The 60,948-nt window shown below is 46.3% G+C and overlaps 1 protein-coding gene across 2 annotated transcripts; it reads right to left on the bottom strand.

Moving 5' to 3' along the window:
* Positions 1-13,561: 13,561 nt before the first annotated feature.
* On the bottom strand, positions 13,562-56,013 carry DCN (decorin). 2 transcript variants are annotated; one of them, XM_054168075.1, is made up of 8 exons: positions 55,924-56,013; positions 50,131-50,363; positions 30,672-30,784; positions 22,035-22,248; positions 21,328-21,441; positions 18,743-18,836; positions 15,248-15,386; positions 13,562-13,782 (listed from the first exon to the last, which is right to left on the bottom strand). In XM_054168075.1, the coding sequence occupies exons 2-8, from the start codon at positions 50,333-50,335 to the stop codon at positions 13,588-13,590; spliced, it is 1,074 nt and encodes a 357-aa protein (XP_054024050.1). In that variant the 5' UTR covers positions 50,336-50,363; positions 55,924-56,013; the 3' UTR covers positions 13,562-13,587. The 2 variants fall into 2 exon arrangements, with proteins under 2 accessions (XP_054024050.1, XP_054024051.1); XM_054168076.1 differs by lacking the exon at positions 55,924-56,013 and adding an exon at positions 55,506-55,593.
* Positions 56,014-60,948: the final 4,935 nt, after the last annotated feature.

The raw sequence follows: 60,948 nt of genomic DNA, 5'->3' as shown, positions 1-60,948 counted from the left end.
CCCCTAGCCCTACCACTCCCTGACACCCTCAAAAGTCGCTCCCCAGCTTTCTTGTAGCCCCCTGCAGACACTGGAAGGCCACAGTTATGTCTCCTGGGAGCCTTCTCTTCTCCAGACTGAACAGCCCCAACTCCCTCAGTCTGTCCTCATATTATTATTACTATTAATATTACTACTACTATTATTATTTGTTTTTCAGCTGAAAAACTTCCATTCCTCCACACTGAAATGTTGTTTGCTCAGCCTCTAGGCTGCACTTCTGCTTGTTAAATGGAAAGTGTTAGGGCACATACTGCAAGCATAACAAACCTTGTGGTGCTCCCAAGCCTTTTATTCCTTAAAAGGAAAGGACAGCTTTGGAAATTTACAAAAATGGTAAAAGTGGCTACAACCTATTAGGAGACCGCAGCAGATACTTCAGCTGAGCATAAATCCTTGGGTTTGTCATGCTGAAGAATTGCTCCCTGCTTTCTTTCAGGCTTGACAGTGTCCACATTCCAGCATTGTTGGTCTCTTCTTCGCTGCTCCTCAGGCTGGGATCGTGCCAAACTGCACGAAGAATAGTAGAATGGTTTGGGTTGGAAGGGACCTCAAAGACCAGCTGGTTCCAACCCATGGGCAGGGACACCTCCCACCAGCCCAGGTTGCTCAAGGCTTCATCCAGCCTGGCCTTGAACACCTCCAGGGAGGGGGCATCCACGACCTCCTTGGGCAACCTGTTCCAGTGTCTCACTGGAAAGAATTTCTTCCTAATCTCCAAGTCTGCCCTCCTCAAACTTCAAGGCACTGCCTCCCATCCTCAGTAAACTCAGTAAACTTCTCTTCTCCAGGCAAAACAGCTCCAGGGCTCTCAGCCTTTCCTCATCACACAGATTTTCCATCCTTGTAGCCTCCACAGCCTCCCTGGGCAACCTGTTCCAGTGTCTCACCACCTACACTAGAAAGAATTTCTTCCTAACCTTCAGTTTCAATCTGCCCTCCTCAAGCTTCAATCCATTCCCTCTTGTCCTATCACCACAAGCTCTTGTGGAAGGTTCCTTCCCAACTGTGCTGTAGCCCCCTTCAGGTGCTGGAAGGCTCCTCTGAGGTCTCCCCAAAGCCTTCTCTTCTCCAGCATGAACAGCTCCAACTCTCTCAGCCTGGATCCCTTCCCTCCAGCTTGTCAGCTGCACCACCCTCCTTGGTGTCATCCACAAACCTGCTCCAGGTGCTTCTGCCCATGCCTCTGACACTCGATTTAAACTGTCAATGGCAAAATACCTTTGAGCTGATTCCAAGCTTGCCCAAATCTCTTTTGTAAGGACTGCCCAGACAGAGGCAAGCTGCTGTTTGTAGGACAGATTCTCATACACCAGATTCTGTGCTACAGCATTTGAAACATCTGCCCTACATATAAAAGAACACTCTGTGGTCCTGGAATACGAACCAATTCCAATCATTCTCAATCATTATTGGTGGGCAAGAAGTTCTCCATGGGACAGCAATGTGCCCTTGTGGCCAAGAAGGCCAAATGCATCCTGGGGTGCATTGAAGAGTGTGGTCAGCATGTCAAAGGATTTTCTCCTGTCCCTCTACTCTGCCCTAGTGAAACCATACCTGGACTATTGTGTACCTGGACTATTTTGGGGTCCCCAAGTTCAAGAGGGACAGGGAACTACTGGAGAGTGTCCAGTGGAGGCTACAAGGATGCCTTCTCTGGAGACTTTCAAGAGCCATCTGGATGCATTCCTGTGTGATGTGCCCTAGGGGATCCTGCTCTGGCAGGGGAGTTGGGCTGGATGATCTCCAGAGGTGCCTTCAACCCCTGCCACCCTGTGATTCTAATGTAAGGAATGTGAGAGGACCTCAAAGAGTTGTTGGATTTGTGGGGAAGTTGTGGCTAGGAACAGTTCTGTACTTGAAACAGTAGAGATTATTCATGGGGAAAAAACAAAGAGGTGGACTTGGCAAGCTTGAGTAACTCATTGCCTGTTGTTTGTACATGGATCAACACAGACCTGCTTTAAAAACCATTAGGTGCTAAACCTCTTCCCATAATCTAAACATTAGCAGTGTCTGGCTGCCTTCAGATCACTGCTGCTCAAGGTTAAAAGGGATGCTGCCGCCCCTGTCTCGAGCTGCTCTGTGACACAAACCATTCCATCCCATCCTGTTGCTGCTGTACTGAGTTCAGCAAAACACCTTGGCCCCCCCATGCCCCAGACAACACACAACCATCACCTAAGCCATGAAAGGTTAGAGAATTTTCCAGTTTGCTGCAAAACCCTGTGGTCTTTGGCCAGGATCTGCCAGGTTGTGATGGACACTCAGTACTTCACTGCCTGCGGGCAGGTGGTTGCATCTTGTTGTAGCACCCAATTTCCTCAGCCTCTTCCCATAGGGAAGGTGCTGCAGCCCTCTCATCATCCTCATAGCCCTCCTCTGGACCAGTCCTCTCCTACTGAAGCAGGCAAGCTTATGGCTAATTTTTTGTTGGGGGGGGTTGTAAAACCAGGGGGAAAAAAAAGTTATTTGAGGACAATCTCTTGAGTTCTTTTTAAGTGTAGTTACTCTTATTTTTCTTCTAAGGTTTTTCCTCCCAGACAGAATTCCTCATCCTTTTCCTGTTTGAGGACATTGAGCTCCTGTGAAATAATGACTGCAAATATGCTTTTTGACCAACTGAAATGGTCTGCTCTGGCTACCACCAGATTCCAATCCAGTGATGAACATCTCTCTATTCATCATAAGGAGGCCCAGAGTGGATTCACCTGGTGTTGTGCTGCATGCAGTATCTCTTCTGTTGGCAACTGTGTGGTGTTGACAACCTCTACAAACCCTTTGTTTTGGGCTGTATGTCACTGCTAGCAGCACCTCACCAGCTACAGTTTCCCATTAGAAAAGCTATTTATGTCATAACTTATACCATTAGGTTTAGCTCCACTTCTCTGTGAGGTGCAGATCACCTTTATATAGCTCATAGAATTACAGAGTTGTTCTGGTTGGAAAGGACCTCCAAGAACATTGAGTCCAACCATAAAGCCAACACCACCATGGCCATCAAACCATGGCCCCAAGTGTCATGGCCACAGGTTTCTTGAACACCTCCAGGGATGGGGACTCCACCACCTCCCTGGGCAGCCTGTGCCAATCCCTGACCACTCCTTCCCAGATAGAAATATTTCCTAATCTCCAACCTAACCCTCCCCTGGCACAATTTCAGGCCATTTCCTTCTCCTTCTCTCCTCTCCTTCTCTCACCTGAGACTAGGGAGAAGAGAACAACCCTCACCTCACTGCAGCCTCCTCTCAGGGAGTTGCAGAGAGCAATGAAGTTTCCCCTCAGCCTCCCCTTCCCCAGATTGAGTGACCCCAGTTCCCTCAGCCACTCATAACTCTGGAGCATTATAAGAAAATAAGAATTCATCTCCAAAGCAGTGCTGCCATCAGCTCATCCACAGTTTGATCAAGTTACACTTTCACTGTTCTCACCCTTTTCTCGAGTGTCAGCATGTCTCACCTGAGCTTTACACTGAACCTTCTCTCAGCCATTATTACGTGACTGAAGGAGAGGAAATGGCCTGAAATTGTGCCAGGGGAGGGTTGGGTTGGAGATGAGGAACAATTTCTTTGCTGCAAGAGTGGTCAGGGGTTGGAACAGGCTGCCCTGAGAGGTGGTGGAGTCCCCATGCCTGGAATGTGTTCAAGAAAGGTGTGGCCATGGCACTTGGGGCCATGGATTAGTGGCCATGGTGGTGGTGGGCTGAAGGTTGGACTCAATGATCTTGGAGGCCACTCCAGCCAAAGCAATTCTGTGATCCTGTATATGGACTGTTTCATTATTATTACTTTCAAAAGAGAAGCAAAGGTTCCAGAAATGTTGAAGCTTGGAATCAGATCACAGAGTAATAATTTGGAAGTGGAACTGCTGGTTTTGCACAGAACTGCTGACACAAACTCAGCTGCAGCACCACTGGTGAGCAACACTGTAATTTAGATCATGGAATCATAGAATCATTCAGGTTGGAAAAGACCCTTGAGAGGCTCAGGTCCAACCATTAACCCTACTCTACCAAGTTCACGGCTAAATCACATTGTTAAGCACCACATCTAGGCAACCTTTACACACCTCCAGGGATGGGGACTCCACCACCTCCCTGGGCAGCCTGTGCCAATGCTTGGTCGTGTTCCTGTCCCTTAGAGAACTTTGGTATCATGGCTGTGGCACAGCAAAATCCATTAAATGAGGATGATTAGGGGGCTGGAGCACCTCTCCTATGGGGATAGACTGAGGCAGTTGGGGCAATTCAGTCTGGAGAAGAGAAGGCTCCCAGGGCTCCCAGGAAACCTAATTGTGGCCTTCCAGGATCTGCAGGGGGCGACAAGAAAGCTGGGGAGGGACTCTTTAGTGTCAGGGAGTGATAGGACTGGGGGGGATGGAGCAAAACTAGAAATGGGTAGATTGAGTTTGGATGTTAGGGAGAAGTTGTTCCCCATGAGGGTGGTGAGAGCCTGGCACAGGTTGCCCAGGGAGGTGGTGGAAGCCTCATCCCTGGAGGCTTTTAAGGCTGGATGTGGCTGTGAGCAACCTGCTGTGGTGTGAGGTGTCCCTGCCCATGGCAGGGGGGTTGGGACTGGCTGATCCTTGAGGTCCCTTCCAACCCTGACAATTCTGTGATTCCTCCCAATCCGAACTCAGGAAGGCTAAATGAGACCTTCTAGTTTCCAGAGCTGAGCACCACACCTTTGCAATGATTTTGCTCATGAGTTTTGCACTAGCAGCTAAATCTTGGCATTGATTATAGAACTTTTAGCACCACAGGAACTGAGTAACCAGCCCTGAGAATGCCTGATGTCAGAGAAGCCTGGGGACCCAGCTATCAGATCAGAAAGAGTCACACCTTCTGTAAAAGAGTTTTGGTGAGGCTTTCCTGCTTCTCTCCTGTCCTACTGAAGGCTGTTCTTCCCCCTTTCTGAGACTTATCAGAAGTGGCTTTGGTTTTGTTGTTTTTTTAGGCATGCTAATGTTTCTCTCTACAATTCCCTGAAAGCAGGTTGGAGTGAGGTGAGGGTTGGGCTCTTCTCCCTAGTCTCAGGTGATTGAAGGAGAGGAAATGGCCTGAAATTGTGCCAGGAGAGGGTTAGGTTGGAGATGAGGAGAAAGTGTCTTTGCTGCAAGAGTGGTCAGGGATTGGCAGAGGCTGCCCAGGGAGGTGGTGGAGTCCCCATCCCTGGAGGTGTTCAAGAAAGCTGTGGCCATGGCACCTGGGGACATGGTTTAGTGTCCATGGTGGACTTATGTTGGACTGGATGATCTTTTCCAACCCAAACGATTCTATGAACCTACACATGCAGGGGTTCCTACTACATCCCAGAGATGGCTGGAATGTTATTAAAGAACTTGGTGCTGGAGATCAGCAGTAAGGGACAAAAGAGAGAAAACACCTCTAAGTTTAGTCTGGGTTTGTTTCATTGATGGCACAATGAAAAGTTAACTGCCCTGAGGTTGGAGCCCCCTGGATTGCTCTCCATTAGCCAACACTTCACAGGCAGTGCTTCAGTTCAAGATTTTATTGCAACATATTCGCTTTCTCCTTCCTTACAAGAATGATGAGCATGGGCAAGGAGGAAGTTCTGCACCAGGAGAGTGGGGAAATACTGGGACAGGATGCCCAAGGATGTGGATGAGGCTCCGTCCCTGGAGACTTTCAAGATCAGGCTTGATGTTGCCCTGGGCAACAAGGAGGATATGGATCTGATGGAGCAGGTCCAGAGGAGGCCACAAAGATGATCAGAGGGCTGGAGAACCTCTGCTATGAAGACAGGCTGAGAGTTGGGGCTGTTCAGCCTGGAGAAGAGAAGGCTCCAGGAAGAGCTTAGAGCTGCATTTCAGTATCTGAAGGGGAGCCACAGGAAGGTTGGGAAGGGACTGTTCAGAAGGGCTTGTGGGGATAGGACCAGGGGCAGTGGTTTGAAACTGGAGCAGTGCAGATTTAGCTTGGACATCAGGAGGAAGTTCTGCACCATGAGGGTAGTGAAATACTGGAACAGGTTGCCCTGGGGTGTACTGGAGGCCTCATCCCTGGAGACATTCAGGATCAGACTTGAGGTGGTCCTGGGCAGCCTGATCTCCTTGGAGATGTCCCTGCTTATTGCAGGGGGGTTGGACAAGATGGCCTTTGTGGGTCCCTTCCAACCTGATGCAATCTGTGAGTCTGTGAGGTCTCCCTGCTGACTAAAGGGGTTTGGACGAGATGACCTCTGAGGCTCTCCCCAAACCTGATGAATTCTGTGGATCTGTGGCAAAACTCTGAAGGATTATTCTGAGTAACAAATCAATCTTTGGGAGGACTTCAGTTGTCTAGAGACAAACAGCATTTAGCATGGTTCTGCCTTTCATGTCAGGATCATTTTATGTATTGTGAAAATCCTTCTCTTTTTTATTTCCCCCCTGAAATTTGGCTTATTCTTTATGATCTTGATGCCTACAAAAATTCAGTACCTTGACATTAAAAGATGAAAGGCTCCATCAGCAGAACACTACATGATTACCTTAATTGCTTTTGAGTTTTCTTGTTGAAAGGGCTTCCTAACATGGATTTAGTAGCAGACACAGGGCACCCATTTTGCAGGGCTTTAGGTGGGGATTTGAAGGCTGCCACACAATTGCTGTATGGACAGCACCAGCCTAATGCATCTCAGTTAAAGCCTTCATCTGGAAGCAATAATGGAACTTGTCCAAACCTGAAGTTTGCAAAAGTAGCAGCAAAATCCTGAAGGCTTTTTCATTTGGGTACAACATGTTTAAAATCCTCATTCAAAGTTGATAAAAGCTGTGAGAAGGATTGAGCTCAAATTCACTGCTTCACAGATCACATTGGTTTGGAAGGGATCCTCAAAGGTCATTTTGTCCAGCTCCTCAGTAGTCAGCAGGGACATCTCCAACTAGATCAGGCTGCCCAGGGCCACACCAAGTCTGATCTTGAATGTCTCCAGGGATGGAGCCTCAACCACATTCCTGGGCAACCAATATTTCACCACCCTCACTGTCCAGAACTTCCTCCTGATGTCCAAACTAAATCTGTCCTGCTCCAGTTTCAAATCATTGCCCCTGGTCCTATCCCCACTGGCCCTTCTGAACAGTCCCTCCCCAGTCTTCCTGTAGCTGCCCTTCAGACATTGAAATGCAGCTCTAAGGTCTCCCTGAATCCTTTCCTTCCCCAGGCTGAACAACCCCAACACTGTCAGCCTGTCCTGATAAGAGAGCTGCTCTACTTCAGTGTTGTTGGGTCAATAACAAAAAAAAAGCTGGGAAAAAACCCAAACCAACAAACAACTCCCCCCTGGAATTTTGCTTCATTTCATGTTAGATACAACCCCAAAAAGTTCCTAAACTGTAACCATTGATACAGAGTAGAGCTGGACATATTCTGCTGCCCATTCTGCCAGCTGCTGGGAGCAACAGAAGCTGCCCGTCAATACCTGAGTGTATCAACCATTTATCACCAGAAATCATCATTAGCAAGTGTTTGTCTCACTTGAGGCCATGGTTTAGTTAGTCAGGAGGTGTTGGGTGATAAGTTGGACTTGATGACCTCTGAGGTCTTTTCCAACCTTATTGATTCTATGATTCTGTGATTCCACCCAAGTGTGAACCAAGGACAGCTCTTTGGATGATACTGTTCTGGGTGGAGGTGGTTTAGGAAGGCTTTTAATGTGTGTGTAGACAGTGGATGGCATCTTCTGTTTAATTCCCCTTCCAAATTAAGTGGCCCTCTGTAGCTTTCACTTCCTCTGTCTGAAGACATTGGAGCCTTCCATGTGTGTAAACAGTTGGTCAAGCATTGGGGGTTGCTCTCTTCTGCTTAGTCTCAGGTGAGAGAAGGAGAGGAAATGGCCTGAAATTGTGCCAGGGGAGGGTTAGGTTGGAGATGGGGAAAAATTTCTATCCTGGAAGGAGAGGTCAGGGACTGGCACAGACTGCCCAGGGAGGTGGTAGAGTCCCCACCCCTGGAGGTGTTCAAGAAACCTGTGGCCATGGTGTGCTTTAGTGTCCGTGGTTGTGTTGGGTTGATGGCTGGACTTGATGTTCTTAGAGGTCTTCTCCAACCAAACCAATTCTGTGGTTCTGTGAAAGAAATTGTGTGGACAAAGCACTTGAGGATGTGATCTAGTGGCCGTGGTGGTCTTTGGTTGATGGTTGGAGTGGATGATCTTGGAGGAGATTCTGTGTTTGCAGGTACAAACTCCATTCCCCAAAGGCTTTGCCGTGTTGCTTGCTACAGCCACAGGTGTGCATTCAGAAACCTGAGCCTCACAGTGCAGATTCTCTGACTTGGATAGAAGCTCTTTATTTTTTTAGTATTAACTGATGATCTAAGAAGCTGTGTGCATATATTTCTATTCATAGAGATCATTCAAACACTCCTGTTTCTCAGAGCTTTGCCCATTCTTGGGTTCCCTCCCCCCAGATTTAAATCTCACTTGAAGCAGGCAGGAACAGACCATTAACATTCTTCTGCTCTGGGACACCCACATGGAGGTAATCCCCCAAAGCTTTCCAGCAGCATAATGTACACACTGAGGGAGGAAAGAGCCTGACAAAGCAGTTTTCAGGAAGCTACATCTCTGGATGGCTCAGAAAGGAAAATGTGGAGTTTAACAACCTCTGAAGTGCCTGCATCCAGGCTGAGCCTCAAGGCCTTGTGGTTCAGCCCTGAACTTCCAGAGCAGCAGACCAAAGGCAGATTGATGCCACCTTTAAAAGTGCCTATTGCTGCATCCAACTTTTTGAGTGTTTGTGTCAGGTTAATTCAGATACCAAAGCAGTCCTGGTCTTGGGCCTGGCCTTTTTCAGGAGATACACAGAAATAAAAAGGCAGGGAGGTGGAATAAAGAAAAAAAGAAGGAAATAAAAAGAAAAAGGAAACAACAAAGAAAAAAAGGAAAATATAGGGGGAAATTAAAAAAGGAAAAAGAGGGGAAATGGAAAAAGAGGGGAAATCAAAAAATGAAAAAAATGGGGGGGGAGGAAAGGAAAAAATAAGGGAAAGGGAGAAAAATAAAAAAGGAAATAATGAAAAAATAGGGAAAGGGGGAAGAGGGTAAAAAAAAGAACAAGAAAAATAGAAGAAAAAAAACAGGGAAAATGGTGGGGGGGGAAGAAGTAAAAAGAAAAAAAAAGAAGAAAAGGGGGAAAGAGGACAATAAAAAGGGGAAAATAGGCAGGAAAAACTTATAGAGGAAAAGGGAAGAAAAAAGATAAGAAGGGGGAAATAAAAAGGAGAAAATAGGAAGAAAAAATAAATAGAAAAAAGAAAAGGAGGAAAAATTGAAAAGGGGAAGAGGACAAAGGTAGAAAAAATAAAAGGGAGGGAAAAACAAGAAAAGGAGGGGGGAAGAGAAAATAAAATGATTTTTTAAGAAGGAGGGGGGGGAAAATGAAAAATTAAGGAGGGGGGAAAAAAGCTGGGGGGGAAAAAGGGGGGAAATATTTAAAAGGCAAACAAAAAAACCCCAGAAACAAAATCCAACACAAAAGTGAAGCAGCAGAGTAAGGATATGAATTTATGTCACCTTTTTGCATAAAGCTTCCTAGGAGAGGCTGAGGGAGCTGGGGTTGCTTAGCCTGCAGAAGAGGAGGCTCAGGGGAGACCTTCTTGCTCTCTACAGCTCCCTGCAGGGAGGTTGTAGCCAGGTGGGGGTTGGTCTCTTCTCCCAGGCAACCAGCACTAGAACAAGAGGACACAGTCTCAAGCTGTGCCAGGGGAGGTTTAGGCTGGGTGTTAGGAAGAAATTCTTCCCAGCAAGAGAGATTGGCCATTGGGATGTGCTGCCCAGGGAGGTGGTGGAGTCACCATCCCTGGAGGTGTTCCAAAAAGGCTTGGATGTGACACTTGGAGCCATGCCTTACTTGTCAGGAGGTGTTAGGTATTAGGTTGGACTTGATGGTCTCTGAGCTCTTGTCCAACCTGGTTGATTCTGTGGTTCTCTGAGACCTTTGCTCCTGGTTTTTGGGGCAGCAGCGCAGGTCGCTGGTGTAGCTCAGCGCCACCAGATGGCGCTCTGGAGCAGCGGCGGCGTCAGCGAGGCTGCTGCGAGGCGTCCCCAGCTCCTCTGCAGCTGCTGTGAAGGGGCTGCATGAAATTAACCCTTGCAGAGGACTAAAGCACTCGCCTCTGCTAATTTGGATGATTGAGAGGTAGAGAATGCGACCTGCTTTGAAAAACAAGCAACAACCGAGCAGAAAGATTAAAGTGGTTCACTATTAGGTAAAAAAAAATGTTAGAAAAGGTGATCAGCTAAAGGGTTGTTGCTAAATGTTGTGTGCAGAGGATTTGAGGAGCAGTTGGTGGAGGGAACTGGGAAAAAATAATAATCTATAAGCCTGGAAACCAGAGCAATAGGTTAAACCCAGAGATTAAAGGTTGATCTTTTCCTGGAAATGGAATTAGATTTGCTGCAATTTATCCAGCAGCAACCAAAGCTGACTGGCCAGGACCTGGTGCACTCTGGGGGAAGCCAGGCAGCTCCCTTCTGACCTGAACATTTTGACAAGGGTCAAGAAAGGGCCTGATGCATTTGTGGTCTAGGGTTGAAACATGACATTCTTTAGGAGTATAGCATTTTGCTAACAGCAACAACAACAAAAAAGTGTATGCACGTTGGGGAAGCCTAAACCTGAGGGGCAGCATTGCTTTAAGACATTAAAATAAAATAAGGCAAAATAAATACAATAAATAAAATAAATACAATAAATTAGGACAAACCATAAGAAAACAGAGAAACACAGAAAAGGAGGCAGGGAGAGGAGAGGGAGAAGGGAGACAGGAAGGGGAAGGAGAGGGGAAGGGAGAGGAGAGGGGAGGGAAAAGGGACATGGAGAGGGAGGAAGAGAGATTCTATCCTCATACCCTTGCTTACAGTAACCCCTCTGTGGCCCAAGGTTGTGGGAAGGGCTAAGATACCTTAGGCTGCAGCAGGGAGTTGATTCTATTGATTTTATCAACTCTAAAATGTCTTCATACTTCATGGACATGCAGTGTTGGGCCCAAAGGCTTTCTGCTTCAAAATTCATTTCTTCTGCCCAGCTGTTCATGGTTTGTTTGAGTTTGGTTTCTCTTTTCTTGCTCCTCCTCCCTTCCTTCTTCCCTCCCTTCCTTTTTCCCTCCCTTCCTTCTTCCTTTCCTTCCTACTTCCCTTCCTACCTCCCTTCTTTCCTCTTTCTCCCTCCCTCCCTCCCTCCCTTCCTTCCTCCTTTCCTCCCTCCCTCCCTTCCTCCTTTCCTCCCTCCCTTCCTTCTTTCCTCCCTCCCTTCTTCCTTCCCTTTCTCCTTCCCTTTCTTCCTTCCTCCCTTTCTCCCATTCCCTCCTCCCCCTCTTGCTCCCTCCCTCCCTCCCTCTCTTTCTCCCTTCCTGCGTCTTCCTCTCTCTCTCTCTCTCTTTTCCCGCTATGTTTTTGGTTGGTTTGTTAGCAGGAGGCAGAGTCATCTGTTCTGCATTTCTATGAGAAGCTGCTTTGAAGTCCTTGCAGATGCTGTGTGAGGATGGGGTGCTGTCAGTCAGGCACTGCAGGTCTGGCTGCAGAGCTCAGGGAAATCCAGCAGCGTGTTCACCTTTGGAATGTGCCATGGTCCTGCCGAGCTCTCATCTTACAGGATTTGCTCATTCTGTGCTGTTGCACAGGGCTGGGAATAAGCAAAGTCCTGAGGTCTCTGCAGCCCTCGGTTGTTACTGGGAGTGTATTTCATGAGGAATAGCTTCTGCTTTAGCACAGAGGGCAGAAAGTTAGGTATGGGACACACCATGGGGATTACCCAGGAGGACCAAGCTCAGCTATTTTCTGCTGGACGCACAGTTGCTTCTGATTTGAAAGAAGAGCCTCAACATGAGCCTCCTCCTCTCCAGGCTAAGCAACCCCAGCTCCCTCAGCCTCTCCTCATAGGGCTTGTGTTCCAAACCCCTCACCAACTTCGTTGCCCTTCTCTGGACACCTTCCAGCAAGTCAACCTCCTTCCTAAACTGAGGGGCCCAGAACTGGATCTCCTGCCATGCCCCAAGTGGTCAATTCTGAAGGCTGAATCACCACCCAAGGCTGTGCTATCAAAACAAAAGGAGACAAACACTGGGGGGGGTTGCCTGTATTACATTAGTCTTTAATATAAATGACATATAAGTTTTACAAATTAGAGAGACTGCCCTTGGAGCATTAAAGAGGCTGCAGAAGATTCTTTGAAGGTGACCTTTTTTTGTCTTTTTCTTTTTTTTTGTCTTTTTTTCCATTTTATTTTTTGATTATTGAGTATATGTTTAGCTTGGTAGGTTGACAGTAGGAATGGGCAAGCCTACCTTTGGTGATGTGCTTTGCCACCCAATGGTATGTCTTGAAGAATCCCAGTTGGCAGAGGGCTTCAAGTCACTCTAAGGAGACGCTTTGCATAGATCGTGTCCCAGCTATGTCCAGCTAGGCCTTGCAGTTATTTCACTTCCTATTTCGCTAAGCTTAGGATTTTGCTTAGAATCTACGCTCCACTAATTCATCTGAGGGGGAAAACTCTGTTTAAAACCCCAGAGCAGTCAGGGCTGCTGGCAAAGGGGCACTGCAGAAAGAAGGGACCAGCGAACTGCTGTGATGTTTGGGGTTAGATACATGCACGGCTTCAGACCAATGACTAAACCCTAATGCCATACTCTGCAAGGCAACCTCCCTGAAGCCATCACAACTACCCTTGTGACTAAGGGGATAGAGGGATTTGCCTTTCCAGAGCCAAGCTCCAGACATAGGTTACAGGTTTGGTACCTTTTTATTTTGCACTGCAGACTACTCCTTCCTTTGTTCCCTAGGATTATGTTAGGCTAACCCTGGACAGCATTGCTCTAGAAGAATGGCAAACTTTAAAGAACTATTGATGTGCACAACAGGAATTCCTTTCCTTCTTCCCCAAGATAATGCCATTAGCAACAACTTGATTTTGCCTCTGCTAAATAGATTGCATTCAGAATTAGCTTAGTGTTCTAGCTGGATACTTAAACCTCCAGGGCTTGAAACAAACTTTGAGGAGGTCACTCTCACCTTCTCAAGTCTGAAGATGATCTGAGAGTCTTTTTGCCCTCTACTCTTTTGTGTATGTGTGTGTGTGTGGCTAGAAAAATAACCTCAATCACTATCTTTTCCTTTCTTTTCTTTCTACATCATATTTGGACAAATATTTACTCCGAATCTCATATACATTGGCATCTGAGAAACCTGTAGCGTTCAGCAAACTGAAACAAAAACAAAACCACAAAACAAACACCACAGAAAGCATGCTGGGGGGAAAAAAAAAACCCAAACACAAGAAGGCTGAGATAAGTCAGTTTAAAGCACAGTTGGCAATTGGGTTGTTTTGGGGTATTTTTGTTATGGTATGCTTGACCTTTTGTTCACCTGCAACGATTCCTTTATTCTACATCAATGGATTCGCCTCCACTTTAGAGTGGAGCTCCTGGTGCTTGGCATTCCTTGTTAGCAACAATTTCTCCTTTATTTTTGGACAGGCCTACGAAGAGAGACTTCAGCTGCAAAACACCAACCGACCTCCTCCCCCCCCCCAACCCCAATCTTCAGAGCTCTATTTGTAGTTCCCGATCTGTACTGCGGAGCGTTCGTGGATACATCGGAAAGCAGAGGGTTGGATCTCCCAGTACTGCACGGGGTTGCTGAAGAGGCTGACACCAGAGTAGCTGGCCTTCTTGGTGTTGTAGCCAAGGGGGCAGAAGTCGTTGATGCCAATGGAAGCAATTTTGTTGTTGTGGAGGTAGACCACCTGGGGAAAGGACAGAAGGTGCAGAAGTGAAACACCGGAGCGTGGAGGACCTGCCGGAGCGCAGGGACGCACAGAGGCTTGGGGCACCTCCATGTGGGGACAGGCTGAAAGCATTGGGGATGTTCAGCACAGAGAAGAGAAGGCTCCTTGGAGACCTTAGAGCTGCAGTTCAGTACCTGAAGGAGACCTAGAGGAATGCTCCAGAGGGACTGTTTAGAAGGGTCTGTAGGGATAGGACCAGGGGCAATGGTTTGAAGCTGGAGCAGGGCAGATTTAGGTTGGACATCAGGAAGCAGTTCTGCACAGCGAGGTTAGTGAAATACCTGAACAGGGGGCCCAGGGATGTGGCTGAGGCACTGTCCCTGGAGACCTTCAAGATCAGACTTGCTGTGGCCCTGAGCAGCCTGATCTGTTTGGAGGTGTCCCTGCTGACTGCAGGGGTTTTGGACAAAATGACCTTTGAGGCTCCCTCCCAACCCTATGCAGTCTGTGAATCTGTGCAAAGCTGTGGCAAAGGAGAGAAATGATTTGGTGTCCAAAGTTCAGTATGGATTATGAAATTCTGCCAGGGGAGGTTTAGTTTGGATATTAGGAAACTGTATTTTTACTGCAGGGGTGGTCAGGCATTGGAACAGGCTGCCCAGAGGTGTTGATTGATGGCCAGCTGAACACGAGCCAGCAGTGTGCTCAGGGGGCCAAGAAGGCCACCAGCATCCTGGCCAGGATCAGCAATGGTGTGGCCAGCAGGAGTAGGGCAGGGATCGTGCCCCTGTGCTGGGCTCTGGTGAAGCCACACCTTGAATACTGGATTCAGTTTCAGGTCCCTCGCTACAGGGAAGGCATTGAGCTGCTGCAGCATGTCCAAAGCAGAGCAACTGAGCTGGAGAGTCTTGTGAGGAATGGCTGAGGGACCTGGGGGTGTTTAGGATGGAGAAGAGGAGCCTGAGGGGAGACCTCATTGCTCTCTGCAACTCCCTGAAAGGAGGTTGGAGTGAGGTGGGGGTTGGGCTCTTCTCCCATGTGGTAAGAGACAGGATAAGAGGAAATGACCTCAAGTTGTGCCAGGGAAGGCTTCTCAGGCACTGTCCCAGGCTGCCCAGGGAATGGTGGAGTCACCATCCCTGGAAGGATTTCAAAGCCACATGGATGTGATGCTGAGGGATGTGGCTCAGTGGCAGTGGCTCAGCAGCAGTGGTGGGGCTGTGAGCTCTGGGTGAGCTGTTGGACTTGATGATCTCAAAGATCTCTTCCAGCCTCAACAGTCCTACAATTCTATCAGCAGACCTCCATAACCACATCCAAACAGTAATCAGAGTAAGAGCCTTCCTGTGACATGCAGCTTTCCCCTGCCTGTTCAAGAGTTTATCAGCCCTGCACCCATCCACCTTTTGCACAGACTCTGAACATGCTTCTGCTTGAGGCTGCATAAGCACAACACAGACACCAGTTGTATGACAAACCTTACCTGGATGTATTTGTGGTCACCCAGCCCACCAGGTACTCTGACAAGTTCATTGTTGTTCAAGTGGAGCTCTCTCAGATGAGGAACATTGTTGAGAGAGCCATTTTCCACTGAAGAGATGCTGTTGAAGCTCAGACCCAATCTGAAAACAAACAAGCAGACAGTGTTAAACTTGCCCACATTCTGGGGGGGGGGGAGCAGCTGGAGCACCTCTGCTGTGAGGACAGGATGAGGGAGCTGGGGTTGTATAGCTTGGAGAAGAGAAGGCTCCAGGGAGACCCCAGAGTGGCCTTCCAGTACTTGAAGGTGCTGCAAGAAGGCTGCAGAAGGACTGTTTCCAAAAGCCTGCAGTGACAGGACGAGGGACAATGGTTTGGAATTAGGGAACAGCAAACTGAGATTGGATGTTAGGAACAAGTTCTGCACCATGAAGGTGCTGGACTACTGCAACAGGTTGAGCAGGGAGGTGGTTGAGGCCACATCCCTGAAGATATTCCAGACCAGGCTCAAAAAGGCTCTGAGCAACCTGATCCAGTGGAGGATGTCCCTGGTGAGTGCAGGGGGTTGGAATGGGTGAGGTCCCTTCCAATGCAAACCATTCTGTGATTCTATAACCTCCTGCCTTGGGTTCCTTGCTTCTCTGCACTACCACTGCAGAGCAGATCAGGCTGCTTTGCAGAATTATACATGGGCTTCAAAGTCACCATGGAGAAGCAGCTTAGATAAACATATTTCAAAACATCTGACAGCTAAACCCAACTATATTAATTACCACTGTTCTCCTTGTGCCCATGGTACTGCTTGCTTCCACGAGCTACATGACTAGCCCCACTGTAAAAACCTGCTGTGAACCTCCAATGGCACCAGGCTGCCTTTAAAAGCTGAATAAGAGTTTCTTGCATGACTTCAGGAGCTTGTTACTGGCTGTAACTCTCTTTTTTTGTGTGTCCAAACTACACAACCCAGCGTGACCAGAGCTGTGAAGCTGAAATCTTCACCACATCCTTCTGAGACAGTTAAGTAGTTAGAGCCACGTTACAGACTGGAAACAGGAGATGAGTCATGGCAGTCATGCAGGATGATTTGTTCAGCAGGACACAGGGGTGGAGCATACATTTTGCTCCTAGGGTCCAGCCCAGAGCTTTCATCATGAAAATCATCATCCACAACCTGGGTTTGCTGGCACGGTTTGTGTTCACTTTGGAACAAATCTGGTCCTATGGAATCAGAGAACCATGGAAGAGACCTTTAAGATCAAGTCCAACCATCAACCTAAGATCACCATGGCCATCAACCCATGCCCTGCTACCTGTGTATTTAGAATCATAGAATCACCTGGGTTGGAAGGGACCTCAAGGATCATCTAGTTCCAACCCTCCTGCCACGGGCAGGGACACCTCACACTACAGCAGCCTGCCCTAGGTGATCCTGTTCTGGCAGGGGAGTTGGCCTGGATGATCTCCAGAGGTCCCTTCCAGAACCTAACATTCTGTGATTCCAAACTGATGCACTCCGTGAATATGACTGTGTAAAATGCAGGGGGATTAAGAGTGTTAGGAAAGAATGTGGGCTTTATCCCTTTGCTTTTTCCCATGGGAATTAAAAAGGGAAAAAAAGGGGGGAAAAAAGGAAGAATTAAAAACTATTCTTGCTTATATGAGCATAACTATATATATATTGCTTAGTCTGGAGAGGAGGAGGCTGAGGGGAGACCTCATTGCTCTCTGCAGCTCCCTGAAAGGAGGTGGAGTGAGGTGCCCCCTCTTCTCCCTTGTCTCAGGTGAGAGAAAGAGAGCAAATGGCCTGAAATTGTGCCAGGTTGGAGATGAGGAAAAATATCTATCCTGGAAGGAGTGGTCAGGGATTGGCACAGGCTGCTCAGGGAGCTGGTGGAGTCCCCATTCCTGAAGGTGTTCAAGAACCCTGTGGCCATGGCACTTGGGGCCATGGTTTAATGGCCATGGTGGGGTTGGGTTAATGGTTGGTCTGGGTGATCTTAGAGGTTTTTTCCAACCCAAACAATTCTATGGTTCTATTCTGTGAGTCTATGATTCTGTGAGTCCTATTGCACTAAATTGCTGCCCAAGCTACTAGAATGGAATGGAATGGAATGGAATGGAATGGAATGGAATGGAATGGAATGGAATGGAATGAATAGAACCAGTCTTCAACTGAACTCCTGTTGCTCAGTAATGTTTCTTTGATTATGATTTCTTCCTTCATTATGCTAAGCAGAGTGGTTAGGTGCAGTAATCTGATGAGTGACCTTTTAAATCAAATACATCTCTATTTTGATCCCAAGTCCAATATTACACCACCTGGATAACATTTTAGCATGTCATCTGGTTTGAGCTAATTTCCCAATCACTCTGAAAGTTTACAACTCCCCTTTGGGAATTCTCCTTACATTTCCCTACACTTCAGTGAAACTTCCTCAGCAATCTGTTCACAGATTCACACTTTGCAGCCAATCTGAACAAAACTGGCGCTTTTTCATTTGTACTCTCTGATCATTTTTTGGTCATCTTCCTGGACACTCATTGCAGATTTGCCTTCCTTGAGCAACAAAGGAAACTGTTGCAAGCAGGTTTGGTTCCCATCTGCTTTTATTCCTCAGCTCCCAAGGCAAATTGCATGAGCAATGAAGTGTCCCAAGGAAATGACCTAAAGCAAAGATGGAAATGCAATGCAAGAAGCATGGAACGATTTAAAACTCTGATTGCTGTCTTTATCTCTCCCTTTTCTTTGTTTGAACAAACAAATCAGAGGAACACTTGTCCTGGGCATACATTACTCACAAGTGGAAACAGCTGGAAAGTGTTGTTAGAAAAGACCCAAAGTGTTTTGTTCTCTTAAATCAACACCCAAGCCCTTCAAAGCTTTTCCTGCTAGGTACTGCTGCACAGGATCACAGGATGTTAGGGGTTGGAAGGGACCTCTGGAGATCATCCAGCCCAACCCCCCTGCCAGAGCAGAACCAGCACAGGTCACACAGGAACACTTCCAGATGGGTCTGGAAAGTCTCCAGAGAAGGAGACTCCACAACCTCTCTGGGCAGCCTGCTCCAGGGCTCTGTGACCCTCAGAGTGAAGAAGTTCCTCCTTGTGTTGAGCTGGAACCTCCGGTGCTGGAGTTTCCATCCATTGCCCCTTGTCCTATCACTGGGTGCAACTGAGCAGAGCCTGTTCCTGTCTCTTCCTTTCAGACCCCCACCCCTCAGATATTGATAGACATTGATCAGATCCCCTCTCAGTCTTCTTCCCTCCAGACTAACCAGCCCCAGGGCTCTCAGTCTTTCCTCATCAGGCAGTGCAGCAGTCCCTTCAGCATCCTCAGAGCTCTCCCTTGGACACTCTCCAGCAGATCCCTGTCCCTCTTGAAGTGGGGAGGAAGTTTATTCAATAATAACAATAATAAAACCTAGAATTCTGTTTCCTAACTCTCTGTGTTGTGGTTACAATTTCAACTAAGGCTGGAGGAAAAGGCTTTGATTCTTACTTTGCCAAGTTAGTGAGTCCAGACAGACTTTCAGCATCGATTTTGCTGATTTTGTTGCCATCAAGGTGAAGCTCAGTAAGGGATGGGGGAAGGCCTGAAAGAGAGAAGGTCATCAAATCACCTTGGGAGAAAGCTGAATTGTTAGACTTCTTATATTTAGTATAGAATACATTGATTACAGATGATTTATACTTATTATTAGAGTTATTATTTATATTTATCAGTGTAGAGTACATTTTCTATTATTCATATTCATTACTACATTTATTAGCATCTAATACAGGTATATATTATGTATACTTATTGGTATATTTATTAGGTATATTTATTAGTGGCTTTAGTTGTTGTATTTATCATAATATATTAGATTACATGTTATACATATATATAATTATATTGTACTTGTGTCCTACTGAGGCTTTTTCACAGTGACAAGAGCATTTTTTACTTAGGCATGGCCAAGAGCAATTCAGTGAATGAAACAAGGAACTTTCACAGTCAGGGAAACTCAGAACAGCTAGGAACAGTTCATCTGGCATGAAGTAAGAGCAAGCTCCTAAAGTCATCACAGAACAGTTGATTTATTAAAAGAAAAGTGGGGGGGAAAGAGGTAAATCAGATTCTTCTCAGCCTTTGTGATCATGCAAATGGAACAAGTTCTGCACCATGAGGATGGTGAAACACTGAAACAGGTTGCCCGGGGAGGTGGTTGGGGTCCCATCCCTGAAGATATTCAAGGTGGGGCTGGCAGAGCTCTGGGCAACCTGATCCAGTGGAGGATGTCCCTGCTGAGTGTACAGGGGTTGGACTGGATGAGCTTTGGAGGGTCCCTTCCAACCCAGACCATTGTGATTCTATAACTAGTGGAAGGGAAAGAGCCTTCATTGCAGCCAGGCTATCCAAAGGCACAAACCCACGAACATTTTGCACCTGGATAGTTAACAAGTAGCAGCAGAAGAAAATGAGGTTCACAAAGATGAAGGGAAATGATTTTGCACCTAGATATTTAACAAGTAGCAGCAGAAGAAAATGAGATTCATAAAGATGAAGGAGAATCATTGGAATGCTATTTAAGGTAAGGCACATACCAGCTTGCAAATTCTGTTTATCAGGGGGGGGGAACAAAAATTCTTTCTTATCTGCTGTCCCTCAAAGGAACAATCCCAAGCAGGAAATGTGGAAAGAAAGAAACCATAACTAATATTAACTGTCAAGAGGTTTTCAGCTGTTTCAAACCAACCTGCTGGCTGCAATACAAATACATTCAATATGGTTTCCTCCAAAGTGGAACCATTCTGGTTATTTTTTGTTGGGTTTTTTTTGGGTTCATTTTTGAGTTCTAATCTTGTCCAGGGAGGTGGTGGAGTCCCCGCCCCTGGAGGTGTCCCAGAAACCTGTGGCCATGGCACTTTAGGACATGGTTTAATGGCCATGGTGCTGTTGGGTTGATGGTTGGACCTGATGACCTTGGAGGTCTTTTCCAACTGAAACAATTCTGTGATTCTGTGCTGAATTTGTTCTCACTTTTAGCAGCTTAGAATGAAGTACTTTTAGCAGCTTAGAATGAAGTATTTTAAAACCCAGCACATTTCTCTTTTGTACAGCAAGAGCATTTTTTGGCTCCCATGTCACAGGCTTGTGGATGGTTGATTTGCTGCTTGTAGAACCTCAGTTAATCCTACTTGAGATTCCATCTGTGTAATGTTGATCTGCCTCACCAACCAGAGATGGGAGGTGAAAAAAGGAAATTATTCAGCTTTGTATTTCAGCTATGAGACTTGAAAGCAAAATGACAGAAAATGGCTTACTTTGGAGAGTGCCTTTCATGCAGAGCTTCTCATGAAAGGAAACCAACATTTTCCAAGGCAATAAAACCCAACTGAGCATCAAATAAAGCAGTAAAGTAATGGATATGCTAAGGACTGAGGCAAAAAGCTTCCATAATCATCTGTTTCCAGTTGGCTAGATGTCACTCTGTTATACATAGAATCACAGAATCACAGAGCTGTTAGGGTTGGAAGGGACCTCAAGGATCAGCCAGTTCCAACCCCCCTGCCATGGGCAGGGACACCTCACACTACAGCAGGTTGCTCACAGCCACCTCCAGCCTGGCTGAAAAAACCTCCAGGCAGGAGGCTTCCACCACCTCCCTGGGCAACCTGTGCCAGGCTCTCACCATCCTCATGGGGAACAACTTCTTCCTAACATCCAATCTCAGTCTCCCCATTTCTAGTTTTGCTCTATCCACCACAGTCCTATCCCTCCCTGACACCCTAAAAAGTCCCTCCCCAGCTTGCTTGTAGCCCCTTTCAGATCCTGGAAGACCACAATTAAGTCTCCTGGGAGCCTTCTCCTCTCCAGACTGCACAACCCCAACTCCCTCAGTCTGTCTCCATAGCAGAGCAGCTCCAGCCCTCTGCTCATCCTCGTGGCCCTTCTCTGGACACCTTCCAGCACCTCCTGATCATTCCTGTAATAAGGGCTCCAGAAGTGAACACAAGACTCCAGGTGTGGTCTCAGCAGAGGAGAGTAGAGGGGGAGAATCACCTCCCTTGGGGTGACTGAATATAAATCGAGTTTCTCACCTTTGGGGATGCTGGTAATGTTGGTGTCTGCAATGCGGATGTAGGAGAGCCTCTTCATCCCCTGGAAAGCTCCATTTTCAATGCCTGAGCTCTTGATGGGGTTGGTGCCCAGTTCTGCCAACAAAACAGGGTGGTGAGCTGTGCTGCAGTGGGGGGACCCACCTCCTTTAGCTCAGAGTTAATGGGGAGGTACACTGTATTGGAGCACTTCTTGGCTTTCTATATAAAACCACAGAGAGGAGAGGAGAAGAGAGGGAGGAGGAAAGAGGGAGGAGGAAATAGGGAGGAGGAGAGGGAGGAGGAGAGGGAGGAGGAGAGGGAGGAGGAGAGGGAGGAGAGGGAGGAGAAGAGAGGGAGAAGAGAGGGAGAAGAGAGGGAGAAGAGAGAGAAGAGAGAGAAGAGGGAGGAGAGAGGGAGGAGAGAGGGAGGAGAGAGGGAGGACAAGAATACTGGAAGAAGAATAGGAGAAGAATAGGAGGAGAAGAATACAGGAAGAAGAATAGGAGGAGAACAGGAAGGAGAAGAATAGGAGGAGAAGAGAGGGAGGACAAGAATGCAGGAAGAAGAAGAGGAGGAGAAGAGAGGGAGAAGAATACAGGAAGAAGAATAGGAGGAGAAGAAAGGAAGGAGAAGAATAGGAGGAGGAGAAGAGAGGGAGAAGAGAGGGGAGATTGAGTTGATTTTGCTTTAGATTCTTATGCTCATACCTAAGACAATCACTTGATTGAGTCCATTGAAGACAGCTTTCCTCAGCTTGGAGATCTCGTTCTCATGAGCCCTTATTTCCTGCAGAGACTTGGGCATGTTCTCTGGGAGCTCCTTCAGGTTGTTCTTGGACAGGTAAAGTCTTTCCAGTTTCTTCAGAGGAGCGAAAGCCATGGGGCTGATTTTGCTGATTTTGTTGTTAACGAGGATCAAAGCCTGGGGAGCAATAACAAAGGAGACAGAGTTCAAGTGATCCGTGGGGAAATTACTTTAGGAATGAAAGAGCTGAAAAGCATGATTCATTTTTAGTGTCTTTTGATGGTCCATCTAGTGAGCTGGAATGCAATGCAGTAATAAAACAGCTTAAGGACTTCTGAAGCAGTGCAAGATAACCAAACCCCCCATCACAAAGACCAATATTTCATCCCTGAAGCAGCTGCAACTCCTCTTAACATCCAGCATTGATAACCAAGAACCAGCACAAAGCTCCCAGCTGAAAGCTGTGAAGAACAAAACAGTCACACAGGAGGAGCAGTATCAGTTCCATGTGATTTATTTTGGTTTATTTGGCTTTATTTTAATTTAAATTGACTTTGGTTTATTTCATTGTTTCTTATTTCATTTTATCTTCATTCAATTATTTTTCTTATTTCATTTTTATTTCATTTTTTCTTATTTCATTATTTTTTCTTATTTCATTAATTTTTTTCTTATTTCATTTTTTCTTGCTTAATTTTCCTTATTTCATTTTTCCTTATTTCATTTTTCCTTATTTCATTTTTCCTTATTTCATTTTTCCTTATTTCATTTTTCCTTATTTCATTTTTCCTTATTTCATTTTTTCTTATTTTATTTTTCTCCTTTTTTCTCTTTTAATTTTTAATTTCATTATTTTTCTCTTATTTCATTATTTTTTTCTTGTTCCATTTTTTCTTTCATTTTTCTTCTTTCATTTTTTCTTATTTCATTTTTTATTCATTTTTCCTTATTTCATTTTTTAAATTTCATTATTTTTTCTTATTTCATTTTTTCTTATTTCATTTTTTCTTATTTCATTTTTTCTTATTTCATTTTTTTCTTATTTCATTTTTCTTATTTCATTTTTCCTCATTTCATTTTTTTCTTATTTCATTTTTCCTCATTTCATTTTTCCTCATTTCATTTTTCCTCATTTCATTTTTTCCATATTTTATTTTATTTTGCTTTGTTTTATTTTGTTTTTTAAAAAAACACTTTATTTTAGCTTATTTCATTTTGTTTCCTACTTTATTTATTCTGAGGATAATCTTAGACCTGCCCCCCCACCCCCATCACACAACCATCTTAACCACTTTCTCCTGAACAGAAAGTTCTTCATCTCAGTGCATCCCAGCTTAATAAATATATCCACATCATCACCACTTTCTTGCTACTCTTAGAGACTGCAGGTAGTTTTTCACAAGAGCTCATAGGGATAAGCTCTCAGATGGCAGATTTAGACTGGAGGAAATTGTTTGCAGTGAGGGTGAGGAGGCACTGGAACAGGTTGCCCAGGGAGGCTGTGGCTGCCTCCTCCCTGGAGGTGTTCAAGGCCAGGCTGGATGAGACTTTGAGCAACCTGGGCTGGTCCATGGCAGGAGCCTTAGAACTCTTAAAAGTCCCTTCCAACCCAACCCATTCTGTGAATCTCAGATTCTTTGATCCTCTGATATCCAGAACTTTTATTTGATTCAGACATTCAGAAAGTGTCTCACTTAGAAATGCTGGCATCTGTCAAAGGTACCTTCAAAAATCCTGCCTCGCAGCGTGATTCTGTGGTGGTGCAGGGTGGGAAGGTATCACAAGCCTACAGCTTTCACATATTTTTTTGGTACCTCATTACCATTTCCCACTTCCACCCTGCCCTGCAAAGCCCTGCTCCTGGTATTTTAAACCTGCATAATTTTCCCACACTGTTGTGCAGCTGTAAAGGAGCAAAAAAAAAATGCCAACAAATTGAGAACCCCACACATCAGAATCTGCAAGAGTTTTGCTGTCTCCTGGAGCAACAGCAGGTGATGAGATATATGAAAGGTGAGGCTGGACAGAGCAGGACAGTTGATTCATTAAAAGAAAAGGGGGGTGGGGACAGAGAGAGGGAAGAAGAGCCTTTATGATCATGCAAATGGAACAAGTTCTGCACCATGAGGGTGGTGGAACACTGGAACAGGTAGCCCAGGGAGGTGGTTGGGATCTCATCCCTGGAGATATTCAAGGTGAGGCTGGACAGGGCTCTGGGCAACCTGATCCAGTGGAGGATGTCCCTGTTGAGTGCACAGGGGTTGGACTGGATGAGCTTTGGAGGGTCCTTTCCAACCCAGACCATTGTGATTCTATAAGTAGTGGAAGAGGAAGAGCCTTCATTGCAACCTGGCTAGCCAAAGGCACAAACCCACAAACATTTTGCACTGCTGTGCAGCTGTAAAGCAGCAAACAAATAATAACATAATAAAACCCCCTCACATCAGAATCTGCAAGAGGAGTTCTGCTGTCTCCTGGAGCAACAGCAAATGATGAGGATAACAAACCAGCAGAGCACCTGGCCAAGCCATACCCCCCTGAGCTCCTTTCCCACCTCACAATAACTCCATTATATGCAAGCCTTACAGACCCAAGTTATTAGCCTTGGAGCAATGCTGTTTGCTTTCCTCAGAATGTGCCCCTTATGGGTTGCATGTAACAAAACTTAAACCAAACCAAAACAAAGAGAAAATTAAAGCAGCTCAGGGGAATTTAGAGGTCAGTGAAAACAGGAACCAGAGGAGAAAAACCCAGGGAAAACATCTGCAAGGCAGAGCTATTGACAAAAGGATGTCAGGCCAAAAAAAACCAAGCCACCGTGCCACATGGCCTGGCTACCCTGAATAAAGCCTAGATGCCATCATGGGGCAGGAGATTCAATCTTATCAAAGGGCAGCTAAAGGTTTTGTACAGCGGGGGAGGGGGAAAGACTTCCATTTTTAGTGGACATAAAAAATCTCTGTCTTCTAAAATAAATGTACTTCCCTTGCATCCTTCCTCTCCCCCTGTGGTAGTTTGAGGCTGTGCCTTTAAATTTTTGTCACAGATCTTGAGGAGAAAAGTAGTAAAATGGAAATAAATCTACCATAAGATGGGTTGTAACAAAACAATTTCCTCCTCTTCTTGCTTCTTCACTCTGGAGAGATCCTAACTGGCTGCAAATCAATGGCTGCATTGATTTGCTTAAGTCTAACAGCAACTTTCTCTGCTTCTTTCTCCCTTCTTTTGTACAGGGGGTAGGGGGTAGAAAACCAGGTTGGAAAAGACCTCAGAGATCATCAAGTCCAACCTATTGCCTAATACCTAACACCTCATGACAACTAAACCACGGCTCCAAGTGCCACATCCCAGCCTTTTTTGAACACCTCCAGGGTTGGGGACTCCACCACCTCTCTGGGCAGCACATCCCATTGGCAAATCACTCTCTCTGTGAAGAACTTTCTCCTCACCTCCAGCCTAAACTTCCCCTGGTGCAGCTTGAGACTGTGTGACCGGAACAGAAGTTCCATCTGAACATGAGGAAGAACTTTTTTAATTTAAGGGTGATGGAGCACTGAAACAGAGTTGCCCAGAGAGGTGGTGGAGTCTCCATCTCTGCAGGCATTCAAAGCACACCTCGATGTGTTCCTGTGGGTGATGGAGCACTGGAGCAGGCTGCCCAGAGAGGTGGTGGAGTCTCCATCTCTGCAGGCATTCAAAACACTCCTGGACATGCTCCTGAGTGACCCTCTCTAGGTGACCCTGCCTTGACAGGGGAGTTGGACTCAGTGTTCTACGAAGGTCCCTTCCAAACCCTACCATTCTGTGACTCTATTATAATATAGCACTGTGGTAACACCTGCAGACCACCTTGCCACCACCAGCAGGTTAAGCCATGCTGAGAGAGGGAAAAAAGAGGCAATCCAAGCTTTGCTGCAAAGCTGTTTTTTCACTGCAACACCTCTGGCATTAGTGTAGTCAGGAAAATAGAGCAGTAAAAACTCACTGTACGCCAGGAATAGATGCTGGCTCTGCTCGGGGCAGCCAGTGGGACTCTTGCCATTTTAGCTCCCTTTGGCCTGGTTTCTGCCTCAAATATTTATTCCCAAAACAAAAAGGAGGATTCACAATTCAGGGAAATTTTGGAACACTTGTTGGCAGACTTTTGTCCAACCACAGCCTGACATGCTGCAGAGGGAGCGTGTGGCAGCCGGGCAGGAGCTACCCCAGAGCTGCTCTCCTTGGGGTTATCAAAGCTTGCAGTCTTTGCCCTGGCTGGGGATGGGCAGCAGAGGATGGTGTTTTATGGTGGATTTTTTGGGTGTAATTCCATTATGTGAGAAGCTTAGAGGATTGCTCTGAGGCAGCATCTACAGAAACACAGAATACTGAATACAGAATTAACCAGGCTGGAAAAGACCTCAGAGATCATCCAGTCCAACCTCTCACCCAACACCATCTAATCAACTAAACCATGGCTCCAAGTGCCTCATCCAGTCTCCTCTTGAACACCTCCAGGGATGGTGACTCCACCACCTCCCTGGGCAGCACATCCCAATGACCAATCTCTCTTGCTGGGAAGAATTTCTTCCTAACATCCAGCCTGAACCTCCCCTGGCACAACTTGAGACTGTGTCCTCTTGTTCTGGTGCTGGTTGCCTGGGAGAAGAGACCAACCCCCCCACCTTCCAACCCCCTATCATTCTGTGATTCTGTGAGGGGTTTCCATCTCTACTTCTGTTGTTCTTAGTTTAGGACAGTCTGAAGCCATCAGAGAGGATGATCCATCTGGAGTGCCAGCTGGGGATGGTACTCAATATCTAAGCCAAGTCATTAATGATGTATGTGTCCCTCAGGGTTGAAACTGAAAAGTCAATCCACTGCCCCAGTGGAATTTCTTTAATTTCCTGGGTTCTGCACAGCATTATTACCTGGGGTTTATTAAAGTTCTTCTACAAACACAAATGCTTTAGAAATTGCAAGCTCAGGGCTCCGGCTTCCAAATGATCATGAGGATAAATTTCAGCCTTTTTGTTTGCCTTATGTTTTCAGTTGTTGAGTCAGACTCAGAACCTGGATATAAAGTCAAGGTTTGAGGGGCTGAGGGAAGTGGGGGGTGTTCAGTCTGGAGAAGAAGTGGTTGAGGGGAGATCTCCTTGCACTCTACAGCTCCCTGAAGGGAGGTTGCAGTGAGGTGGGGGCTGGTGATGGAATGAGAAGAAATGTCCTGGAATTGTGCCAGGGGAGGGTTAGGTTGGAGATGAGGAATAATTTCTTTGCTGCAAGAGTGGTCAGGGATTGGAACAACTCTATGTACACAGAAGGGGAGAAAAAATCAACAAAGAACACAAAAAATTATAAACCAGCATTTGAATTTCTGCTCCAGTTATGTTCTACTGGGAGGCAGAATGCTACAAAAGGACTCTTCAGTTTGAAATGCATTTTAAACCATCATAGGCATTGCTAACCTTCAAGGAACCCAGAGCCCCTGAATTCCAGTAGGTCTCTGAACAGAATTCCAGCTGTTGGTGAGACACTGGCACAGGCTGCCCAGGGAGGCTGTGGATGTCCCCTCCCTGGAGGTGTTCAGGGCCAGGCTGGATGAGACCTTGAGCAACCTGCTCTAGTGTGAGGTGTCCCTGCCCATGGCAGGGGGGTTGGAACTGGATGATCTTTAATCCAACCCAACCCATTCTGTGATTTGGTCATGAGTGAAAAGTTTAATTCTTTCCTCTCTTTTGTGCAGGGTCTCTCCTGCCATGGCTTTGCAGAGCTCTGCTGCTTCACACTCAGCAGTGCTCCGTTTCATTTCAGGCCAGTGATGCATTTGCCTCCTTTTGCTGTACTCAAACCCTGCCACTGACAAATCCCCCTTGGAAAAACAGGATCAATTCCTGCTGTTTGTGCTGTTCTTGCAGTGATCTAACCCAAAGCAGCCTCTTCTACCTCTTTTTCTTTCCAGCTGCCAGGCGTTCTGCTGGTTTGCTTTGGCTTTACCACACTGCATCCACCTCCTTGTGGCTGTTTTTGTAGACTCCTCCTTACACCCTGCATGAGAGCTTACTCATGGGGTGATTTTATTCCTGTGCATGAGGTCTAAGTACTGTACTCTATCCAGAAGTGTCAGTCTGCCTGGAAAATGCTGAGAGTTTCATAGAAAATGTGGGTTTTTTCCTTTTTCCTGGCTTTTCCAGTAGTGCCTCTCTGATTGCTTTGCCACAGGTCTAAACCCTAAGCAAGTTCTTTTTTTTACACAAGATCAGACAGGTTTCTGAAACTGCAAAACTCATTCCTCAGCCCTAGATTGTCTCAATTTTTCTTCTCCCCTATTCTCAGAAGTCCTCTGGTGACCAAAAAAGGCAACACATCAATAAGTTCTCCGTGGGACAGCAATGTGCCCTTGTGGCCGAGAAGATCAATGGTATCCTGGGACACATTAAGAAGAGTGTGGCCAGCAGGTCAAGGAAGGTTCTCCTGCCTCTCTTCTCTGCCCTGGAGAGATGTCATCTGGAGTACTGTGTCCAGTTCTGGGTTTCCCAGGTCAAGAAGGGCAGGGAGAGAGTCCAATAGAGGCTATGTGGATGCTGAAGGGACTGCAACATCTGAGTGATGAGGAAAGGCTGAGAGCCCTGGGGCTGGTTAGCCTGAAGAAGAGAAGGCTGAGAGGGAATTTGAGCAATGGTTTCAAATACCTGAAGGGTGGGGGTCAAGAAGGCAGAAGTCACTGAGGACAGTGCTCTTCATCTGCAATACCACTTCCCCTGCTCAGACTCATTTCTTGCAGTGTCATGAGGAAGGATTGTGAAAGATTAATTTCTCTGACAAGACTTTTCTGGCCTTGAACACCTGGCAGATGATCTTCACTGAAAACGCAGCAACTTCTCTCCAGGCTGGAAGAAAACCAATCTAAGTGGGCAGGAACTGGGCTTTCAAATCAGTTCAGTAGCCAAGCAGAAGGGGAAAAATAAACATTCTGGGGCACAAGTCCTCCCATTCAAAACCAAATCAGATGAAGAGTGATGTGAAGGACCTACTTCTCTTTGTTGATTGGAGAGCTTAGACAGCGATGTGAATAGCTCAGACAGCTCTACTAAAATTAGATGACATGCATCTCATCATGGTTTTTATCTTACTTTTTATCTTATTGTGATCCCTAGGTGATACTGCAAGGGCAGTAGGGGTGGATTTGAGCTCCAGAGGTTCTTTTCAACCCCTATCATGCCACGAGTCTAGGATTCTGTGGTTCTATGACTCTATGATTCTAAGGATTCTGTGATTCTATGATTCTGTCAGTCTATGTTTCTGTCATTCTATGACTCTATAATTCTATGGTTTCATGATTGTGTCACTCCATGATGCTATGATTTATTCCTGCAGCCACAGAGTGGCATTGTGCCCACTGCTAGACATGTTAAAAACCTTTTTCTTCTGGATCTTGCATTCAAACAAGAATTTAAGAGGAAATTTGGAAGCAATGAAGGCGATCTCTACAGGATTGTTACTTTTGTTCTGCCCCCAGCATGAGTGGCTGAATGCAGAATCTTCTTGCAAATGATGATTGTTTGGGTGATGGGATTGGCATCATAAATGGATAAAAAAGAGGGAGCTGCCTTCCTGGTAGTGAATGAAGAAAACAGAACAGAAGGAGGCTGTGAGGGGCCAGGAGAGCAAAATCAAGTAGTTTAGGTTGGTTCCAATCAAAAAGGAGCAAATGGGTTGATACAGAGAAGAAATGGCTTGGTGAAGGGCATGGAAAAGGATCTTTTCAGAAACAGGCCTGAATTTGGGGCATTACTTTCAAAGGCAGAGAAGTTAATAGTCTTTTTTTTTTTTTTCTGATCTGGAAAGAAAGAGATTCTTCACCAAAAGTGAGGTCTGACTATGAGGTGTGAACTTTAAGATGTCAATAAAATGTATAGAAATCTGGGAGGAGAACCTCAGACAGAGCAACAAAGGTTTGGAAACGCAGGAAGGTAGCTGTCTGATGGAAACTTGGACAAGAAGAGGTGAACCAGGCGAGGGGAAAAGGCAGTCACAGAAACCAGGGAAGGAAAATATTTAACAGAGAGGAAAACAGACCACAGCCTTGGAAGAGACAGGCAGGTAGAGGAGGATGAGGATGGACTTTTGCTAGGAGAAGGTTTCTGCTAAAACAGCAGCACAGGGGTGCAGAAAATTGTTCTGATAAGATTCTGGAACTAAAATTGGCACAGCAAAACTGCTGGCAAACAAGGAATATCCAGAGATCTCCATGAGCTCAGAGGTGGGAGGGGAAGGAACACAGGAATAACTGAATGAGGTGGCAGGGATGAGGTGGTTTTGCCTTTTAAACAGGAGTAACCAAGTCAGTGCACCAACAGGGTTGAAAAATAAAGAGGTGAAGAGAAGCTGTGGTGGAGAGCAGGAGACTGCATGGATGGGAGCTGAAAAGGGCTGAGAAAGTTCTGCGGTGTGAGAAGAGAGTTTGCAAGAGAGGAATGGGAAAGCAAACAAATAGTCTGGGCTGGTGGAGGAAGATCACAGAGCATTTCATCAGTTTGCCTTCAGCCCCTGAGTGCCAGGCCAAAGCCACGCTTCCCCCCCATTTGTTTTGGCAGAGGCTGCTTCGTTTCCACACTTACGTGAAGATTCTTCAAGTTCTTGAAATCCCCTTCCTTGATTTCAGTGATTTTGTTGTTCTGCAAGTCCAGCAGAGTCGTGTCAGGAGGGAGATCTTTTGGCACTTTTTCCAGACCTAGGGAGAGGGAAGAGAATGAAGACATCTGACTTTGACTGAAAGTTTTCACGGGGGGGGGGGGGTCAGCACTTTGTTGCTTAGCAGCATTCACCTCTCGGTAAACACCGCTTCTAGAACTCATTTCCTGACAAAGCTTACGGAGACTTATCTGGAAGTATTTCTGTCCCCAGCCAGTCAAAGGGAGTTTTGTTTTGCTGTGTCAAAGCAAAAGTTATTTATCCACATCACCATTATGCCCTTTTGGTTTTCCTGAGAACATGGCTGAGTTAGAGCTTGAAGCAAAGGGTTGAGTTGGGAGGCTGGGGGGGTGGTGATGGTGGGGAAATAATATCCAAGCCATTTCGTTCCACTGAACTGTGTGGATAAAACAATATTGCTTTGAGAAAGGAGTATGGGATTTATTAATTTCACTAGGTTCTTAGCTTTTTGTGGACAGGGAACATTTCCTGCTATTTAAAAGGTAGGAGGCATTAACAATAGTTAATGATAATCATTTCCAGAGGGGGGGGAGTGGAAAAACCACCAAACAACCCCAAACCAGTTTGTTTGACTGCAGGATTTGAAGTCCTCCTTAACAACCTCACAATCCACCTCCCCTCTTGCCTTTTTTTTCCCCTTTCATCTGCAACTGTGTCCAAGCTTTCTGGAGAACAAATCTCTTGGTTTCACTACAACTGCCAAAAGAACATCAGACAGTTTAAATTAAAGACTCTCTCTGGGACTATTTTCTTGACTAGCTGATATGTAAGTCCGATGAAGTCATGGAAATGAAATTATTTAGTGTTAAATAACACTTGCCTTACCCAGCTTGCCTTTCATACTGGGACTTGGAACAGAGGAGACCTTTTAGAGTCCTTCTGATTTGCCACAAAATTAACACTCTCTTTCCTAAGTAATCTTTTTGATTAACTATGGGTTTTACTCATTTTAATTTATTTTAATGTGAAGTGCTAAATGAATGGTTGGTAGGGAAAAAAATTGACAGATGCTAAAAAGTTCTCTAGATGGACAGAAGTGGACTTCTCTGGGTAGAAGAAGCTTTTTTGCCAGTAAAGTTTTTAACAAGCCCCACTAAAGCTCTCTTTGAAGCCTCGTGGGAAAGATGTTCAGGTGTTCAAGAAGGGATTGGACATGGCACCAAGTCCATGTCTAGTAGGCATGAGGTCTTGGGTGACAGGCTGGACTTGAGGATCCTTGAGGTCTTTTCCAACCTTGTTGATTCTATGATTCTATGTCTCTCTGCAAGTATCACCAGTGTCTCCCCACTGTGATGGGGGACTCCATGATCCTGTTTTCATGTGGTGCTGAGGGTTGTGGTTTAGTGGCAGTGGGTTAGCAGTGGTGGGGTTGAGAGCTCTAGGTGAGTGGTTGGACTTGATCTCAGAGGTCTCTTCCAACCTCAACAGTTCTATGGTTCTATATATCCATCTATTTATCTATCTCTATCTATCTATCTATCTATCTATCTATCTATAATCTTTTGAAACCTAAATATTTGTAGCTGATACATGGCATTGCAAACACAGTGAGGTGTGCTTGCCCTGAGAGAAGATCTGCTTTGCCCCCAAAGGGTGTGGAGTCCCCATCCTGGGAGATTGTAGAGTCACAGAATGGTTTGGGTTGGAAGGGACCTCCAAAGGTCTACCACTCCTGCTGTGTGCAGGGACATCCTCCACTAGATCAGGTTGCTCAGAGCCTTGTCCAGTCTGAATATCTCTAGGGACAAGGCCTCATCTACCTCCCTGGGCAACCTGCTGCAGTGTTCCACCATCCTCATGGCTCAGAACTTGATCCTAATGTCCAACCTAAATCTACTCTTCTCTAATTTCAAGCCATTGCTCCTCATCCTGTCACTGCAGGCCTTTGCAAACAGTCTCTCTCCAGCTTTCTCATATCCCCCTTCCCAGGCACTGGAAGGCTACTCTAAGGTCTCCCTGGAGATTTCTCCTCTCCAAGCTGAACAACCCCAGCCCCCTCAGCCTGTCCTCATGGGAGAGGTGTTCCAGCCCCCCAGGCATCTTTGTGGTTCTCCAGTTAGGAAAATTCCCTTCTCTTTCCATTCTCATAAAATGGTTTGGGTTGGAAGAGACCTTGAAGATCATCTGGTTCCAACCCCCCTGCCATGAGCAGGGACACCTTCCAATAGCCCAGGTTGCTCAAGGTCTCATCCAACCTGGCCTTGAACACCTCCATGGAGGGCACATACAGATTAACCTGGCTGAGCTTTCATCACATCAGCATCCACTTTGGGAAGAAGTAGTAAAAGCTCCTACCAAACATAAAATGACAAAAGCTAAAGCTCATCTCTCATCCTGTTTACCTTCCTGATGTTCAGTGCAGGAAGATGTGATACAGACCAAGCTTCTTCATTTTCTTAAACTAACTTTTCCTCCTGGACTTCATTGCTTCTGAAGGCTGTTTGCAAAACTCTCCTTACCCTCCAAAGTGTAGGACTAGAGTTCCAGATATGTATAAACATGATAGTGTGTAATTCCTATGTTGGTTGCCTTTGGACATGTTTTTGTCCTCAGCAGACAGGAATTATGTCAGCAGCTAAAAATTCCTTCCCCCAAAGCACCACTTCTTTTTTTCCTCAAGGCCATCACTTTGTTACAAGGACTTCTTACAGTCTAGCAACTTGTAGAGCATTTTCCACAGGTAAACACAAAACCAGCTGCAAGTTATTTGTGTACAGAGTAACATCACTCAGTCCTGACTGTCAGAGCATTCATATTGTCAGCCTGGTGCCTGTAAACAAGTGCTGACAGCAGAAATTAGGGCACACCAGAGCAGGAGAGCTGTGCCTCATGTGATGCTCTTGGAGTACACTTTTGTGTTGCCACTGAAGGGACAATTTGCCAGAGATTAATCTTCAAACTACATTTCCAACTGTGCCTGTCAAGCTTCAGATAGAATCATAGAATTGTGCCCTGACCATCTAATTATTAGATGTCCACTAATTATTCTAATTATTAGATATCTAATTATTAGATGTCCACTAATGTGCACTTCCTAATATTTTAAGCCATGATCAGAGAATCAGAGAATTGTTTGGGTTGGAAAAGCCTTCTAAGATCATCCAGTCCAACCAGCAACCCAACACCACCATGGCCATTAAACCACATCCCAAAGTGCCACGGCCACACATTTCTTGAACACCTCCAGGGATGGGGACTCCACCACCTCCCTGGGCAGCCTGTCCCAATCCCTGACCCCTCTTGCAGCAAAGACATTTTTCCTCATCTCCAACCTAACCCTCCCCTGGCACAGTTTCAGGCCATTTCCTCTCCATCACCTGATCCTAGTGAGAAGAGCCCAACCCTCACCTCACTGCAACCTCCTTTCAGGGAGTAGTAGATAGCAATGAGGCATTTGTAACCCTTTACACCTACATAAAGAGCACTATTCTAGAGTTAACTACTATAAAACTTGACCATACACTCTAGAGAGGTCAGGGTGAGCAATGAGCAGTGTTTAGTACATCCTCCAGCTGAAAGCTGCACCAGCTCCCCAGTGGAGGGAGGGGTTACAAGTGGATGGACCTGAACACTGTCTGGTTACATCAGCAGGACTAAAGTGCTTTGGAGGGGTGGACTGGATCCAAGTGTTTCACCACTTGTCACATCTGTGTTGGCTTCAAGAGCTGTGCTTCAGCTTGCAGGTCCAGGTGCATTTACAGATGGAAAGAGGTAGGAGGAGCATTGGTGCAGTGCAGATCAGTTCCTGTGCTGGAGATTCAGTGCCTGCAGAGCAAACAAACTGCTCAGGTCAGGACAGGTCAGCAGACAGTCACTTGAGATGAATGGAGGAGCTTGAACTAACGTGAGAGCATGACAGGGTTTGAACTGAGTCTAGAAGATTGTAATCCTAGAAGCTGAAATGGCTCTTGGCTCCTGGGATAGAATTACTGATTCCCAGGAGAATCCTTGGATTCCTCTGTCTGGGAGACTGTGCAGATTGGAGAGGAGCTACTCACTTCTGAGAAAGCCCTGGGAGTGCCACACGCTTCTGAAACCATCCTGTACAGTATGACTGCCTTCCAGTGCCTGCCTCTGCTTTCCAGTGAAGTTGATGCAATACCAACTGGAAGGGGAAGTGGTGTTGGGAAATGTCAACTGAGTCACTTCTCAATCATTTGAAGAACAGTTTACTCATGGATTCCAGCTCCTGGCTGTGATTTTTCTACTCATTGAAGCTTCCTTCTAAAAAAAAAAGCCATATAAAAAAAAATCTCTCCTAGCTGTCTGCCTTTTTCTGTGAATAAACTCAGGCTCCTGGAAATGTTTCAGGTTGTGAAGCATTAACTTAGACCTGATATTTCAGGTTCCTAAGAACAGCTTAGAACTGATATTTCAGGCTTCTAAGACTAACTTAGAACTGGTATTTCAGGTTGTGAAGCATTAACTTAGAACTGACATTTCAGGTTGTGAAGCATTAACTTAGAACTGATATTTCAGGCTCCTAAGATCAGCTTTGAACTGATATTTCAGGCTCCTAGGATCAACTTAGAACTGATATTTCAGGCTCCTAAGATTAACTTAGAATTGATATTTCAGGTTGTGAAACATTAACTTAGAACTGATTAAAGACTTAAATCCTTCTGCTTTTCCCTTGCCTGTTAAATTGAAGATGCTTGTTTTCCCTGGCTATGTTGGCTGAACAAAACTGTTGTCAGTTATTATTTCAGTTGGTAAATGCATTTTAAAATCCACTGCTTGTAGAGAAATAAGGAGAAATGGTAAAGCTCTACCCCTCCCAATTCCATGTTTAGACAGAGCCTAGAAATTATGGCAATATAATGGAAATTATGGAACTTAAAAGCCCAGATTTATTCAGGCTGGGCATAAGGAGGAAGTTCTTCACAATGAAGGTAGTGAAATAGTGGAAGAGGTTGCCCAGAGATGTAGGGGAGGTCCCATCCATGAAGGCATTCAAGGTTAAACTTGATTGGGCTCTGGGCAAGTAGATCCAGTTGGAGGTGTCCCTGCTCATCCCTGGATCATCAACAGATTTCCCTCCTACAGATAAGAGCTCAGGCTCACTTGTGGCAGCACTGAGAGGCTCATCTACAGTCTCCTAGGAGATGTTTAGTGGAGAGAGGTTAAAAGACCTTGGAATCCATCCTTAATGGGAGGATTGTGCTGAAAGTACCTCTGCAGAAATCAGGTTGGTCTCTGTGGGATCCTCTCTGTGTGGAGTGTAATTCCCCCCACCAGTTCCTTAAGGAAATTAGGGTGTCAGGCTGGGTAGCTGTGACAGCCTCACCTCACAGAAGCAAAGAACTGTTGAGGCTGGAAGAGACCTTTGAGATCAAACCAAGCACTTGAGGAGAGAAGGCTCTAGAGCTCAGCAGGCTGATGGATATGCACTTGGCTCACAACAACCACACAAGCAACACTACAGGCTTGGGGCAGAGCAGCTGAGGGAGACCTCATTGCTCTCCACAGCTCCCTGAAAGGTTGCAGTGAGGTGGGGGCTGGGCTCTTCTCCCTAGTATCAGGAGACAGACAGAGAGGAAATGGCCTGAAATTGTGCCAGGGGAGGCTTAGGTTGGAGAGGAGGAACAATGTCTTTTCTGCAAGAGTGGTTAGGAATTGGCAGAGGCTGCCCAGGGAGGTGGTGGAGTCCCCATCCCTGGAGGTCTTCACCTGGGGACAGGGTTTAATGTCTATGGTGGTGTTGGATTGCTGGTTGGACTCAATGATCTCAATTCTGTGATACTCTGGGAGTATGAGGCTGGAAATCAGGCAAGAGACAAAGCTGGTATCACTCAGCCCTTCTGCAGTCCCTGAGAGACTATCACTCAATGGCTAGCCATCTGTGGAGCACCAGCCCGAGCAGCAGGCTGCCACTGAGGCAGCCAAACAGGTGTAGGAGATGGAGCAAGGATTTGGGAGCAGTGTGAGGGACTGAGGGAGGTTGGGGTCTGGGGGTACAAGACAGCCTTTCTTACTTTTGCAGCTGAGGGAGCAGCTCGCTCAGCTGCAGGAGCTGTGACCAAGTGGCTGTGGAACTGTTTAACCTACAAAAGGAGAAGGGTGAGGGTGGCTTTAGAACCCTCCTTGCTCTGAAGGGGTTTTACTCCAGTTTCTCAGAATTGAGAGGCACAAGTTCCTCTGCAGCTTGGCATGGAGCCATCCTTCTGCTGGAGCCATACGACTAGGCAGAAAAGGAATGCAAGATTTATGGGGCCAGGGAGGGAGACTAAGCAAATGGGAGTCTGAGTCTGCAGCCCAGAGATGAGGACACTTCTCTGAGAATTGCATCTTTGCAAGGCTCTGAGACCACAGAGTCAAAATAATCCTATGTGAGCAGTGCCAATTCTAAACAACTTCAACAACACAACGCAGCTTGTGGCTTGATATTTTTTTCTTTCCCCCTTTCTTTGTTTGTTTGGAGTATTTTGGTATTTTGGGTGTTTCCCACCCCCCTCCCTCTATTTATCCAGCTTACAACAAGCAGGGATGGGGCTTATTCTTCTGGAGAAACCTTCCCTTCCCCAGCTGGAGAGAAGGGGCCAAAAGGCAGGAAGACATCTGAGCACCGTAGCTCAGCTACATGTGTTATTATATTGCAACACTCAGGATTATTATCACAGGGGCCATAAAATGGGGCTCTTTTCAAGACTCCTTCAGTTTCCACAAACAGCTGCTGCCAGCTGAGGAATTTGGGCTGAGCTGCTTGTAATTCCCAACCCTGATCATCAGTGGAGCAGCCTCTCCAGCAGCTGCCTGCATCGCCTCTGCACGCTGCTGGGTGCTCTCCCCTGCTCCAAAGCCCAGCTCTGCCTCATCCCACCGACAGGCAGCAACCCTCCTGGGGGTGTAAGCCCTTAGCAAGGCTCTGAGTGGACTCTGGGGTGAAGGAGGCAGATGGCAAGCTGATGGAGCCGGGATATTTAAGTCATGGAAAATAACAGGACTCAGGGGCTGGTTTCTGGAAGCAGAGCAAGGAGCTTAATTCAACTTTGAATGCTTTGACTTAGAAAAGTTCCCTGAAGCTTTCCCAGGCTATGTGCTTCAGTATTTACTGGAAATTTGTCCTCTGCTCTGTGTGTGTGTGTGAGATTTTCAAATAGCAGTGTTCATTATTTGCATCCTACCATCCATAAAATAAGAAACAATTGTCTTTCTCTGCAGAGAAACAGCCACACAGCTGCCTCCTCTCTCCCACTTTCAAAGTAAGAGTTTGTTTTCCCCCTTGCCCTTGCTTGCTAGGAAATCAGCAGTGCTGTTTGTTTTCCCCCTAAGAGGTATAAAAAGAGCTGTGCCCATTGGAGTCCACAAAACCCTTAAAATACATCTTCTTAAAGATGATTCACAGCCATTTGTCAGACCTTTATCCCCCCCCCCCCCCCCCCCCTTGCTTTTTGGTCTCATCTGCCATTAAGATCCATTTTGGACTTGTTTTAACCACAGATTGTTATTTTTGTAGGCTTCTGACCCTTCCCACAGGAAAGGATGAGAAAATGATCTCCCTCCCCTGCTGAGGTGGCCTCTCACAAAGGTAGAGCTACTGATAACGTTGCTACACTGGACTGGTTTTGCTCCCTCAGACATTAGCACAGAGAGAGGAACAGGGGAAAACAGAAACAAGTTTCCATCCCTGGAGATGTCCCCAACCCTGGAGACATTCAAGGTGAAACTTGATGTGGCCCTGAGCAACCTGATCTAGTTGAAGATGTCCCTGCTCACTGCAGGGGTGTTGGGCAAGATGACCTTTGAGGGTCCCTTCCACCCTGATGCATCCTGTGTGAAATTCAGGCACGATAATTGTGGCATAATTCTCTCTTATGGGATTATTATTAAGTATAAAAGCAGAGATTCACAGATTGCATTGGGCTGGAATCCCCAGCAAAGGTTTCAAACTGAAGGGACAGCTTGAGCTGCTCTTTTCCACTTCCACCCACTCTGTGTCATGAGCACACATTTCAAAGCACAACAGATCCTTGCAAGCTACAGATGTTATGAATTACTTTGGAGCCCTGGTCACATTTTTTTTGGGTACAGATAGATGCAGCCTCCTGGCTCCAAAACCTAATTCCTAACAGTAATGGTCTATTCCTGAAGCTGAAAATCAAACAACTTCTGGTCAGTCCTTGAAACTGAAAAGCAGGCAACTGCTGTGTCCTTTCTGAGTTTTGATTTTAAAGGTTTGCAATCACAGAATGGTAGGGGTTGGAGTCATAGAATCAACCAGGTTGGAAGAGACCTCCAGGATCATCCAGTCCAACCTATCACCCAGCCCTACCCAATCAACTACACCAAGGCACTAAGTGCCTCATCCAGGCTTCTCTTGAAGATCTCCAGGGATGGTGACTCCACCACCTCCCTGGGCAGCACATCCCAATGGCAAATCTCTCTATGAAAAACTTCTTCCTAATGTCCAGCCTGGAGATCCCCTGGCACAACTTGAGACTGTGTCCTCTTGTTCTGTTGCTGGGACCTCCAGAGAACATTGAGTTCAACCCCCCTGCCAAAGCAGAAGCAGACCTAGGGGAGGTCACACAGGAACACATCCAGGTGGGTTTGGAAAGCCTCCAGAGAAGGAGATTCCTCAGCCTCTCTGGGCAGCCTGCTCCAGGGCTCCAGCAGCCTCATGGTAAAGAAGTTTCTTCTCATGTTGAGGTGGAACTTCCTGGGTTTTAGTTTGTACCCATTGTTCCTTGTCCTACCACTGGGCACCACTGAAAAAGAGCCTGGCACCTTCACCTTGACACCCACCCACTTAGAGACACTGAGCAGTTCCCCTCTCAGCCTTCTCTTCTCCAGGCTAAACAGCCCCAGTGCTCTCAGCCTTTCTTCATAGCAGAGATGTTCAAGTCCCTTCATCATCCTCACAGCTCTCCACTGGAATCTCTCCAGCAGGTCTCTGTCTTTCTCGAACTGGGGAGCCCAAAGCTGGACACAATATTGCAGGTGTGGTCTTGCCAGGGCAGAGCAAAGGGGCAGCAGAACCTCCTTAGACCTGCTGGCTACACTTAATGCATATCAGGATGCCCTTGGCCACAAGGGCACATTGCTGTCCCGTGGAGGACTTGCTGTCCACTAGTTAATACTTTCCTAAGGGGCACTGAAGCATTTTAGGAAGGCAGAATAAATATTCTAAAATAAACAGCAGACTTCAGAGATTGAAATATTAAAGGCAAAGAACCAAGTAAGAGTTTCCTCCACTCCTAGTGTCATCAGTGTTGCATTTCCCACTGTCATGGTTACAAACACAAAACATCTCCACTGGAGAGCAGCAGCTGTCCTGTGTGATACCTGCAGTCTGCCAGCACCCTGTGCAGAATGGCTGGAGGCAGAGAGGATGCAAAGCAGACCTCCTTCCTATCCCTGAGTACTCATGCATTAAGGTGAAACATTGGTTTCTTACAAGTGTTTTACAAGCAGTCAGAAGAGAGCTTTCCAGTGCCCAGGAAAAGTCAAAGTTCTTTCACAAGTTCTGTTTTGAATGATCTTTTGGAGTAATAGAAACTGATTCACAGATTGCAGTGGGCTAGGAGCGACCCTCAAAGCTCCTCTTGGTCCAGCAGTCAGCAGGGACACCTCCCAACTAGATCAGGCTGCACAGGGATACACCAAGTCTGGTCTTGAATGTCTCCAGGGCACATCCCTGGGCAGCCTGTTCCAGTATTTCACCACTTTCCTTCTGCAGAACTTCCTCCTAATTTCCAACCTAAATTTGCCCTGCTCCAGTTTCAAACCATTGCCCCCTGTCCTACCTCTAAAACCCCTTCTCAACTGTCCCTCCCCAGCCTGCCTGTAGGTCCCTTCTGATACTGAGATGCAGCTCTAAGCCCTCCCTGGAGCCTTCTGTCCTCCAGGCTGAACAGCCCCAGCTCTCTCAGCCTGTCCTCGTAGGAGAGGTGCTCCAGCCCTCCAATCATCTTTGATCAGTTGATGTTTGCCTGATCTGCAGTTCAAGCAGCAGGCAACAGATGACCATTTCAGGCTGGCTCCCTTAATCTCTAACATTTACCCTAATTAGCACTAACATCTTGCAGCAGCCATGAAGAGTCATTGGTAGGGGGAGAGATCTTCTCTGGTTTCATGTAAACTTACCCCTTCCTGTTCTGACCACATGGTCATTGCACAGCCCTGCCTTGATTATGACCTGAGGGCAGAGATATGTTTCTGGTTATTTTGGGTCCTTCTAAACATAACAGGGACTTTTGGGTTTGGTTTTCTGCTTTTCTTTTCTCCCCTACATGTAGGATTGTTTCCAACCTGCTTTCCTGCAAGCAAACAACGGAAGGAGCTGCTGGGACTGCGTCTTCACAGAGTGAAGAATATATAGACTAGACTAGACTAGACTAGACTAGACTAGACTAGACTAGAATAGAATAGAATAGAATTAACCAGGTTGGAAAAGACCTTTGAGATCACCAAGTCCAACCTATCACCCAACACCATTTAATCAACTAAACCATGGCACCAAGGGCCTCATCCAGGCTCTTCCTAAACACCTCCAGGGATGGTGACTCCACCACCTCCCTGGGCAGCGCATCCCAATGGCCAATCTCTCTTGCTGATAAGAACTTTCTCCTCACCTCCAGCCTGAACCTCCCCTGGCACAGCTCGAGACTGTGTCCTCTTGTTCTGGTGCTGCTTGCCTGGGAGAAGAGACCAACCCCCACCTGGCTACAACCTCCCTTCAGGTAGTTGTAGAGAGCAAGAAGGTCTCTCCTGAGCTTCCTCTTCTCCAGGCTAAGCAACCCCAGGTCCCTCAGCCTCTCCTCACAGCCACTGGGAGGGAATGGAGGAGTCTGCAGATCTGTCACTCTCTCTTCCTGCTAGATGATGTGTGATACATATATAGCCTTGTACTCTTAAATACTTTTGGGGTTGCTGCCTGTTTATTTTGTTAGTTATTGAGGGATAGACCTTCCCCAGGGCAGCCTTCACTGCAATAACCAGTTCCAGACTGGAAGATCTAAGCTTGCTGCCATAGGGTTCACACAATGCCAGGTTGGAAGGGACCTCAAGAATCATCTGGTCCAATCTTTCTAGGTGAGAGTAAAGTTGCAGTGAGCTGGCTCAGCATACTGTCAAGCTAAGTCTTAAATCTGTCCAGTGTAGGGGAATCCTCCACTTCCCTTGGGAGATGATTCCACTCTCTAACTGTTCTCATGATGAAAAATTTTCCTCTGGAGCCCACTGGGAATCTCCCCAGCAGTAACTTGTCCCCATCACCTCTTGTCTTCTCCATGGGACTCCTTGTACAAAGGGAGTCTCCATCCTCCTGGGAGCCACCTCTTATGCACAAGTCCATAGTAATAAGGTCTCCCCTAAGCCTTCCCTTCTCAAGGCTGACCAAACCCAGCCCTCTCAGACTCAAAGAACAGAGAATAAATTTTACCCCCTAGCCTTGAAAACACAGTAAGATTTTCATTCAGTTCTTAAGTTGCTTCTCCCTTTCTTCCTTTCCTGAATCTGAAAGTTTCTCTCCTTGTAAAAGGAATCTCTGTTGTAGCTTCTCTTGACAACCCAAGATGTTCCATTCCATGTTCATTGAATCATGGAGTTGCTTTGGTTGGAAAAATCCTCCAGGATCATCAAGTCCAACAGTCAACCTAATACCACCATGGCCATTAAACCATTTTCCAAAGTGCCAAAGTCAAGTAAGTTTTTCCTCATGTTGAGGTGGAGCTTCCTGGGTTCCAGGTTGTACCCATTGCCCCTTGTGCCATCACAGGACACCAGTGACAAGGGCCTGGCCCCTGCTTCTTGACTCCAACCCCTCAGATATTTGTAAACATTGCTCAGATCTGCTCCCAGCCTTCTCTTGAAGCTTCCCAGGTCAAGAGGGACAGGGAACTATTGAAGAGTGTCCAATGGAGGCTGTGAGGATGCTGAAGGGACTGCAACATCTGAGTGATGAGGAAAGGCTGAGAGCCCTGGGGCTGGTTAGCCTGGAGAAGAGAAGGCTGAGAGGGGATCTGAAGGACTGGTGTCAAGAAGGGGCCAGGCTCTTTTCAGTGGTGTCCTGTGATAGAAGAAGGAGCAGTAGACACAAACTGGAACACAGGAAGATCCACCTCAACATGAGGAAAAACTTCTTTGGTGTGAGGCTGCTGGAGCCCTGGAGCAGGCTGCCCAGAGAGGCTGTGGAGTCTCCTTCTCAAGAGCCACCTGGATGTGTTCCTGTGTGACCTGCCCTGGGAGATCCTGCTTTGGCAGGGGGGTTGGACTGGGTGATCTCCAGAGATCCCTTCCATTCCCCACCTCTCCATGATTCATACCATGGCAAGGATCCTGAAATTAAGTGCACCATATTAAGTAATCCTCTCTGCTCTCTTGAACTCATGAAACAACTGAGACTGATCACCAATGAGGTTCACATTATTCTCTTTAAAGAGATTTGATGTTGACAGCAGAAGTTCAAATCAAGGCAGATCCTAAAGGAGATATTTTGCTGTGTGATGAGACTTGAGGTTCCCACATGGAATCATGATCAGAAGCTGAGCTTGCAGGTGTCTCTGGCAGCTTTTAGACAATGAGATTCATCAGCTTTTGTCCACAAATCAATGGGTCAGGTATTGAACAGCCAGCAGTTAATCCAGGTTAGACACTGCCTGTGTTCAGATAGGCCTCAGGATACCAGATCCCTTTCACTTTTTTGCCACATTTTTTACCTTTCATTCCTTTATTCTTTACATGTCTGTGAGCTCCTCACCCACCGACCTCCAAGTGCTTTTCCAGCACACCCTCCAACACCCATGCTGAGCTGTAAGGCACCCTCCTTCCTTTCACAGCTGGAGAACCCCTGCATTTCTGAGCTGAGAGCCGAATTTGAGCTGTAACACTGAACTTTGGTTACTGACATCCATCTCTCACACACCTCTGGGAGACCACAAAACCTCCATCGATGTTCAGAGCGAGAGGGCTGGAGAGACCTCCCTGCATCCTGCGAAGCCTCCAGGGGAGGTGATCTCATTGCACCCTGCAGAACACTGCTCACTTCATAAGGGGCTGGCAGAGTTCTCTGAAGTGGAAACAAAGCCCTGATCACCTCCTCTGAATGTACTTCTGGAGCATTCTGCATCTGCTGCAGGGTTGAGTAATCACTCATGTGTCCTCCTGCCTACCAGAGAGCTCTGGGAGGAACCTTGTCTTGAGCCTCCCTTTGGGAGGATGAATCTTTAAATGGTACAATTAATCCTTGCTAGGACTGTTCCAAGGCTTGGCCAACAGACTGCTCCTCTTCCCTGTATTTATTGGTTTAGAACATGAAGAGCTGCCCCTGACCAGCTAGATCAGCTCCTCCCCAGCTGCAGTGGGTGCTAATAAATACAGAAGATGCTTGCACTCTCAGCAAGTTTGCAGATGATACCAAGCTGAGTGGTGCACTTGATAAGACGGAAGGACAGGACAGGTGCCATTCAGAGGGACCTGGACAGGCTGGAGACATGTGCTGAGGAGAATCTCCTGAGGTTCACTAAGGCAAAGTGCAAGGTCCTGCACCTAGGGCAGGTTGGGGGGTGATGAGGTTGAGAGCAGCCCTGCAGAAAAGGACTTGGGGGTGCTGGGAGGTGAGAAGCTGAACAGGAGCCAGCAGTGGGCACTTGCAGCCAACAAGGCCAGTGGCAGCCTGGGCTGCATCAAAAGAAGTGTGGCCAGCAAGACAGGAGAGGTGGTTCTGCCCCTGTGCTCTGGTAAGACCTCACCTGCAGTACTGTGTCCACCTGTGGGACCCCTGCAGAAGAGGATATTGCTGGAGCAGGTCCAGAGGAGGGCCATGAACATGACCACAGGGCAGCAGCATCTCTGCTATGAAGACAGGCTGGGAGAGTTTGGGCTGTTCAGCCTTGAGAAGAGAAGGCTCTGGAGAGACCTTATAACTACATTTCAGTATCTGAGTGACCTCCAGGCAGGCTGGGGAGGGACTGTTCAGAAGGGGCTGTGGGGATAGGACCAGGGACAACAGTTTGAAACTGGAGCAGGACAGAGTTAGGTTGGACATCAGGAGGAAGCTCTCCACAATGAGAGTGGTGAAACACTGGAACAGGTTGCCCAGAGGGGTGGTTGAGACTCCATCCCTGGAGACACTCAAGATCAGACTTGATGTGATCCTGAGCAACCTGCTCTAGTTGGAGGTTTCCCTTCTCCCTGCAAGTTGGGGCTGGGCAAGATGACCTTTGAGGGTCCTTTCAACCTGATGCAATCTGTGGATGTTTGTGGTCCCTGTGGATAAAGTCTGGCTCTAGCACAACAATGCCTTCTGCTGAGCCATGATCAGAAAGTGAAGCTGTGGCTCCCTTTTAGCAACAGGAGGCAGGTTCAGAAGAGGCAACAATAAAGATCATAGAATCACAGAATCAAACAGGTTGGAAAAGACCTCAGAGATCATCAAGTCCAACCTATTACCTAATACCTAACACCTGACAACTAAACCATGGCTCCAAGTGCCACATCCAAGCCTTACTTGAACACCTCCAGGGATGGTGGCTCCACCACCTCCCAGGGCAGCACATCCCAATGGCCAATTGCTCTCTCTGGGAAGAACTTTCTCCTCACCTCCAGCCTAAACTTCCCCTGGCACAGCTTGAGACTGTGGTGGCCTTCCTTGCTGAGCCCCTTGAGCCTGTAGCACCAAGACAATGCATCTCAGAGCAGGCAGGCACCTGGGGCTCTGCTCTGGAGCTGTCAGTAACCACAGCTCAGAGAGGATTCTTCTTTGGGGTGTGAGAAGAGAGCGTTCTGCTTCCTGCTAACTCAGCTCTTGGCTTGGAGGCACAAGAAATGAATTCTGAGCTATGTGCTTAGGAAGATGGGGCTGGAGCTCAGCAGCACAGGAATTCAGCTGACAAGGCTGTAATTGGACCACTGGGCAAATTTTTTTTCCCCTCAGTGTTTTTATTAAATGTTGTTGTTATTTGCTTTTATTCTTCCCCTCCAGTGCTCACCACACAAGGGGCTAAAGCTGATCTCTGGCCCCTGGATGTGATGGTTCCCCTGGTGTCTATTCCTGTAACTCCCCTGGCATTTGCCTGAAGCAGCAGGGCTTTACAAGGAGCAAATGTCCCTTTGGGCACAAAAGGAAGCACGGTGAGGAAGAGGAGACACAAGCAGACCACGTCAGGATCCTTCACCTGCCTTGTTCTGGGCATGCCCTCTGTATCCAGGGGCTAGAGGCTGCAAAGAGCTCTCCTTCCACCCCAGAAACTGTGTAAGGGAGATCCAGATTTCCACTTCCCTACGTGGGACTCAGTTTTAGTAAGCTTTTAACATATCCCTGGGAGGAGTCTTCTGATTGCCTGCAAGTTTCCTTCAGTTAGTGCCCATGGGACTAGGTGCCCAAATCTGATCCCTTTTGGGGAAGGGGGAAGCTAATTTAGTTGAGTTGGAAGTGCCTGGAGCTGAATGGAGAGGTGATGGCTGGCAGAGAAATGGAACTGTCATTGGTTTCATGGCTCCTGTGTGCACACTGCCTTCCCAAGCACCCTTCACCCCACAGCCCAGGAGCATGCTAGGGTCATCCTGGCAGGACCTCCACAGCCTTCAACAACATTTTGAGTTCCTGGGGCCAGCTCCTGGCTTTCCTCAAGTCAGTAGGTAAATCTGACCTTGCCCCTGTCTGAGACACTCAGAAATAAACTCAAGGGCAGAACAAAGGAGAGCAGGGGGCAGAGAGGAGAGCAGGGGGCAGAGGGGAGAGCAGGGGGCAGATTTGCCTGCAAGAAGGCTGCACACACAGCTGTCCTGTCCCTGCCCACAGGAGTGGCCACGGAACCTGCACCCTGGTGAGCCTCCCACTTGGGCCACAACCCATCAGGAGTTGCCACAGTCACACCTGACAAGGATGGATCAAACCTCACAGCAAGGCTGGTGAACTCTGAATCAATCATAGAACAGAGAGTCATAAACAGAATGGCTTGAGTTGAAAGGAACCTTCAAGACCACGTAGTTCCAACCCCTTCCACTAGACACTTTCTACCAGCCCAGGTTGCTCAAAGCCTCATCCAGCCTGCTCTAAAACCCTTCCAGGGAGAGAGGCATCCACAAGTCTCTGGGCAAGTCATTCCAGTGTCTCTCCACCCTCCATGGTAAGGAACTCACATGGTTATTACTTGCTTGAGCTCTGCCAGGGAAATATGCTTTCTTTTTTTATTCCAGGGCTGCATATTTTAAGCCCTGGGAGATATCATCTCTTCCTTCATGCCCAGAGGCTGGATGTTATCATCCCAGCCACTTCAAAAAGCACAACCTTTTCATTGCAGTGTCTGCAGCCTCTGGCTTTCAGCTAAGCTCAAAATAGATCTCTTTCTTATCAGCCCTCTCAAAATTAGCAGAGAAACACAGTCCTGGGGGCTTAATTGCTGCATTTTCTGGGTCTCTTCACCAGGATGAGGACTCCAGAAGCACAGAAGCAGTAGGCTGTGGAGCAACAAAGGGTCCCTGTGTGGCTATCTCTACATTTTTTTTACCAAGTGAAAGCTCCTTAGCTCCTTACATTCTGCAGAATTGAAGCAGACTGGGGACAAGTTCCCCAAATAACTTGAATTCCATCAGCATGAGCCAGTTTAACAACAATCAAACCTAATGCTCTCATGGCATGTGGAGCAGCCTCTTCCCCACTCCCTGCTCCCTGTTTGCTACTGTCTAGCACCTAAATTGTGGCCTTCCAGTGTCTGCAGGGGGCTACAAGAAAGCTGGGGAGGGACTCTTTAGGGTGTCAGGGAGTGATAGGACTGGGGGGGATGGAGCAAAACTAGAAGTGGAGAGATTGAGATTGGATGTTAGGAAGAAGTTGTTTCCCATGAGGGTGGTGAGAGCCTGGCACAGGCTGCCCAGGGAGGTGGTGGAAGCCTCCTGCCTGGAGGTGTTTGCAGCCAGGCTGGAGGTGGCTGTGAGCAGCCTGCTGTAGTGTGAGGTGTCCCTGCCCATGGCAGGGGGGCTGGAACTGGCTGGTTCCTGAGCTCCCTTCCAACCCTGACAGTTCTGTGACTCTAAATGGTAAAAGAAAATAAAAATGACAGCATCTTTCCCCAGGGACAGCACTGAGAGAGCTTTGTGGATGCATGTCTAGGTTAGCCCCTGCTCAGTTGTGCAGCTTGGCTTGCATTGTTCATGGGGCCTTTGCCAAACATATCTGCTGGGTGATGATGTGGCTTGCTTTGATAAATTCACACGAGTTTCTAGGGCTGTAATTGATGTTTCTCCCTCATTTCTGTGATTAGATGACATCCATCACAATGACATCCAGGTCCCTGATCTACAGTAAATATAGAATCACAGAATGATCTAGGTTGGAAGGGACCTCCAAAGCTCATCCAGTCCAAACTCCCTACAGTCAGCAGAGACATCCTCATCTAGATTAAGCCAGTTTGGATGAGGCCTTGAGCAACCTGGGCTGGTGGGAGGTGTCCCCGTGTCTAGGGACATCTTCAACTAGACCAGATTGCCCAGAGCCCTGTTGAGGGGTAGGGCCTCAACCACCTCCCTGGGCAACCTGTTCCAGTGTTCCACCACCCTCACAGTAAAAAATATTGTCCTCGCATGCAACCTAAATGGTTTGAAGCCATTGCCCCTTGTCCTGTCACTGCAGGCTTTTGCAAACAGTCTCTCTCCATCCTTCCTGTAGCCCCTTCAGGGACTGGAAGGCTGCTCTAAGATCTCCCGGAGCCTCCTCACCAGGCTGAAAGCTAATCCTACAGCACAGCTATCAAAGCTCAAGCTATGGCACAGGGAACTAGAAACACCCAGCTAGACATTTAAACAGCTGAGAGAAGCTTGTTACTTAACAAAAAAACCCACAATTTGCTCTCTAAAATCATAAGAGAAGTTATTTGTCTGTCCCCTGAATAAACTGCCTGCCTTCCTTGTGAACAAACCCAACTGGAACTGATTTTCTGTACTGCACACTGGCTTAGACTGAATAATACTGGCTTAGACCAAGAGCAGTCCCCCTGAAGTCATCTTCATGACTGGAGCCCTCTGCATGGGAAAGTCAACTACAGCCATGGCAGCCATGGCTTTGCAGCCTGCTGCTCTGGTAGGGGATGTGAGGAGGGAGGAAGGGCACTTTGTGAGAAAGGTTCTCATGGTTTCAGCTTGAACAGTGTCTAAGAAAGGTTACTTTTTTTCCCTTCTTTTTTAATAAGGAGCTCCAAAATGTGTTCATTGTTTTGGAGTGCTTCCAGAGCCTTTGCTCCAAGGAGCTGGTTCCAGTATATATGATTCAGAGCTGGTTATTCCACGCTCTTGTATTGCAATGGAAAAGTGATGATTTCTATGCTAGTAGGCAGTATGATTAAGAGTCTTACAGCTTGGGCCATGCAGTTTAGAACCATCTGGAGTGTTTCCATCCACACAGCTCACCTCACTTGAATTCATTGAACAGGCATTTGAAGGAATGGCCTTGGAAAGTCTTTTCTCTATGAGAGAAATCTGTGGCCTTCCAAGGAAGAAATGAAATGCACCTACCTAGGATATACACTAAAGACACCAACCAAACTTTGTGTGTGATCACAACAAATGTCCATCTTGTCAGGGCTTTGTGGCCCCCTTCAACAGTACATTCCAGTTCAGAGAATGCGTATTTCCTTGACAAAATCCCAGTAGCAGACTGGGAGGGCATAGCAGCCTCACATGGAGTCATTGAATCACAGAATGGTAGGGGTTGGAAGGGACCTCTGGGGATCAGCCAGTCCAAACCCCCTGCCAAAGCAGGAGCACCTAGGGCAGGTCGCACAGGAAACCGCTCAGATGGGTCTTGAAACACACCAGGAAAGGAGACTCCACAACCCTTCTGGGCAGCCTGCTCCAGGGCTCCAGCACCCTCACACCAAAGAAGTTGAGGTGGAACCTCCAGGGTTCCAGTTTGTATCCATTCCACCTTGTCCTATGACAGGACATCAATGGTAAGAGCCTGGCCCCTGCTTCTTGACACCCATGCTTCTAGACACCCACCCTTCAGATATTTGCAAGCATCAATTAGGTCCCCTCTCAGCCTTCTCTTCTCCAGGGCTGAACAGCCCCAGGACTCTCAGCCTTTCCTCACCTGCAGATGTTCTAATCTCCCCTTTTCTTGGAGGCTTTCCTGCCACTTCTCAATTACTTACTGGCTCTCACTGTGGTCACCTAGATCTGGTTCTGAATTATCTTCTCCTGTCTTCCAGAACCTGACTTTCTTCGCCGTGCACAGGGAAGCAGCAGCAGCAGTCCCTGCTCCCCACACGAACGCTGCTAATTCTCTGAGCAAGGAAGTGAGGCTGCCCAAGGGTTGGGCTTTTTAAAGCCACCAGAATTTTCCCAGAGAGATTAAAGACACAGCATCCCAGCTGCAAAGCCCTGGCTAGAGTGCAAACACAAATCCTGTGGAGATAGTCTCGGGCTTACCTAGGTCAGAGCACTGCACCACGCGGAGATGGCACTGGCAGCGGAAGGGGCACACTGGTCCAAATCCAGACATGACCAAATCATCTGTTGAAGGCAAATCAGCTGAGCCTTCATCTTCCAGCATAAAGTCAAAGAGGCCTTGCTGGTGGAAGGGCTTGGCCAAGCACGTTGGCAGTAGCAGGACGAAGAAAAGAGCCAGCTTCATGGCTTAGTTCATCGATTCTGGGCAGGACCTAGGGATCAAAGCAGCAGATTTACAACCAAAGCAGCAGCATCCCATAGCTGCACAGTTCCTGCTGGAGGAGGTCCAGCACATCCACCAATTGCATAACTGTTCCTTCCAATAAATGAAAACTGAACTGTGGAAAATAGGACAGTTATGTGATAGGAGCTCAGGAACTGCTGGTCAATAGGGGTTTGTTGTTGTTGTCCTTACAAAGCAGTTTAAAGGCAACTCTAAACACATCTGTTTGCATCCTTGGAGTAACAGTCATTAAGAACAGGCAGTGCTGACAACTTTGTCATGCAAAACAGTCAAAACAATAAGCCACATTTTCCATGGGTCTATGTCCTGCCAACGTCACAGTCGATTACATTTCATTAGCATTTGTTTCATAGCAAGGAGCTGGTTGTCCCCCGGGGAGGAACCTGAGGTTCCCAAACTCATTCTGGTGCAGTATTTCATGACTTGAGAAATGTATTTATGTATTTTTATATATATATGTATTATATATATATATTTTTAAGAGCCAGCTTGCTGTGTGTTTTAAATTATAGCCTGACTGAGAAAGAGTAGGATCTAGTGACAGGGTGGAGAGAGAGAGAGAGAGAAGGCAAAAATCTTTGGTTGCTGAAATGAACTTATACTTCTTAAACAGCACAATAAAATGGAATACAATGTTGTGTTCCCTTGGATATTCTGGGCTTGCTTTCCACATTTTTTTGGCCAGGGGATTTTATGACAGCAAAGAATTCACCCTGAAAATCCTCTCCTTTGCACGTTTTAGTTGATGCTTGTGGAGTTCCCAGCACACTTTCTGATGGGACTTCAAGGTTTCCTCCTGCAGGATTTCATGCTGAGGAGCAACTTCATACAAGTATATTTTGCTATAGACATTAACAGGGACAACTTCTTCAAGCTGTCTTCTCAGGATCTAGCCCTAAATGGATTTTGACTCCTTGTATATTCGCTGAGGGGAAATTGCACCCCAGCTGTTGGCAGGTTTTGCACCAAGGCTGTGCAGATCAATTTTCTGAGCATTATTTTCCTTTAGCATTAATTTATTGTCTGTAAGGAAACTGATCTTTTGCAAACCCTCGTGGATCCATAAACAACCCACAGAAAATACAAGTCAGTAAGAAAGCTGCTTTCAAGTTGGCAAGTGACAGAAAGATGAACTCCTCATTTAGTCAGGAGCCTTTTCTTAAAAGTCCTGACATCAGAAGTTTCTCCTTCTAACAAAGGCAAAATGTCCACTTGCCAGCTTCTGAAATGTCTTCTCTAGGTCCTAGCTGGGATTAATGATTTTTCTCCTACCAGGACAGGTTGAGGGAGCTGGGATTGTTCAGCCTGGAGAAGAGAAGGCTGCAGGGAGACCTCAGAGCAGCCTTCCAGTACTTGAAAAAGGGCTACAGGAAGGCTGCAGAGGGACTGTTTGCAAAGGCCTGCAGTGACAGGACAAGGGGAAATGGTTTGAAACTAGATAAGAGTATATTTAGACTGGATGTTAGGAACAAGGTCTGCACCATGAGGGTGGTGGGACACTGCAACAGGTTGTCCAGGGAGGTAGCTGATGCCTCATCCCTGGAGATCTTCAAGTTGAGGCTCAACAGGGCTGTGGGCAACCCGATCTGGCTGAGGATATCCCTGCACGCAGGGACACCTCCCACCAGCCCAGGCTGCTCAAGGCTTCATCCAACCTGGCTTTGAACACCTCCAGGGAGGAGACATCCACAGCCTCCCTGGGCAACCTGTTCCAGTGTCTTCCCACCCTCAATGGAAAGAATTTCTTCCTAATACCCAGTCTAAACCTACCCTCTGAATCCCACCAACATTTGCCCCTACCTCCCATCAACACTGGGGTGTGTTCTCCTGCAACATCCCCATGATTCCACCACCTGTTCCAATCCCTGAACACTCTTGCAGCAAAGACATTTTTCCTCCTCTCCAACCTAACCCTCCCCTAGCACAATTTCAGGCCGTTTCCTCTCCTTCTATCACCTAATATTAGGGAGAAGAGACGAAGCCCCACCTCACTGCAGCCTCCTTTCAGGGAGCTGCAGAGAGCAATGAGGTCTCTCCTCTCCTAGATCATCATCATCCATGAATTAGTGTAAAATAACTATGCAGTTTATTCATAGTCTGCAATGGGAAGACCAATCAGCTAAACCATCTCCATTCATTGCAATAAGATCAACTGGTGGGAGGGGAGAAGTATGTTAAATGAAACCTTATCCCACTACAAATTATTTTTCACCTTGTACCTTAACAGCAAGAAACAGTGGCAGTGCTGCACACCAAACCTGGCATGGCAGTGGCAGTGGCAGCCAGTACTTTATAAAGAGCTTCCCCAGCTCTTTGGATTAGGTTTTTTTTATATATATATATTTAAAAGATGTTTTTAAACCCTTACAAATGCTTCCAAGCATGCCCACCCCAAGAGTGTATGATCAGGATCTTATCCTGGAGGTAAATTACTACCCTCCCCAAAATGACACAAAGACATTTTGGAAGTGCCTTCACACTCCTGGGACAAGCTAATTTGGATGACTTCATTTATCTCAGTTAAATCCTCTAGCAGGCCTTTTACTTTGGGCCCTGCTTTGTCAAAACTGGAACAAAATCAGCAAAAGCTGTGTCTAAAGGAAAAGTGTAGGACAACAAAGGCTATCAAGGATCTAATCTGAGGACAAAGCAGAGAAAATAGCAGACACAAGCTGCATATTAATCAGGAAAGAGGAACAGGTATGTGCTGTATATCTTTGTTCCTATGCATACTCTGTTCCTATTGTTTGCACATGTAAAAGAGCATAAACAGAGAAAAATACACATACAAAAATGAACTGGGAAGAAATATTTGCATTGCATGTACAGGAAAAAAATAAGAGGAGGGGAAATGATGAGAGGAGGGGGAAAAGATGATGAGAGGAGGGGGAAAAGATGATGAGAGGAGGGGGAAAAGATGATGAGAGGAGGAGGAAAAATGATAAGAGGAGGGGGAAAAATGATAAGAGGAGGGGGAAATGATAAGAGGAGGAAAAAAATTATGAGGAGGGAAAAAGATAAGAGGAGGAAAAAAGATAGGAGGAAAAAGATAAGAGGAGGAAAAAAGGATAAGAGGAGGAAAAAAGGATAAGAGGAGGAAAAAAGGATAAGAGGAGGAAAAAAGAATAAGAGGAGGAAAACAAAATGAGAGGAGGAAAACCAAATGAGAAGAGGAAAACAAAATGAGAAGAGGAAAACAAAATGAGAGGAGGAACAATAAAATAAATTAGAGGAGGAAAAATTGCCAGAGGAGGAAAAATATAGGAGACAGAAATGTAACAGTGGAAAAAATGTGTAAGTGGGACAAAAAATGTAAGAGGAGAATAATGTAAAAGGAAGGGAAAAGTGTAAGAGAAAGAAAAATAGAAGAGAAAATTGTAAGAAGGGAGCAAAATGTAAAAGGAGAAAAAATATAAGAGGAGGGGGGAAAAGTATGAGAGGAAAGGAAAAATGGGAATTCTTAAAGGTCTATGACACAATATTTATGTCTGCAGGACCTAGCTGGTTAAATTTGCTTTAATGATGTGTTTACACTGAGGAAGACTTTTCCACAAACAGAGGAAACTATAGCATAGATCTGGCCACATTTCCAGTTTCAAATACCACTGGCAACAGGCTTCAGCAGCTCACGTCACCGCTGTACTGGTGGTCTTCTTGTCACTTCAGCTTAATGCTGAGGTTTCAATTAGTTGCTTATTAGCTCACCTACTGTCAGAAATCTCTCAAAATGCCACCAAGACCAAGTGAAGCAATGTGTGCAGTTTCAAAAAGGACAACAAAATCAAAGCAACTTTTCCACTATTGAACCATTTTAGCCTCTGCTGAAACATTCTAGCCACTATTGAACCATTTGAGCCACTGCTGAAACATTCTAGCCACTGCTGAAACATTCTAGCCACTATTGAACCATTTTGAACCATTTGAGCCACTGCTGAAACATTCTAGCCACTACTGAAACATTCTAGCCACTATTGAACCATTTGAGCCACTGCTGAAACATTCTAGCCACTATTGAACCATTTGAGCCACTGCTGTAACATTCTAGCCACTGCTGAAACATTCTAGCCACTATTGAACCATTTGAGCCACTGCTGAAACATTCTAGCCACTATTGAATCATTTTAGCTTCTGCTGAAACATTCTAGCCACTATTGAACCATTTTAGCCTCTGCTGAAACATTCTAGCCACTGTTGAACCATTTTAGCCTCTGCTGAAACATTCTAGCCACTATTGAATCATTTTAGCTTCTGCTGAAACATTCTAGCCACTATTAACCATTTTAGCCTCTGCTGAAACATTCTAGCCACTGTTGAACCATTTTAGCCACTGCTGAAACATTCTAGCCACTATTGAACCATTTGAGCCACTGCTGAAACATTCTAGCCACTACTGAACCATTCTAGCCACAACTGAAACATTTTAGCCACTACTGAAACATTTTAGTCACTATGGAACAATTTCAGCCACTACTGAAACATTCTAGCCACTATTGAACCTTTTTTAGCCACTACTGAAACATTTTAGCCCCTGCTGAAACACTCTAGACATTGCTGAAACACTTTAGCCACTATCAAAACATTTAAGCCCCTACTGAAACATTTTTGCCCCTACTAAAACTCTTTAGCCCCTACTGAATCACTTTAGCCCCCACTGAAACATTTTAGCCCCTACTGAAACATTTTAGCCACTACTGAAACATTTCAAGCACTACTAAAACATTTTAGCCACTACTAAAACATCTTACCCGTTATTCAAATGTCTTACCCAACACTTTAATACCTTACCCATCTTTCTGCAATAAAGTCTCAACATGCACGCACAAAAGTTGCCCCAGGAGATTCAAACTCTCCTAACAGGAGCTTTCTCCTCCAGGAATTTGCTCTTCTGCTTATTCCATTCATAGAAGCTTCCTCTAAATGGGAGTTTCAAATGAGAGTTAAAGGAGAGCCCCTCGTTCCTGGGCTGTAGCATGGAGCTAACATTTCAAAGCCGTGCACTGAGCCCCTTTTATCTGCTGCAGAAATGGGGGGTTTTAATCTGAAATTAAATACATTCACTCATAGGCAGAACCTAGCTGGAGAAATCCGAATGAAAGGAGAGGAAACTCACAGAGTGCAGCTTAAAAGAGGAACGTAACAACTCAGTTTCTACCCTCACTCTGCAAGCAGAGAATGTAAGGGCTGCTGCTGCTGCTGCTGCTGCTGCTGCAAAGGGGGGGGGGGGGGGGGGGAAGGAGGAAAGTTTACAGTAAGGAAAATAGAAAGGACTACAGCAGCGCTTCTACGAATCCAAACAAGAGATAGAGCAGGCAAACAAACAGTAGGAAATCTGCAGAGTCCTGGAGAATGCCTTCTCCTCTTCCCGAGGAACAAAGGTGCTGGATGCAAAGCTTCAGGCTGCTAAACATTCAGCAGGATTTCGTGAAACTTGCTTTCCCCCTTCCAAACTCAGCTACTTCTTGCCCCGGAGACTTGCCCTGAAGTTTTATTAGCGCAGCATAGTCGAGGAGAATGACTGAAAACCATACCTTTTAATCCAGGGATTTGCAACAGGAGCTCTCAAAGCTGAGATGTAATTAAACTAAATATTCAAGCCAGGCAAAAAAAAAAAAAAAAAAAAAAAAAAAAAAAAAAAAGGGCAGAAAAAAAAAAGAGAGAGAGGGAGAGGGAGAACTTTGCAGGTGTGGAAAGGAGGAGGGGGTAAGTTCAGCTCAGTGACTGTCACTTGGTGGAAAACCCTCCTGCTTCTATTCCATAGCACAGTTAAAAACTAAGGTTTCTCTCAATGAACACAATCCAGGCTGACACCCACATTAGATCATATGGTAATGATATGTCTCCTGTATTGGAGCCAGGCACTTTATCAGCTCTTTTGCTTTCTTTTCCTCCTTTTCCTTTTCCCCCCTTTGCTTTCTTTTACTCCTTTTCCTTACTTCCCCCTTTGCTGTCTTTTCTTCCTTTTCCTTTCCCCCTTTTGCTTTCATTCCCTCCTTTTCCTTTTTTAACTTTGTTTTCTTTCCCTCCTTTTTCTTTCCCCCCCTTTGCTTTCTTTCCCTTCTTTGCCTTTTTCCCCCTTTGCTTTCTTTCCCTCCTTTTTCTTTCCCCCCCCTTTGCTTTCTTTCCCTCCTTTGCCTTTTTCCCCCTTTGCTTTCTTTCCCTCCTTTTCCTTTTTTCTTTGTTTTCTTTCCCTCCTTTTCCTTTTTTCTTTGCTTTCTTTCCCTCCTTTTCCTTTTTTCTTTGTTTTCTTTCCCTCCTTTTCCTTTTTTCTTTGCTTTCTTTCCCTCCTTTCCCTTTTCCCCCCCTTTGCTTTCTTTCCCTTCTTTCCCTTTTTTTTCTCCTCTGCTTTCTTTCCCTCCTTTTCCTTTCCCCCCCTTTAGCTTTCTTTCCCTCCTTTTCTTTTACTTTCTTTCCCTCCTTTTCCTTTGCTTTCTTTCCCTCCTTCTCCTTTATTCCCTTTGCTCTCTTTCTTTTTTAGAATCCCAAACTACTTCTATTTATTTTTTTTTACACTACAAACCAGATGCTTCCCTACAATTCATCTTCATTCATTTTATTTATGTCCCTACAATGTAGATTTAGGAAGATTATTTATTTTTGGGGGGTGGGGTGGGGGTTTAACCCCGTGGGGTTGTGGTTTTGTAGGTTGTTGGGTTTTTTTCTGATTCATTACTGAGAGAAAAAAAAATATTTGGCTGCTCCTCTTGTTTCTAAGTCTTTGCAATTCAAGGAAATGATAGAAAAATTCATCTTGGAGTTAGTTAAAGTGGAGGTTAATATCAGAGAGTTAAAAAAACAACCAGGAAGGGGGGGGGGGGGGGGGGGGGGGGGGAAGGAGTAACTTTAAGCTAAAACTATTTCAACAGATATCAACCTGCCTTTGCTTATGGCTCTAATCATTGTCAAACCAAGCAGTCTAGAGTGTAATCTACAATTATCCTGGCTAATAATAGGGGGGGGGGGTAAAGGGGGGGTTGAAATGTACTTCTTCCAACTGCAGCATGGTTTTCATAGAGATGAGAATCCTGTTTTCATTAGGAGAGCCATTGCTAACATTTTGTGGTCAGAACTGCCTTATGTAAACCTTGCTGGGGTTTTTCTTTTTCCTTTTGCTGCTTTCTCACCAGGACAACAAAGCAGAGAGGAAATGAGCCTTAAATAGCTTTTTTTTTGGGGGGGGTAGGGGGTAGGCTTTTAAATTATTTTTATTAATATTATTTTTCTCTCTTTTTTTTAAAGACAGTGGAGTTTTGGGGTTGGGGGTTGATTGGTTTAGCATGAAAGAAAAACTGTCTCTGACTCATGTTTTGTTTTGGTGATGTCTGCTTTGATGCAAATAACAGTGGAAACTAAACTGCATTTTTCTGTATTTAGAAAGGAAACCAAACTGCATTTCCTCTATTTAGAAAGGAAACTTAACTGCATTTCCTCTGTTTAAAAAGGAAACCAAACTGCATTTCCTTGATTAAAAAGGAAACCAAAATGCATTTCCTCCATTTAAAAAGGAAACTAAACTCCAATTCCTCTATTAAAAGGAAACTAAACTGCATTTCCTCCTTTTAAAAAGGAAACTTAACTGCATTTCCTCTATTGGAAAAGGAAACTAAGCCTCATTTCCTCTATTGGAAAAGGAAACCAAACTGTCTTTCCTGTGTTAAAAAGCAACCAAATTGCATTTCCTCTATTTAGAAAGTAAAGTAGACTCTAATTCCACTATTAAAAGGAAACTAAATTGTATTTCCTCCTTTTAAAAAGGAAACCAAGCTGCATTTCCTCTATTTAAAAAGGAAACCAAGCTGCATTTCCTCTATTTAAAAAGGAAACCAAACTGCATTTCCTCTATTTAGAAAGGAAACCAAGCTGCATTTCCTCTATTTAAAAAGGAAACCAAACTGCATTTCCTCTATTTAGAAAGTAAAGTAGACTCTAATTCCACTATTAAAAGGAAACTAAATTGTATTTCCTCCTTTTAAAAAGGAAACCAAACTGCATTTCCTCTATTTAAAAAGAAAACCAAGCTGCATTTTCTCTAGTCAAAAAGGAAATTAAACAGCATTTCCTCTCTTCAAAAAGGGAACTGAGCAGCATTCCTTCCATTGAAAGGGAACTGCACTGCATTTCCTCTATTGAAGAGGGGAAGTGCACTGCATTTCCTGCATTTGGAAAGCCCAGCAAGCTGAAAGGAGAGCAAAGTCAGTGACTGCTCTTCCTTCAGCCATCCCAAACGCCTTGTGAGCACGTGTGGCTTCCCCCTGCTGCTAGCTGTCATACCTCAATCCTGGAGGCTCGTGTCTCTCTGTGTTTTGACTTGTATCCTTTTTCTTTCTGCCCCTAGGCTAAGGCCAGGTGCAAAGCTTGAAATTAAAGCCTGTAAAAAGGGGAAACTGTGCTGAAACAAAGCCTGGATTTGTACAAAGACAAGAAAATGGGAGGCTGAACTATTTCCCTCATTTGATTTCAAGGTGGGCCATCAAACTAGCCTTTAGTATTGTTCTCCTTTGGTGGAATAAAGCCTGGAAGGATAATTGATTGCTGGGTTTGGTCACTGTTGCAGGAAGGTGGAATCAGATATTACAAATTATGGTTTATTTATGCAGTTCCTTCTCAAATCTGAGGCTCATTTTTTTCCACTCCTAGTCCTGGAGTTAACTTCTTTCCCCTGCCTCTTCTTAGCAGTTCCTTTGGTGTTCCAAAGCTCTTCTGCTTACAACAAAGCCTTATCTTTGTCCAGAAGTATTGCCATGAGGCTTGCTGAAATCTTGGCTGCATCTGAGACCTGTCAGTTGCTTGAACCTTGGTCACCAGCTGCATCTGGTGTTTAAAAACATTTCAAGGGAAGATTTGTGATGAGGAACAGGTCAGGGTAAACTTGTTGTCAGTTTGCTTCACAAACCTCATTCATATCCTTGCCCAGTAAAATCAGGATGCATTCATTCTGTTATCTGCTCTGGGGCTGAAAGCTGTTGTTACTTCAGAGCTCAGTCATAGAATCACAGAACTGTCAGGGTTGGAAGGGACCTCTAGGATCAGCCAGTTCCAACCCCCCTGCCATAGGCAGGGACACCTCACACTTCAGCAGGTTGTTCACAGCCACATCCATCCTGGCTGCAAACACCTCCAGGGATGAGGCTTCCACCACCTCCTTGGGCAACCTGTGCCAGGCTCTCACCACCCTCATGGGGAACAGCTTCTTCCTAACATCCAATCTCAGTCTCCCCATTCCTAGTTTTGTTCCATTCCCCCAAGTCCTATCACTCCCTGACACCCTCGAAAGTCCCTCCCCAGCTTTCTTGTAGCCCTCTGCAGATACTGGAAGACCACAGTTAGGTCTCCTGGGAGCCTTCTCCTCTCTAGGCTGAACAACCCCAACTCTCTCAGTCTGTCCTCATAGGAGAGGTGCTCCAGCCCTCTGCTCATCCTTCCAGCACCTCCAGATCCTTCCTGTACGAGGGGCTCCAGAACTGGATGCAGTACTCCAGGTGGGGTCTCAGCAGAACAGAGTAGAAGGGGAGAATCACCTCCCTCGACCTGCTGGCTATGTCATTTCTTTGGAGGCACAGGAGGGGATGGACAAAAAGACCCATGAAGAACGAGGTGGGAACAGGTGGAGCACAGAGTGCCTGCTTGGTGGACTAGGAGCTCCCAGAGGAGCTGTTGTCCATGGGGGTAGAATTTTCCTACTTCTTTTGGTCATAAAGTTCATGCCAAGACCTTACAGGAAGATGAAAACATCTATGCTTAGTTGTCTACTCTGCTCTGCTGAGACCTCACCAGCAGTACTGTGTCCAGCTCTGGGACCCACAACACAAGAGAGACCTGGAGTGGGTGCAAAGGAGAGCCAGCAAGATGATCAGAGGGCTGCAGCACCCCTGCTATGAAGACAGGCTGGGAGGCTTGGGGCTGTTCAGCCTGGAGAAGGCTCCAGGAAGACCTTGTAGCTACACTTCAATATCTGAAGGGAACCACAGGAAGGCTGGGGAGGGACTGTTTGAAGGGTCTGTGGGGATAGTATGAGGGGCAGTGGTATGAAGCTGGAGCAGGACAGAGTTAGGCTGGACATCAGGAGAAAGCTCTGTACAATGAGAGTGGAGAGACACTGGAACAGGTTGCCCAGGGATGTGGTTGAGGCCCTATCTCTGAAGACACCCAAGGTCAGACTTAATGTAGCCCTGGGCAGCTTGATCTAGTTGGAGAGGTCCCTGCTGAGTGCAGGGGGGTTGGACAAGACAACCCCTGAGGGTCCCATCCCACCCAATGCAACGTGTGTAGCTGTGGGTTGTCACAAAGGGAACCTAACAATCTGCTTCTTTTGGCAAGAGACCAACCCCCACATTAGTTATACAAAATCAAGTGAGACCTCATCACCTTCTACAGCTCCCACAGAGGAGGCTGGACCAAGGTGGTGTTTGCTCTCTTCTCACAGCAGTAAGTGACAGAACACGAAGAAATGTTCTCAGACTGTGCCAAGGGAGGTTTAGGTTGGATAATAGGGAAGATTTCTTTCCAGAAAGGGTTCTCAGGCACTGGCACAGGCTGCCCAGGGAGGTTGGTTGAGT

This window comes from Dryobates pubescens, chromosome 15, assembly GCF_014839835.1.
Source record: "Dryobates pubescens isolate bDryPub1 chromosome 15, bDryPub1.pri, whole genome shotgun sequence".
Classification (NCBI taxonomy): Eukaryota; Metazoa; Chordata; class Aves; order Piciformes; family Picidae; genus Dryobates; species Dryobates pubescens.
This window is presented reverse-complemented; position numbering and strand designations above follow the sequence as displayed.

What these genes read in the sequence shown, in the direction of transcription:
- DCN (XM_054168075.1), bottom strand. Translation starts at nt 50,335, where the DNA reads ATGAAGCTGGCTCTTTTCTTCGTCCTGCTACTGCCAACGTGCTTGGCC. An exon ending in AGAACTTGAAGAATCTTCAC is followed by an intron (nt 22,249 to 30,671) that starts GTAAGTGTGGAA and finishes ATTGCTCCCCAG; the next exon opens with GCTTTGATCCTCGTTAACAA. An exon ending in GTGACCACAAATACATCCAG is followed by an intron (nt 13,783 to 15,247) that starts GTAAGGTTTGTC and finishes TCCTTTCCCCAG; the next exon opens with GTGGTCTACCTCCACAACAA.